Source organism: Alnus glutinosa, chromosome 1 (assembly GCF_958979055.1).
Source record: "Alnus glutinosa chromosome 1, dhAlnGlut1.1, whole genome shotgun sequence".
Lineage (NCBI taxonomy): Eukaryota > Viridiplantae > Streptophyta > Magnoliopsida > Fagales > Betulaceae > Alnus > Alnus glutinosa.
In genome coordinates this window covers 46,325,532-46,386,479 of record NC_084886.1, presented here as the reverse complement: position 1 = coordinate 46,386,479, position 60,948 = coordinate 46,325,532, and the positions used below count along the sequence as shown (strand labels likewise).

Sequence of the window (60,948 nt, the reverse complement as noted above, 5' to 3'; positions counted from 1 at the left end):
TTTATTTTTTTATTGTAAAAAAATGTACTGATTTTATAAACAAGTCACAGAATAAGTGGGTTGATATGGAGTTGACCCGTTTATCAAACAGGTCGATCCGGTAGTGACTCGAATCCGATTGTACAAAACTCTAATTCGCTAATTTCGAGTTAATTCGTAACAGGCTCGCAAGTCGTGTAAAAAATTATCAGTCTTACCTGTCTATTTAATTCGTGTACTTTCAATTTGAACAAATTATCCCCCCTCCCCCTAAACATTAGCTATGTAATAAATCAAACTCTTTGGTTGGTTTGTAATTTGAATAGATAGTAAAGGACGAATATATCATTTAAGGTTTAATTATTTTAGGTTTGACGTACAAATTGTAGTAGAGGGTTTGATGTGTTACAACTCTAATGTGCAGGCCAGGGGTTAAACTGTTCGCATTGATTATCTTCTCTCTTTTCATCAAATAGTTAAAAGAAGTATTGGAAGAGTCTACAGCTTCAAAAGACAAAGAAGAAACACATCACTTTCATTTTTTCTTTTTCTTTTTCCTTTTTTTTTTTTTTTTTTTTTTTTTGGTGAATAAACTTATGCTTTTCTATTTTTAATCTATTAGCTATGAAAACAATGGCTAACAATTTGCCTAAATTAGTAAAATAATCTAAATCTTCCCCTTTTTCTTCTGTTTTATTGAAAAAGAAGTGAACAATTGATTAATTTTCACTTTATTATCTTTCACATGAAAGATGCTTAATACATTGAATGGTTTAAATTGTTATAGAAATCCCTTATTATACGTAAACTACATGAGACCCATTAGTTTTGACAGGCAATAACGCCCTATTCTCTTTTTAAAACTAAGTTTTCTAAATCTCAAAGCATTTTCAATATTATTATGAACACAAATTATTCAAAATTTTACCGAGGCAAGTATAACGTAGCTCCACCCTGAAGTCCTAATTCATGATGGAAGGATGGGATTCTCACATAGTTATATATTGCAAATTCCTTCATAACTTCAAGAGCCTCATGCAGCATCTGCAACCCATAGCTTTCGTTTGTTGAAATTAGATGAACACTGTCTCTCAGTAACAACAGTTAGGTCACTGCCTTGTTCTCAATCTCCTCCTCACCTAATGTCTCCAAATGCTTTTTCAAGTGTGGTTGAAGGCAAATGGTCTTACTGGGTGTTTTCCAGTTTGGCTAAACAACAGCAACATAAAATTACCTCCAAACAAATTTCTATTAGCTAAATGAAACAAAATGAATTTACAACAAATATTTTATAAAGCCGGGATATAAAGCAATGGCTTAGGGCAAAATATGAAATTTGTAATGAGTAAAATTCACAAACACTCTATACTTGTGGTTGCACATGCTTATCTATGCCGCCCATCACCTAGGAGGAAGCTCTGACGCTTGACCACTCGGGGAAGGATTTGATGAATTTGAAGGTATTGGTCCATTATCTTGAGAGGATGGACCACCCCATTTTTGCTCTACATCAAATGGTTCTAACACGTGTACCGCACCGTCGCTCATGCCTAGTGCGATCTGGTTAGGCTCTGATGGATGAGCAGCAACGACCAAAGGATAGACCGGGTTGCTGCTGTAGAATATTTTTGTCAATAAATAATGCACTACACTTCAAGCTTTTAATACATCAAACAGAGTATGGTGATTACGTAGCAACATAGGAATCTGATTTCAGCTTGAATCACTAAATGGAAAGCTTTCCTATAATAGTATCGTTTGCTCACCTAGCAGCAAAGGATGGTATGTAAGCAGAAGGTGCTATTCGACATCGGATCCTTAAGCTATCCGCATAAAAAACTCCAACAGCACCATCATAGAAAGAAGCATAAACCAGTAAACCATCACATGAATATATTGCACTTGAGATGGGAGCAGTAAGTATCTCTTTTGGAGACCATGACCACTGCAAGAAAATGGATTGGCAAAACATCACTAAAAAAACCATTCAATATTGACTGCAATTAAACATTGATTATCAAGAAAACAAACTCAACGATATGACTAAAAAATTCATATAGATAACATATGTTAAGAGAATCTAATCTTGTCATCAGTTAAAAATTTTTGCAAAATGATCAATTCACTGAACGCCTCTTACAGTTATAGCCTCACAGATCACGTCTATTATTTATTTACCATGTAAATGTTAAAATGGGAGATACATCGCCCTACATTCTTTTGCAATCCAAGGAATAATTGTCCCATAGAAGAGCATTGAACCTCGTTTGGTGCCAATTTACAGGTACAGATTATCTTATCCACAAAAATCCAGCATAGTTAATGGATCTACTATCTACTCTCCACAAAACTCCCTCGTATTTAAAAAATAAAAAATAAAATATATGAGAAACTTCACAAAAGAAAAATTATTTGCTTCGCACATTTGTTAACCACTTATATCAATGCTCTAACCCAAAAAAAAAAAAAGATAAACGGCAGACTTTAGAGTCGCCTAATGTAAACTAGACCTGGGGATCACCAGCATTGGACAAATCAGGTAGAACAGCAATATGGTCCTTTAAATATAACATGTTTTCAGGTACCAAATGACCATCAGTAAGCAACCAGGTAAGACTCCAACATAACTTGGAAATGTTATTTAAATAAATAAGGGAAGAATGATGAGGCACTGCCAGAAGACACCTTAAGTTAAAGCTTTGAGAAAAGCCTACTAGTTCCTTCAAAGTATGCAGAAATTTATATTAGAAAAGGATTTTTTTTTTTTTTTTGCGAGGGGCGGGGGGAATCTACAAAAAGTGGTACTTTATGGTTCAATAGTTGTGTCAATCTTGATGTAAGAAAGTCAGCCATCTTCAGATAACCTCAACTGCAAGATAATTTTGTCGACAGGATATAGACAATGAGTGAGGGACTTGGATTCCAAAAGTAGTACACTTGGATACTGAAGATGGGTAACTAAATATTACAGTGCAGCTGCATCAAGCAGAAATTCTGAAAGAGAAATGCTTTTACAGATTTTTAACTGCATACTTTCAGCTCAATTTTTTTTTTTTTAAAAAAAAAAGGAGAGGATTTCTCCAAAGGACTATTTTCCTTCAAGAGGACTGTGTCTAAAAGTTTTTAGATTTAATTTGCAGACTGCCTAGTACAAAGGAAGAACATGCCGGCTCAATAACAGCCTAGTGTGTGCATGAACCTGTGAACGTGTCAGAAAGAAAAATGAGAAAGGATTGGGGGAAGGGGGCTGCCACATGGTTCGACCAAATCCATGATTTGGTTGCTGCTTCTGCCCTCCTCTCCTTTAAATAAAACAGCCTTTCTGTACCTCCCTCGGGAAAAGAAACCCCTCCCTACATTATTAGCTTGTTTTACGAATTCCTGCTTCCAATAAGCTGAAATAGTACCACCAACAAAAACAATTCTAATAAATTCTTTAATGATGATGATAAAGCCAATGTTGCCAAAATTTCTAAATGTGCAAAACAAGTATAGTTTTTCCGGCTAGGTAGGCATAAATACTGGTGAGGATCAATGCGTCCTCACCCCATTCTTCCCATTTGTATCTTTTTCTGGTTAATTGATAATTTGGTTAGCTTACCAAAAATTGAAGGTGGTGAGGATCAATGCGTCCTCACCCCATTCTTCCCATTTGTATCTTTTTCTGGTTAATTGATAATTTGGTTAGCTTACCAAAAATTGAAGGTAAATACTTAATAAGGCAATATGAGACAAGGACAGTAAGGTGAAAACTTACTGAGAGCAAACAGTCAAGCTTGCTGTCATACACAGCAATTTGACTTTCATGTACAACTAGCAGATGCGCTTGATCATTATGAAACTGAACTTTAGTTTCTCCAACTAGTGGGGATTGGCGACCAGCTGGTGCTTGAATGAACCTTGATTTCTTCTTCTCCCACACATCAATGCTCCATACACATAACTGAAATTCAATTGATCAAATGTAAGACACTAATTATCAAGCAACTTATAATGCAAAGGAGAACTAGTAACAGCACCTCATCCTAATCACTCAAATCCAAAGCATTCAGTCATTATAATATGCCGTGTTTCAGTTTGATAGGCAACAAAACTCTACTCATGATTTCTAGGACTTCTGGTTACAAGTTTTGGTTGAATTTAATAGAGGGAATTTCGCATTTTCCCCTATTGTACTTGTCCCTTTATTTTCTAATAAAGTTCTATTACTTACTTTAAAAAACCATTTGATTCATAGTGGCAAACATACAATGAGGTTTACCTCAGGACCAATCTCATATTCAAAGTGTTAATTCAATATGAAAGTAGGTTAGGACACTAAGGAGAATTCCACCGCACTTGTGAGAGAAGTTGTGTACAATCTCACTACCCAACAATTACTGTAGTAAGGTTCTCTCGAGGTCACAGGAAGAGAGACACCTAACTAGAAGAACAGAAAAGATCTAGAAAAACTTGAAAAATATTAAAATCAAAGCAGCAGCCCAAAGGTAAAGTGTTTTAAAGAAAAAAGCTTTTAATTCCACTGATGTCCATAGCCAGGGATTGCCGGTAAATTAGTAATACAAAAATAATAATAATAATAATAATAAAAACATTCAAAAGAAATCACTCAACTTATTTCAACCAAACAATTGAACATAAAAAGAATTCATAACAAATTATCTGAATTTGATATTTATTCAATAAATTCAACTTTTCTGCAAAACTATTTCAATATCCAACTCCACAGTAAATTGACATAAGTTTATAAGTTTTCTTATCCCTTTCAAATCTTAAGCTCAAGCTTACTTTCAATTAAGCCGCTCTTCTCTTGGCTCTTTGTTCCTCCAAATTTTGGCTCCTCGTGTTTAGAGTTTGTAAATGTTTGATTTGTAGGCATTAGTAAGGCCCGGACCTCCTTTCTTTTCTATTTTTATTATACACATGCATCAACCCACGAGTGTCATGAAAGGGAGGAACTGGAAAAATGCATTTCCTTGTTTGATTCTACATACAGTCATTAACCATCCCATAGCATTCCTATATATTAGACCTGCAACGTTAGTTGGTGTCGACATCCACCTTTTCGACACTATGCACCCCAAATCTTTCTAGAATAGTCAGGATAATCACCCTTGGAAGGGAACAGAAAAATTCTAAACTAATGTCAATTTACTGTGGAGTTAGAGGTTGGGTATCAGGAATTTGATGGTGTTTAATCGTGCTCTCTTAGGTAAATGGCTGTGGCGCTATGGGCTTAAGAGAGAGGCTTGGTGTAGAGTAGCGATGGATTCCAAATTTTGTAATTTATGGGGAGGGTGGTGCTCTTTTGAGCCTGTAAGAGTCTTTGGGGTGGAGTTGTGGAAGAATATCACGGAAGGGTGGGAAAAACTTTCCACCTTTACTAGATTTGAGGTGGGGGATGAGTCCAGGATTAGCTTTTGGCATGATCATTGGTGTGGGGAAGCAGCCCTAAAGGTAGCTTTCCCGGTTTTATATGGTCTTGCTTGTGCGAAAGACTCCTGGAAGAGTGTTTGGCGGACTCGGGCTCCTTCTAAGGCAGCCTTTTTTACATAGTTGGCGACCCTAGGCAAGATCCTCCCATTGGATAATCTTAGGAGGCAGCACGTCATCGTGATGGACAGATATTGCATGTGCAAAAGGAATGAAGAATCTGTAGACCACATTTTTCTTCATTGTGATGTGGCTTCCACTATTTGGAGTGTTTTTTTCAATCGCTCTAAGATGTCCTAAATTATGCCTAGACATGTTATTGATCTATATGACTGTCGGTGGTCCTCTGACAGGCCTAGGAGTGTTGCAGTGTGAAAAATGGTGTTTACATGCCTCTTTTGATGTTTATGGAGGGAAAAGAATGATAGAAACATCGAGGACAGGGAGAGGACTATGGGGGAAATTATTTCTCTATTCTTTGAAACTTAATATATTTGGACGGCAGCGTATGTGTCTCCTCTATCAATCAGTTTTAGTGACTTTCTTTTTCATTTTGCCCTTTTTAGTTAGGTAGTTAATTTTGTATACTTTCTGTGTACTTAAGAGCACCTTACGCTTTCAACAAGATTGGTTTTATTACTTTTTTTTTTATATAAGTAATATCATTAGAAAAACGCAAAACGCAATCAAGTACACAGGGAGTATACAAGAGAAGCGTCTAAGAAGAAAAAGAAAAAAGAACAAGAAAATCATTAAATCTAATCACTAATGGAGCTAGGAACGCAGCAGTCCAAGATAACAAAGAAAAAAAAAGTAATGAGCCCCTTGATTGTCCTTTCTTTGTCCTCGAAATTTTTATCATTTCGTTCCCTCCACAAGCACCACAAAAGACAAAATGAACCATCTTTCACACAACAGCACTCCGAGAGCAATCACCCGTCCACCAGCAAGCAAATAAATCTACAACCCAAAGAGGCATAACTCAAGACAGATTGAAGCAGCTAAAGATATTATTCCATAAAGCCATTCCAAATGCTACAGTCATTCCAAAAGAAAAGGTTCTGATACTACAGTCATTCCAAATACTCCACATTAGGCATATAATGGCACTACCTGCCAGGCTAAACCACTCTTATGGTTCCTGCCCCCTCTTCTCCAGCTAGCAAACAGCTCAAGCAGGCTGTTCAGCATGACCATGATATATCAAACAAATGAAAACCATAGCCTATAAGCTGCTGAATAAATCAGCAAATGATGCATAAAAACACTAATTATGAATAAATTGCCATCTTCTACCAAGATTATCTGCCATAAGAATCCTTCCAAAGCCACAGACCAGCTGAAAAATGGCACCATAGATGGAACTCTTTGCCTATACCCCTCAAGGCATTATAAAAAGGCCTAAAATCAAAGTTCTCGATACTAGCTACTACGAGTCCGCTTGCCACTTATGATCATCACAAGAGCAAGATGCTTCAATGTCTTGGAATGTTTAAGCAGCATTCTTGCTAGAAGGATTTTTTTAGGAGGCCCAGACACCTACCGAATATCCCTGAAAGAAGGAACAACATGATGAAGGCAAAGCGGCAAAGGCATGGGGGAAAAACTGGGAAGAGAACAAAGAGATCTCTGAAAAGGGAAGGCAAGGAAGTAGTATAAATGTCAAAGAGGAGTCAAACCGCTCTCTGAAAAGGGAAGACAAGCCTTATCCTTCCCACTCCATCAACTTGTTACACATAAAGAATGCAACTGCAAGTTCCATTTTATCTTCAGCCATGGCAATCAATTTCAGGGAGACATAAGATTTAAGTGTAATTTAAAGCATTTATGGAGCTCTATTCCATTTTGATGAAATCATTCTTTTCCATGTAGGGGATAAAGATAAGATTGTAAACTGATACTCCTCTTGAACTGAAGCTCAGGGTTGGTAACAATTTGAGCGTAATCGAACATGTAAATTTGAATTCCGCCATTGGGATTAACATTAAGGTTGAGAAATTGCTTATGCTTTTCTATAATTATTTTTGGAATGAACGAAGAAATTTCAAACAATTTTAACTCGCCTGGGGTAATGGTAGAAGTCATTAGCCTATAACTTTCTTTCTTCGTTTGAGAGGTCCAGCCTTCAGAATTTTGAATATCTGGTGGTGTAATAGTTTTTTTTTTTTTTTGATAAGTAAATATCTGGTAGTGTAATGGTTATAAAAGGTATGCAGTTAATTACTTGTTAACGCTAAAAATAACTCTCATCCATATACTCAGGCTAATGTAACTACATATTTTTGAATCCTATGCTTGGAGTCATTGTCTAGTGCAATAGTAAAGATCTTGCGCTGTCAAGTGCAGCCAGATTCTTGAGAGCAGCCACTTCATACGAAAGTAAAGAAGTTAAAACCATGCTTAGATCTTCCCTCCCAAGACCCTGCTTTGAAGAGACTAAAACTAGGAACTGGCCTTCAATAGAATACAGAAATTGTATATGGTTTTTCTGCAGCTCGATTTAGGTAACAAGAGGATCATGTTACTAAGCCGATGGTCTGTTGTCCAACACAGGACCCTAAGTTTGGTCAGGTATATATTTAAAGTTGAAAATGGCCACAACACCATTGTTGTTCCCACCAAAGTCGGGTCCTGAAGCAGAGATCTAGATAACCCTTTACATTAAAATTCTAAAAGTGAGACTGATCAGCCAAGAATTCATGTTGTAGAATGTATTGAAATACTGGAATATAAATACAATCAGCCATTAACCTGTGCATCAGCTCCTGAAGAAACCAGAGCATTTAAGGTTTGCGAAAATGCAAGCCCTGTAATCCGATTCTGGTGACCCTTGAGTTTGGTTTTGACCTGCAAGCAATATTCAAGCTTTAAGTATTTTCTATGGTCAGATGCCACTAAGAGGGCTTAGGGCCTTAAGTGGTGGATGCTTATATGATTATAACAGTTCTTATGGGAATACATTAAAACCTTGATTCCATTATAACAGAACAACCATAAGACTTGACCTTTTCCTAATAATTAATGTTTTGCCATAAATGATCACATTTCCTTCATGAACATAAGTTTAAAGACCAAAAGAAAGTTACAAGTAACCACAAATTCCATGCACTTATACAGATAAAGATTCTGAAGTCCAACTTAAATTTTGTAACTTGCATAAACAATATGATAAACTCAATGATGTCATGTACTTTTCAAGATTGACCACAATGACATTAAAATAATGTACAATTAGTTGATCTTGAAACTTCTAAAAATCAAACAATGGCATGACTTTGAAAGGATGAGTAGGCATTAACACTAGCAATGAATGAACCATACAATTATTCCCTAAATGAAACAATAAAATTGTAACTAATCAAACATGAATTACTAAAAAAAATAGAGGCCAACAGAAAGAATGATAAAAACAAAAGAGCTGTCTCACCTCATCAACTCTGACATTATATATTTGAATAGAAGAATCCTCCATTCCTACAGCAATGATATTATTATCTTGAGGGTGGAATGCCAAAAAAGTGGCTGCAGGAGGTGGGGACATAAATGTTGCCATGACCTGAACAGCAGTTACCAGGTTAATGTGGTAAATGTGAAGTTGTTATAAGAATTTGATTGCATAGTAGCCAGCTGAAATTAAAATTGGTGAAGAACAAAAAAGAAACTGTATATTTTCCAATCCGGAAACAAGCAAAAGTAGCATTAACAAACCTTAAATGTCATCATGTTGAACAAAGAGACCTTCCCACCAGATGCAGACATGACATAAGAATCATTTTTAGATAGAGCAATACATGAAGCAGACTCTTCAGCTGGTTTATTTTCATTTACATCATTACTCATAAGAGTTCCATTAGGAGGCTGCCACAACTGTGGCACAACATATGCAGTAGCCTGAATATTTCCAGGGTGAAGAGCCATTAGAAACACCACAATGCACATATAGAAAGCAAACCTTTCCCAGTGGATTCCTTTCACTACATTAGCCATTAGAAACACCATATATACGAGGAAGAAATTCTTTAGATAGAAAGCAAACCTTTCCCAGTGGATTCCTTTCACCACATTAGCCATTAGAAACACCATAAACATATGAGAAAGAAATTCTTTAAGGTAGAAAGCAAACCTTTCCCAGAGGATTCCTTTCACTACGTTGCCATTTCCAAAGTTTGTGAACAGCATTGGAAGCAAGGGACAGTAGAGCTAGGCCATTGTTAGTGTAGATCAGTCGCACAACCTGCAATTTGTGAATCCTTATTCAAATGACATAGGAACTACAAAAAGAACATGTATTTTACTTTGTACATCTAAAAATATTATAAACCAAATCAATAAATGATTCTGGACTCTTAGTACCACTCTCAGGTTATCGTTATCATCACAATTTAAGTTTATGGCTTTTTTACATGAACAACATCTCTAAGGCGTGAACAAGTATGTTTATATTAAGTGCATGTAGAAAGTGCAGTGTCATCAGAAGGACAATCAAATGTCCCTGCTCTCTTTTCCACCTTCTGAGGTTAATGATTTTCCTAAATAGCATAGTCTACAACCTATTTCATTAACATCTCTCTCACCAACTAATGACAAAGTATATAAAACTTGGAATGTAAAGAATAATTATTGTTACTAGACGTTTGCTCTAAAGCTGTTAGTTGAAGAATTCAAGAAGCTTGTTGCGTGTCAAAACTGTACTGGAAATAAAGGGGAAAGACACTACATTAGTGGTAAGCTCATATTTGTCAAAGATTGGATTGCACACTGTACTAGTAATGTCAAAAGATTGGATTGCATACTGTACTAGTAAAGTCATCAAAGTATTTTACTCTTTCCAAAGAAGGGCAAGCCTTATATCTGAATTGGGCAGTCCAAGGTAAGACAACTAAATTTAACTTTTAAAGTAATTGGACAGAGACATTTGTATTGGTAGACTCCAGACTATACGTTAGGAGAAATCAATGTCTTGACCAGTTATCTCAAGTATTAGGTGACATTTTGATGTATTGGATTGCATCACCAGTACTAGTAATTATTGACAAATACCTTATTGAATACATTGCATGACAAATTTATAAAAAGCAACACCTTAAACTACTTCTATCGAATGGTAAGCATATCCCTCCAAGCACCCCTCGTGGGAAGATTAAATAGAATAATAATGGGATTCCAGAAAAAATTGGTAAAATTTTCTTCAAATTATTTCGTCTCTTTCAATTGGCTAAATGAATAATTGAAATAAACTTCTGAAAGTAATGACAAATGTTTAGTTTTCTAATCTAGCAATAAATCTTTAGCATAGAATCAAATTATAGTATATCCAATCAAGCCAGTAGCAGATTCAGTAAACTTTTTTTATCAAATATCTTCATAATAAACTTAATTCAATTCATTTCTTTATTTCAACATAGGTTTTTCAATGCTTTAGCAATTCCTTAAGATCCCATTAGACATTATTTTTTGGCATAGCAGTGTATCAGTTAGTACAAGGTTGCACCCAGGCCCACACCTTTTTTGATAAGTAAATGAAATTTTATATAAAGAAAAAAAAAAAAGCGTAAGGCACCCCTCTAAGTACACTGGAAGTATACACAAGGAAACGCCTAAGAAGGCAAAGAAAAACGAACAAAAAAATCAGAAAAGCTAATAGACACGGGTGACAAAAAAGCCTCCGTCCAAAGATACAACAAATGTAAAAACGATGCAACAATATTCTCCATGGAATTCTCCAAGTCTTCAAAACACCTAAGATTTCTCTCCTTCCAAACACACCAAAAAATGCATATAGGCACCATCTTCCAAACTGCAGCACTCCTTGACCTACCCGCCTTCCACCAACAATAAAATAAATCGACAACTCTCCTAGGCATAACCCAAGACATACCAAACCGAGAAAATACATGATTCCACAAAGTAGAAGCCACATCACAATGAAGAAGAAGGCGGTCCACAGTTTCCCCGTCTCTTTTGCACAAGTAGCATCTATTCACAATGATGATCTTTCGCTTCCTGAGATTATCCGCTGTAAGAATCTTACCAAGGGCTGCCGACCACGCAAAGAACGCCGCCCTTGAAGGAGCCTGAGTCCTCCACACACTCTTCCAAGGGAAACAACTACCCTCACCGCCGGCCAAGGAGCTGAAATAGGATTTAACCTTGAACACCCCTTTCTTGGAAGGGACCCACCTAAGCCTGTCAGCACGATCTCTACTCACCATGGCTAAATGTAACACATGAAAGAAGGATGCAAAGACACCCACTTCCCAGTCATGCGCCTCTCTAACAAAGCTCACATTCCACTGGATAGAGCCACCCAAAACCTTCATATTATCCGCAACGGAAGCATCCTTCATCCGAGCAATACCAAAAAGAATAGGAAAAGCTTCCTTCAATACCCTATCCCCGCACCACAGATCATACCAAAATTTTGTCCTAACCCCATCCCCCACCTCCAATCTAGAGAAACCAAAGAAACTCCCCCACCTTTTCCTGATATTCTTCCACAGCCCCACCCCATGAGCACCTACAGGCTCGCGGGAGCACCACCCACCCCACAAACTACCATACTTGGCATCCACCGCAACTCTCCACCAAGCTTCTCTCTCTATTCCATACCGCCACAACCATTTACCTAACAACGCTTGGTTGAACAATAACAAATTCCGAATACCCAACCCCCATCTGAAATTGGGGAACAGACTTTCGACCACCTCACCAAGTGAAATTTAGATTCTTCACCCAAACCACCCCAAAGAAAATCCCGTTGTAGCTTCTCTAAGCGAGCGGCAACACTCCTTGGGAGATGGAATGGAGACAAAAAGTAAGTAGGCACATTGGCTAAGGTACTCTTAATAAGGGTTACTCTACCACCCTTAGAGAGATACATTCTTTTCCAACTAGCCAAACGACGATCAATCTTCTCAACAACCCCGTCCCAAATATGAGTAGACTTATAGGAGGCCCCCAAAGGAAGACCAAGATACTTAACCGGCAAAGTGGCAAACCCACACCCTCAAATGTCAGCTAGCCTTTCCGCTTGATCAACATGCCCCACTGGAATTAAATTTGACTTAGCCAAATTAACCTTCAACCCTGAAGCTGCTTCAAACAGGAGGAAGAGACTCCGCAAATTAAGTAACTGAGAATCAAGAGCACTACAAAAAATCAGAGTATCATCTACAAACAGAAGATGCGAAAAATCTGCGTCACCTATTTTAAAACCTTCCAACAAACCCCCACTAACTGCAACTGAGATCATATGGCTCAAGGCTTCCATCACAAAAACAAACAAAAGGGGTGACAAAGGATCCCATTGTCTCAGACCTCGAGAGCTACGAAAAAACCAAAAGGGGAGCCATTGGTTAACACCGAAAACCGCAGAGTTGATATGCAATGAGCTATCCACCTACACCATTTTTCCCCAAAGCCACACCTCCTCAACATATACAAAAGAAACTCCCAGTTAACATGATCGTATGCTTTCTCCAAGTCCATTTTGCAAATGATGCCTGGAACCCCCGATCTAAGCCTACTATCAATGCATTCATTAGCAATAAGAATCGGATCAAGAATCTGCCTTCCTTTGATAAATGCGCTCTGAGATTTGGAAATGACCTTCTCCAAGACTGACTTCAATCTGTTTGCTAGAAATTTAGCAATAATCTTGTAGATGCCTCCCACCAAACTAATAGGCCGGAAATCTTTGATGGAGTTAGCCCCTGAAACCTTCGGAATAAGAGAAATAAACGAAGCAATCAGGCTCTTCTCAAACAGACCTCTGGCATGAAACTCATCAAAAACCTTCATAATGTCCACTCTCACGACATCCCAGCACGCTTGGAAGAAGACCATAGAAAAGCCATCAGGACCCGGTGCCTTATCACCATTCAAAGCTGACACTATCTTCTTGACCTCCTCCTCTTCGAACGCTCTCCCCAACCAGCTAGCATCAGAATCTGAAATAGAATCAAAGGAAATACCGTCCACCCTAGGCCTCCACCTACTCAGCTCATGAAATAGCTTTTGATAGAACTCAACCACGTGATCGCCAATTTCTGTCTTATTAGAAGAAAGAGTATCTCCAATCAATAAAGAGTCAATAGAGTTGAACCTTCTATTTGAATTTGCTATGAAGTGGAAGAATTTAGTACACTTGTCCCCTTCTTTTAACCACAAGACTCTAGATTTCTGCCGCCAGCTCACCTCCTCCAAAGCTACCTCCAAAGCTATCTCCAAAGACTAATCCTTCGAAATTATCTATATTTCCTTTACATGTCTTCCTATTGTATGTCTTAATTAATACTCTCATAATTAACCAGTGCATTTTACCAATCACATCAGTTATATGCTATTGGGTGTCCTCACATCAAACCTGGGGTTCATGGTTGGAAGCAACGGATTGACAGTTCATGGGCAGTTAGACATATTGCAAAATGCCAATCCTACAAGCATTTATCAAGAATACACTATCACCAACATGTAGACACAAGGCTTTCAACAAAAAACTTCATCACTTGACAATCATCAACATTACCAAGTTTCCTCCCATGACACGTCCAACATATTAAATGAATGTAGTTGCTTTTGTTAAAGTGTTCCACATCACCAAAAGATACATGACCCGGGGACTTTATAAGTCATGGTGTCTCCTCCTCTCTCAAGGCGTCTTTTGAGAGCGAGTTAGGCCCATGGACTTACATGGTATCAAAGCCGATTCTTTGGACAATGATAGGCCTTTTCCTCCCGATGTTGAACACGTGTTTAGCCAAAGTTACCACACGTGAGGGGGCGTGTTAAAGTGTCCCACATCACCAAGAGATACATAACCTGGGGACTTTATAAGTCATTGCGTCCTCTCCTCTCTCGATGCATTTTTTGAGAGTGAGTTAGACCCATGGACTTTTACAACTTTATTAAATAAATTACATAACTATCATAAGATAAAAAGGCATACAGTTCTCCAGGGCCAGATCCCAAAATTTTCATAAGCAAAAGTATTCCTTCCCAATATAAAGTGAGTCGCCCCAAGCAACTTATGACCATTCACATTCTCAAACCACCTACCTTGCCTGCTGTTACGGGGTCGGGCAATCGTAGAACCTTGAGTTGTGATGCGTCCACAACATCAGATATTTTCCAGCTCAAAATCTTGCCTACATCATCTGAGATCCGTGGTTTGACATCAAGTAGCCTGCTGCTGTCCATGGTACCCTGCAGCGATGTCCTATGAAAACTTCAAAACTAGGTAGCACAAACAATTGTATCCAACTGAAAAAGATAACACTTACCAGATTACTAATGGAGACAGCAGGAGGGGTTCTATCAGTACGGTCCACTATTGGAGTAGCAGCAGGAGAAACATTTGTAAAAGGACCTAAAGAGTTACCAAGTAGGGGCTGCCAAAAAAAAAATGCGCTTAAGAAATTGAGTTTTGAAATCTCGATAGCAAACTAAGAAAGTAAATTTATAATGAAATCTTGCAAGAGTAAAATCTTAAAGAAACAAGAGAAGACAACAGCTACATAAATGAATTCATTTAGCATTGTATAAATCAACTAGGCAGAACAAATACAAAGTAACAAACAAACCCACTCTTTAAATCTGTCAAGACAAGTATAGGCCTCCGCAGCCAAATTGTAATTAAGCTATACTTAGGGAAGGATATATATCAAAGATCCAACAGAACCATAACATTTGCTTTTGGTAAAAGCTAACAATACTCATATCGGATAGATATAGTCAACTAATCAAAAGTTAAAAAATTATAGTCTACAGCTATTATCATTCTCAAATTCCATCGGCCACATAACAGCAGGAAAACTGAATATTGCATAAGCTATCCCCATGTGAGGGAGTAGAGCTAAGTTCTAAGTGAAAAGAAGTTTCTAAGAATAGAGTCTATCTCTAAAAGTTGTACCTAATTTCTAGTTAAGTGCTTCCTCTTGTATTCTTCATATGTACCAAGGGGCTCTTGTATTCTTCATATGTACCAAGGGGCGCCTTACGCTTTTAATCATACGTGCCAATTACTTATAAATAAAAACTGTACCTAATTAGTCAAACTCGAAGTAATATTATGCAGGGCAACATCACAAGCCTGCAACCCAAACATATTTTAGACTTAACAGTATAGCTAAGTAGATCACACAGCTCTGGTGAAGCAATCATCAGGATTTTTATTTTTGCCTTCAACAGCAGTATGGTTACGCTCCTACGTACCATTTTCAATAGCTAGTACATTCAGAATTTTTTTTTTGGACAAGTCATTCGGATTGTTTTTTTATCTTGGAATACAATCTGCAAAATGGAATTCAAGGTCGATGGCATGGCATCACAAAGCATATGGCAGTAATCAACACTAATTTTTTATTTTACTTGTGTCAACTCCAAACTTCTCGCCCAATCAAAATCAAAACATTTCAAATAGTGGGAAACATATTATTTAGGGGATTTCTGTACAAAGAAACTCCATCCTACAACTCAGAAATGGAGATACCCCATCTCAATTAGCTATTGTCTGTAAAGACTGGTATTTAAACACTGAAATGTAAATACCGGTATTTAAATATTGAAGTGTAGACTGAAATGAAAATACTGGTACTTAAATACTGAAATGAAAAGACTGATATTTAAATACCGAAACATAAAGACTTGGTATTTAAAGATAATCAAATATAAAGACTTGAATATAAAAGGCGGCATTTAAAAATTTGATCTTCTGAGTTTTCGAGGTTCAATTAATTAACAGACCTATGAGGATTCACATATGTGACAACTCAAAGTGGTATTTTATTCCACCCATATCATAGATTTGCGTAAACTGCAGAATTATATTTGGTCTTAGAGCAGGCTTTTTTTTAAAGGTAAAGAGTATTCTTGATAGTTTTCTTTCATGTATGCTTCCTATGTACTTGGGTTTCACCCCTTGCGCTTTTAATAAATTTACCTTAGAGGAAACTTCACTTAGCCTCCCGAAGTGTCATGGTCTTTGCAATATTAACCTCGAATTATCAAAAGTTGTAAGGTTAGTATCCCATTTTTCAGCTCCTTTTAATTTCACCTCTACCGTTAGGGTTTAGGATTACGGCAAACGGGGTGAAATGTCTCTTATACCCCTGTAAAATTTATAATAATACAAATTTACCTTTTAATTAAAAAAATTAAAATTAAAATTAAAAAAAAAAAAAAAAAAAAAAAAGAAAAAGAAAAAAGAAGTAAAACAAGAGAAAAAAAAAGACCCACGGCTGCCGTGTGTAAGCAAATGTTCAGTTTCTTTTCTTTTTTTTTAATGTATATACAGTACGGGGGTATATGAGGCATTTGGCATCCTCTGTTAAGATTTAACAAAAAAATTATAACGGAGGGGTGAAATTAAAAGGGGATGAAAAATGGGATACCCACATTGCAGCTTTTGACCATTCAAGGTCAACATTGCAAAGCCAGTGACACATCCGGGGGTGTAAGTGAAGTTTTGAAAAAAACAATTCTTGATAGCATTACTCTGTGACAGGCGACATGACATTGTTGCAAATTTGCAATATACTAGATATAACTCAACAAACAAAAGCACAGGACTACCTTAGAGTTGATGGGTTCAGAAGGGCCTTGATTTTTATCAATAGCCCTGCTCTCTAACATTCTTATCAAGCGCACACCATCACTGTTGGCTAAAATCTTGATTCCATTGTCACTAGTCGTGACTGCCAACAACGACCCCTCTTTGTTGAATCTAAGTCTAGAACTAGCCTGCAAGAGAAGAATAGAATGAATTGTGGCTACTCCATCCTTCAATTTGAGAACCAGTAGTTAAATGAAAAGGCAACAGAAAACTAACAAGCAATCCACCATCTGCATCAACAACCATCAACATATTTGTATTGTCCATATCCCAAAACTTAATTTGAAAGGCATCACCAGCAGCTAAGAATCGGTTCCTGGTTGTGTCAAACTGGACAACACCTAAGGAGCGCTTCTTGAAACCAGAATATGTCCGCTTTATAGCTCCCTCGCTCTCATTCCACTCAACTAGATGCGATTCACCTTCTTTACTCGTTCCACATGAGAAGAGCCTGAAAGAAAAAACAGAAGTATCCTCATAATTAATCTCAGTGATGGCACTAGTTATAGTAAAAATGATAACCAAATTAAGTGATCAACATCAAAATTAAATAAAACAAAAGGACCCAGAAATAAGCTGCATACTCCTTTGCAGTTCGTGCTGGAAAATGAGCTGAAAGGGTTTTTTGTGCAGTTTATGCTTTCAGATATTTCAAATCATAAATATAGAGAACTCGAGATACAAAAATAGAGAAAGATGTTAAACAAATATTAGCCCTTTATAATCTTTCTAACTGGCAAGTTTTACCTGGTTCCATCTGCACTATATGCCATCATGGTGCACCAAAGTCCAGGAGCGTCATAATCCACTCTAGATCTTAGGCAATCATACAGCCAAGCTTTGATTTTCCCATCAATGGAAGTAGAGAAAATAAACTGCACATAAGGACAAAAATTAGCTGGAAAATAACCATGCAGAAGATAAAGTCAGCTGGAAGATATAAGATTTCTTGATAATGAATGCTATCTGATCTTTCCAAGCTGCCAATGTATTACAGAGAAAGTTAGTGCACTCTTCATCACAAGTAAGCTCGTTAAAATGCTAAACACGTAGAAAGCTAACAACCAAATTGTAAATGAAATTACTTGGATATTTTCTTTGTGATGAGGACAGACTGAGTATACAGGAGCTTCATGGCCTTCAAAAGTGTACTGTTTACATCCAGCTACAGCATCCCATACCTGCCATATGGAATATTATAATAAGGATACCTAACTTTCTTATTTATAGGAAATATCAAGTTCTTAGCCAATACCTTAATCATCTTATCATCACCACATGTGACAATACATAGTTGCTTGTTGGGATGGGCAAATGCAATGTCATTAACACCACCAATGTGAGCATCGATCTAAAAGATGAGATAATCAATTAACAGCACCTTTCAATAGCCAGGGGAGAACATAATATCCAGGGCAGGGGGCTTACCTCCAAATGCTGTCTTAGTTCTCCAGTTGAATTGTATGTATATATTTGAACAATATGTTTTGAGAATGCAACACCTAAACGATGCAGAACACAGAATTAAATGCACAACGATGTGATCTAACAAATAAGGATATAAAATAATCATGAGCCCCAAAGTATCTACATACCAAGCATAACTCCGTCTGGCCCCCAAACACATCGATTCACCGATAGTGCAGCATCATTGAGCAATGCAGTCTGGTAGTATAAACAAAATTAATTTGAAAGGAAAATTACTTGCTATTTCTAATACTCAATTCTTATATTACAAATAGCATATACGGTGGTGCTAGCTTGCCTGTTGCTAAAATCACTTGTTATTGCACCAGAGGAGTTGGAATTAAATCCCAACTTCACTAGTATTAGAGGGTAAGCCTGCAGTTTTTGTAGTCTCAAGCCTTAATACGAAACAAGGCTCTTAAAATAATACAGGAATTTAGTGATGGGTTACTTGGGATATTTTTACGTGGAAGCTAAGTCTTATGAGATTAGGTCAGAGATTGGGAATGGTGATGTTCGATTAATTGGTCTAATAATCGTGAGAATCAATGTTGGTCCAGAATTTTATTTTTTTTGATAGGTAAGAAAAGATTTATTAAAAAAGCGTAAAGGCGCCCCTTGGTACATAGAAAGTATACACAAAAAACACAAAAAGCTAACCCGCAACAACTAACAAAAAATGGAAAAAGAACCCCAGAACCTAAAAGAAAGAAAGCCCAAAACAACCCACAAAAGAGCCCAACCAGACACGAGAAAAAACCCACAAACCCGAGAGAATACCCACAACCCACCAAAGCACACAATCCTACAACATGCGGGCCTTTCCTTTACTACGCCTAGAGGAGACTGAGGCGTCGCCATAATTTATGGAGCTTTGCAGATTCAATAGCTCCCTCTTGCCTTTTGACTTTTGGCGTGCTATCATCTTCTCTCGCAAAAAATCTTCCTCCATGGCGTCCCGAATAACCAAGGCCTCCTCCTCAAAAGAACCATCCAAAGCACAATCCAAGGGTAAATCATCCCAATAGTCTTCGTCCTCCTCCCAAACCACAATCTCCCCATTATGATCAAACCCGACTGGCCAATTTCGAGATTGGGAAAATCCATTTCCTTCAGCGGGAAAAGGAGATAGGCAACCTCTCGGGGGGGGGGGGGGGGGGGGGAGGAAGGTCCAACCTCTCGGGGGGGGGGGAAGGAAGGTCCAACCAACCCGACCTCGACGACCTTCTGCAGCGATGTGAAAATAACTGGCACCTTCGGGCGAGGATTGAGAAATCCCCTTCTTAGACCCTGCTTCACTGGAGGCTCTGTAACCTTCTTCACTGGCGGCTCTGCAACCGTAACCTTTTTAACAACACAGCCAGCAAACATCTTCATGGCTTCCAAGGAATCCGAAAATAGCTCACTATTCCAATTCATAGAATGCCCTTTCCTTAGTTCCTTCGCCCTCCGGTAATAACACTGAAAAGGCTTAGAAGGATGATCGCAACTTCTCACCCAACCCAGCAACTCCATCAAGAGACAAAGGGCAAAACCGGGTTGAGGAATCTGAAGTGGCCTCAACGAAATGAACTTAAAGACAGCAGCCGGAGAATGGGCCGGAGCTGCCGGAAAATTAGGATCCAGAGTCGGCATTGGAGGAAACCCAAAGACTGTAGAGGCTAGACTAGAAGGAACCGGAGTCACTTGCAATCCACTAGACCCACCCCCGGAAGAAGACAGAAAAGGAGCCATCCCACTAGTTGTCGACGACAAGGGAATCTGCCGAAGAGAACACCCCAAAGTGACTGGCGACACCAGACCCACTCCCACTGGGTCGGTCCTCGAACACCTTGTCGACCTATCCCCAGTAAAATGCAACCCCAAAACTCCCCAGAAGTTGATTTCAGCAACATCTCTGAAATGATTCTCGCCGGACAGACGGTTTTGGAGTTTGGCAGAAACCGGCCCAAACAACAACCTAAGCATTTCCGATCCAAGCCTGGGCCAGTTCTCAAACGCCTTGTCGACCCACCCCCAATAAAATGCAGACCCAACATTTTCCCAGAGGCTGACTTCGAATGGGAGGCTCTGGGTCTCAGCAGAAACCGGCCCAAGCCAATGCCTGTGTGTTTCCAACCCAGGCCAGACCCGAAAAACCGCCCCATAAACTTCCCAACTTGGCCCATGGCCAATTTGAAGCTGATTACCAGCTGTTTCCACGTGCGCAAGTTCGAGAATTTGAAATTCAAGTTCTAACTTGGGAGAGACTTCTTGCCCAGAGGTCGGTGATTCTGATCTTTGTCCAGAGGATCCAGCGGGGGAGATTCCAAGGAATAGCAGTCTACCACCATTCTCTGGTCTTCCTCTGCAAACCTCACCACCAGAAGAAAATCACATGACTCCGCCGGCGAATCCCTCAATCTGGAAGGAAGAACCCCCACACTAGACACCACCTTCATGGCAGTGATCGGGTTCAACATCAACACCTCTGCAAAAGAGAGCCCAGTCCACTTCGTAGCCAAACCCAAACTTGTCCCTTCTACCTTCCCAGCCTTCTATTCCAACACAGATAATGACCCGAGCCTGCATCCCACCATGGCTAAGAGGTAATCTGCCGCCTTTCTCAGTTCGCCGGAGAACTTGTGCCATGCCCATCCTCAACTACCCTCAAGGATCAGAATGAAACCTTCCCGGCCACCCATCCCGAAAACTGTCGCCTCTAAGAAACGGCCAGTTTTGTTGCCACCTAACTGAGCAATCAAGACTTTTGACCCTTCCCTGAATGACTTGACAAAATCTTGCTCTATCGAGAAACCCAAAAGCCCTTCCATCGTCGACACAAGCCACTCGGAACACTGGAAGCTCAAGATGACCTTGCCGGAGAAGTTTTTTCTTTTCTCCTCCACCCTCAACACCGCCGCCCCATCCAAAACCGAAAAGACAAAAGCCTTGTCTTCTACTATAAATCGCTTATCCATCTCGCGACACACCCAAAACACAAAACAGCCACATCAAGGCATCACATCGTCGCCGGAAGATAAAACCCACCCAACCAGAATGATAACCGGCTTACGCCTCTACGGAAAAGTGCGACCCAAAAAATGGGACAGAATTGATAGGTTTCTTCTTTCTTTTGATCAAGAAGAACAATTTCCTGATGTGGTTCAAATAAGACTTCCTAGAATTTGTTTGATCATTTTCCATTATTGGTCGATTGCGGGGTTTCGAGTAGGAGAAGTCGGCATTTTAAGTTTGATAATATGTGCTTGAAGTCAGAGGGCTTTGCGGATCAAGTGAAAATATGGTGGAAGTCATACAATTTTTAGGGTTCCCCTAGCTTTGTGTTGGCTCGTAAATTGACAGTTTTGAAAATGGAGTTGAAAAAATGGAATGAAGATATCTTTGGCGATGTTGGGGGAAGAGGAAAAAGGAGTTAGCAGATGGTATTAAAGAGCTTGATATTATTGTAGAAGGTCGATCGTTGATTGAGGAGGAGAGAAAGAGAAAGGAGTATTCTAGGGATTTGGATAGGCTATAATTCTTTATGAAGAAGTGAGTTGGAGGCAAAAATCTAGGGCGCTTTGGTTGGCATAGAGTGATAACAATACAAATATTTTTCATCGATGGCAAATTCAAATCAAAGAAATAATACCATGGATGCTCTAATAGTTAATGGGTCTTTATCTTGAGATTCTACTGAAATAAAGGAGCACATAATGCAGTTTCATTCTCAACTCTACTCAAAACAGTTTAGTTGGAGGCCAAAGCTGGATGGCTTGTCTTTTAATTTCAATGATGAAGATGAGGGTTCTTGGATCGAAAGAGAACTTGAGGAGAGTGAGGAATATGAAGTGGTCAGATATCTGAATGGTGATAAGTCCCAGGGCCCTAACCGATTCTCATTAGCTTTTTTTCAGATTTGTTGGGAGGTTCTAAAAGAGCATTAATGCAACTTTTATCTCCCTAATTCCTAAGAAAGCTAGTGTCGTTGATATTAAGGGCTTTCATCCTATAAGTTCAGTGGGTAGTATATACAAAATCGTATTCAAGGTGCTAGAGAAAAAGTTGAAAAAGGTGTTGGAGAAGGTCATCTCAAGTTCAAATGGACAGTCAAGGCTCCATCAAGAGTAAGTCTCTTTGTGTGGACAGTGGCTCTTGGAAAGATTCTGACTTTGGATAACCTGAGAAAGAGAGAAGTCGTAGTGGTGGATTGGTGTAGCATGTGTAAAAGGTGCAGAGAATCTGTAAATCATCTTCTTCTCAATTGTGTAGTGGCAAGAGATTATGGATTTCGATTTTTAGCCTTTTTGGAGTAGAATGGGTCATGCCTAGAAGGGTGATAGAGTTGTTGGACTGTTGGAGAGGTAAGTTGTAAAGTTGTTCTATCTTGAAAGTTTGGAGGATGTCCCCTTCATGCTTAATGTATTGTAAAAGGAGAGAGCAAAATGCAAGGTGTTTTGAAGATCGCGAACTTCAGTGGAACTAAATTCATCTTGGTCAATCGCTTTATGTATGGACAGGGGCATATAATATCTCACAATTTTCCAATTTTTTTTTTTTAATGTTGGATGTTTGTTCTTTTCTCATTAAAGATGTTTTATTTTATATATTTCTTGTGTATTAGGATTGCGCTCTGCGCTTTCAATGAAATGCATTACTTATCAAAAAAAGTATTCGAGGGTTTATGCACTTAGGGGAGGGCTATCCCTCATTGTCAACTTTGACAAAAGAATCAAAAAGGGCAATTCGAAATCTATTACACTCCAAAAAAGATGAGAAAACAATACCTGCAATGCCATAGAAGCAGTTGAGATATCCCAAACCTTGAAAGGCTTATTTGCCAACCTTTCCCGGGATCCAACTTCCCAAATGCTAATGTCACCAACATTTGTCCCAACTACAAATAAATAATCGATTACTTTGATAAATGGACATTAAATATTTGGTGGAGAAAAACATAAAAATTCTACTACAAACCTAGAAGAATAGTGTGTTGATACGGATGGAAGTCCATGCTCATGACATTAGATCCTTGATTGAGGGTCCGTACAACCGCTTTAGGAAGGTCATCTTGTGAACAGACATTAGGAGTATGCATTACACCAGGAAAGGACACCTATAGAGAACATAGGTGAGCATATACTTTCATAAGCAAAAACGAATAGGACAACAAATATAATATTCCTACAAGGCCGAGCAGTACTTAATAAAGTTAGAAAGCTAGAAAATTGAGCTTGAAAAACTGTCTTATCCATCCACACCTCGTCAGACTGGCCTGTACGAATACGCTTTATCACATGCTCAGAATCAGCAGATTGATAATCCATGCGAGTTACACCAGGGGGGGTCCTTGGGTGTTTCAAGAATGCAGCTGTATACATCAGAAAATAATCACTAAAGCAAGTAATTCTACAGTCAACTATGCCAGAGGAGAGATAGAATCCCTAAAAAACATTCCAAACACCCCTACCTGCACTAGAAGGCTGCATAAGACCAGGTGACCCTGCTGCTACAGCAGCATGTGGTAAAGAAGGATTGGTGCCTGACATCCACCCAGCAATAGCACCAGGAGATGGGGAAACAACAGGCTGAAAAGGCTGCACAATAAGAGGCATTGCAAGAATTATTTTCTGAATGCTGCTGGTGTTCCCCCCTCTCTCTCTTCTAGCAAGAAAATAGATGGAAAATGCTTACACCATGGGCACCAAGGGGGGGAAATGCCCCAGCCTTAGGCATTGGTCCCATCAGGGGACTGTTTGTGGGAGGAGGACGAGCTCCATTACTAGTTGGATTGCAAGAATGATCTATGAAGAGAGTTTTAATATCGGGGTTTGGACGAGGATTCTTGCAAAGCTGATGCTGCCAATTTAAACTGAAATTTTCAAATAGAGAAATGAGTCAATATTTAGGGGAAATCAAGGTACAAGTCTTCATTTGAATTAATTTTTCTGATAACTAGCGAGTAAGAAACATAACAAGTGCTTATACACAAAAACACCAGTTAGTAACCAGAATTTCAAATGATTCATTGACACATAGTTGCATAGTATATCTAACTAGGGAAATGTAGGAATAACCTCTGGTTAATTAAAGTCCTTAGTCGTGAACTCTTGAAGGTTGGGAGCACAAGCTTATCACGAAACAATGGGTTTGCTTCAATAAGCTTTTTAAGTTCTATGAGCATAATGTTTCTAGCGGATTTTGTGTCTCCATACTTGGAAAGCTGCTCATTTTGCCTGATGATGCAAAAGAAAGAGGAGATATAAATTAGGACAAACCATATTGCAGATCATCCAAATTAAAAAAGAAAAAAAAGGAAGCAAGGGTTAAGTACCTAAAGTTTTCAAGAGTAAGCAAATGAGTTATCTCCTTGAAAAGTTCCTCATTAAAGGACGCAAAAACCTTAAGGTCTTTGACAAGAATCTCAACAGCCTTTGCTCGATCCTGCCTGAGCGAAAAACAGATATTACACTGAGCAATGCTTTGCGAGCTGATAACCAGTAATGATTTAAAAGAGCTCCTAGAAATTAATAAGGCATGTTGACGGCAACAATTTTAAATGCTCACCTATCAAGGGCTTCCAAGTACTTCTGTTTCCTAATTTCAAAGAAAATCTTCATTGAATATCGGTTGTCTTCTGCCTTCGTGAAGCCGCATAAATAGCGCTCCACTTCATCCCACTCCCCCGCCTGGACCTGATCCTCGAAATGTTTCATATTGAAGAAGAAGCCAGACTCTTGCTCTAACCTAAAAGTTCAGAAACTCATTACAAGCACATACATAAAAAGCACAGTCCATTGCAAATCTGTTCAAACCAAAATTTCTCACGCTCCATTTTGCTACCAAAGAAAGGCAGAAAGAATAGAAGCCAAGGTACCTCGATTCAAATTTGACAGTAACATTCAAGAAAAGCGTGGGCTCATTTTTTTTATACAAAAATAGAAAAATAACCTCTTTCCTCCTCGTTTTTTTTTTTTTTTTTTTTTTTTTTTTTGGCTAAACGGAGCCTTGGATATTTTTGAAGTATTTTCTTTTCCAAAGTTTTCACAGCAACCTACCAGAGACTAGGAAATAACAAAACATACATAATTATTAATGACTACAGGACTTACTTATGAACTGCTTCCTTGAATTTCTCCTCATCCAAGAACTGCAAAATCAAAAACACCAACTCCCTACTCAAGGAAGACATTGTCCCCGGTAATCCTAACGGCTCCAGCGCAAAGATCCAACGTCAACCCAAAGCGTCTAAATCCACCTCAATCAACACAGGCTGTCCCGAATTCCTCTTTCAACCGGTAAAGGTTGATAATTTGATGAAAACACGATACTCGGAAACTATTTCTTCTTCGCCTTTCTTTAGGTACTGAATTTTGCTTCAAATCATTTATCGAAGACCTCGCTTTGAGCCCCAACTTATGCAAACATTCCTCCAATCAAATCAGTACAAGTAACGCCTCCATCTAAACAACAAAAAAGCCAAATTTTAGAAAAGCAGAAGAAGCACAATAAAACACAGATACCCAATAAAAACAACACCAAGACAAACCTGTTTTTCAAGCGAACCAACCCCACTTCGCATAAACCCCGAATAAACCCTAATATTCAGCTCCTAGCACAAAGATCCAACACCGTGAAAGCTTAATTTATATGCAGCCAAATGTGAAAGCAAAACAAATTCTAGAGCTTGATTTTCCACCACATGTTTCATAGTACATGGTAGTTTCTTTGTTCATTTCTACATCAAGAAAGTGAGGAAAATACATAGCCTTAATAATCTTCAGAGAGTGGCAAAATGAACCATTTCCAGGATTAGGGTTTTCCAACCTCTCTTCTTCTTCTTCTTCTACTTTACTTTTTTGCGTCTCCCCACTATGCGCTTTGCAGCTAACACTGCAACAACCCTCACTTTCACTCTATCTCTTAGTGTCTAGAAAATGTTTACTTTTTCTCTCTTATATGCTTATGACTCTTTTATCTCTCTAGGACAAGGACAAAGTTGCTGTTTGTGTTTGCTTTTCTCTCTCTCTCTCTCTCCATATATATATATGTACAACCCTTCTCTCTCCCTATCAATTAGTGTACTACCTTCTCTCTCTACCTGATTTCCTTCCTCTACTCGCGAGACTCTCTGTACAGCAATTGATGCTCTTTCAAATACATATTTTATCTTCTTTTTTCTTTTTTACTATTTTCATTCAATTTTAATTTATGCTTTTAACTTTTTAAAATAATATTTTAAATTTTCACTTTTTTCACTTCAATAATTCCATTTAAAATTAATTAACATTAATTCTATAACGACATAAATTTCTTACAAATTAAGTGAGTTGGAAGAACCCAATCTCTAAAAATGCTGTGTCTTTTTAGCATATAGAAAACAAATCTTTTTGGGGTAATTACCGTTTCCCCACATCAATTACTAGTCATTGTTAACATGTCCACATGAACTGACACTTCGACCAAAAAATAGCATCAAACTACCATCTTTACACATTTTTACCTCTTCCGTCAAGGAATTCCGTTAATTTGGATGGAATATGCCATTTTTTAGCGTTCATTTTAGTTTAAATACCAAAATGCCATCTACAGTAATTAATAAAAAATATTAAAATTAATATATATTTTTTAAAAAAAAAAACAAATCTAAGGGGGTGGCCGCGAGCCACCCCTAAAGGTGGCCGCACGGCCACCCGGCCACCTTAGGGGTGGCTGCCGCCACCCCCTTTTCCTTCATTTTTTTTTTTTTTAAAGCTGAGAGCATTTACGTCATTTTTTAAATTGAATTAGGGCATTTAAGTTTTTGCATGAATTAGACTAACGGAATGGGCCAAAGTGTGAAAAGATTGTAGTTTGATGCTCTTTTTTTGTCGAAGTGTCAGTTCATGGGGCATGTTGACAATGGCTGGTAGTTGATGGGAGAAAAGGTAATTACCTCAATCTTTTTTTATTAATAATATTAAAAAGCATGTGATAAGCACATACTACTAAAAAAAATGTGTTTTTCGCATATTAAATAACACATGACACTTTCAAATATTGATTTGTAAACAAATTCTTACAAATCTAATTTGTTAAAAATTTATGTCCTTCTATTAATACCCGTGAGCAAAAAATGAATTGGAGAGGATTCTAATTCGATCACATTTCACGTGTTAAACAAATTTTAATCTTTTATTATATTTAAAAAAAAAAAAAAATGAGATGGAGAGGGAGGAGCCACCTTCCAACCCAGCAAGGGGCACCTCCACTATGGGAGTAGCTTGCATGACTATACCCTAGCAAGGGCATGCGAGCTACCTTTATGTTGGGGTGACCATGCGAGCTATCCCTTTTGTTTGTAAGTCGTCCTTCTATCGAGGTACTTGCAGGAGCTACCTTACCACGGTGGGTGGTCACCCCTTATAAGAGTGGAGGGTGGCTTAGTCCCTCACTCCCTCTACCCTATCTTTCTTTTTTCTTTTTGCTTTTTTTTTTATATTTTTAATATAATAAAAATAAATAAACTTTTTAGAATATAACAGGCCATGGAGTAAAACTACTTACCTGGCTTGGATGTAAGCATTAACCGTGTTAATACCAACTAGTCAATTTTAGATGGAATAATTGAAATGAAAATGGCAAAATCTGATAAGTTAAAATGCAATTTTAAAAAAACTGATAAATAAATTAAAATCTTAATAAACACCAAGTGGATTAGGGTTTTGGCTCTGTTTCGAGTGGTGCATGAGCTCTTTTAACAATTGGTTAAAAATGTGTCGTTTTTATCCAGCTCTGTGAAAATATGTTTGTCTTGTTTTCCTTTTCCATGAAATCCCACCATCTGAAATGTAATGGAATTTGCAAATGAATAGTATAGGAGGTTCACATCTTCTCGAAAATATAAAAGGGTTTTGAACTGTTAAATTATTACTTATTTTAAAAAATTTAAATTAATAAAAAATATATATATAAATTTAATCACTTAATTAATATTTTAACACTTTGCTTCACGAGTTAGCTCAAACTCCCTTTTAATATTTGAAGCCCAACATGTAAAATATTTAATTGAAAGTGGGGTAAATGACATGGTCAAAGTTTGAACTCATGACCTTTAGCTCTAATACCATGTTAAATCACCACTTATCACAAAAGCTTAAGATGCGTTTGGGATTGCGATTTCGTAGACAATTAATACGATTTTAAACCAAATTGCATAATATAAATCGTTTGAGAAATGCATTTTTTAAAATTGTGAATTGAAAATGCAGAAAATCTGTTTTTTCAAATCGAATGTAAGATGGTGTTTTTTTGAAAACGTATAATTTTAAATCATAATTTGCGATTTTAAATGTTAAACTGTGATTTTGCCAACAGTTTAACTGCGATACTAAAAAACACTTTTTCAAATCAGACATTTTAAAATCGTTATTTTAAATCAAATTTTTGGAAATCACAAACCCTTTAGCTAATAGGAATAAATAAGTTTAACCACTTGATCAATACTTATTATACTTTAACAACAAGGAAATACACACCACCTGTAAATAAGAGAATATGCAAGGATGATGGGGTTGTTTTAAACTTTGAAAAAAATGCCCCCTCCCTTTTTGCTAAAAAATAAAAAGTAAAATTGGAGAATGATCAAATGGAGAGAAGTTTGTTCTTTATTTAATAGGGGTAAAATAGTATTTAAAAAATAAAATGACAATTTTACCCTTCTTAAAATAAGGAACATACTCCTTTAAATGGAGAGGAATCCTATTCCCAAAAGATGTAGGGAATGAAGCCTATTGTACGGACTACCATAAGGGTTGGCCGCATTGTAGCATGAGAAATGCTAAGGGTAATTACAAACCTTTACAAAGGGAAATTTACAAACTGACATGGCGTCCTATATGGAATAAATGTTAAAATACAAAAATGTCATTCTCCCCTATAGTTGCCATTCTAGACGTTGTTCTCCCCTCCAATCACCGGCCGGTTGAACCCAAACACCGTCGGAAATCCAACACACCAGCCGACCACGACCCCGACCAGCTCAGTGGAAGCCTGACCAATAGATCCGATTGAACCTAGATTCATCGGTGAGAACGGAGAACGGCTGATGAGGACGAAGCAAGGGAACGGCGGCAGGGATGGGTTTTCGGCCAGATTTGGATTCGGTAATGGGCGGTCGGCCAGATCTATGTGTTTGGAATTGACGCTCAATGCTTGGCCGGAATTGGGTACGGGAATGGACGATCAATTATCGGTTGAATCTCTAGACGGATCTAGGTTTCCGGTCGGGCCAACTTGACCATAAATCCACTCACACCGGCGTGGGTTTGTTGGATCTCAGATCCCCCCTGACCACATAGCTGCCCGCACGCCATCCTATTCGGGGATCTCTCCCCTTTCGCCGGCGGTCCATCTGTCCCAAGCTCCCTCACCAGCCGTCCATGGAAGCTTCCACTTGGATTTAATGTGGACGTGGAATCCTGTGTCTAACTTTTTTAGTTAATAAAATGCCACATGCATGCCACGTCAATTTGTAAATCTTTTTCTAAGAGTTTGTAAGTACACGTAGCATTTCTCTTGTAGCATTTATTTTGGAGAATATTTAAACCCCTTTTGTGTGTATGGAGTGAGTAATTTTAAATATTTAATTATCATTTATTTTTAATTTGATTGGGCTGATATAACAACGTTTAATAGTTTTTTAATTTTTATTTTCTTAAAAAATATAAACTCAAAATATGGTTGGATTTACTATTTAGTCAAATTTAAAATACGGTAAAACTACTGCAAGATTCCCCCACAGCATATAATTTAGGGTTAAATACCCCATTGGTACTTGAGTTTTAAGCGTTTTAAAATTTAGTACCTTAATTTTGTTTTATATCGTAAATGGTACCTGAATTAGGGGTAAAAACCCATTTGGTAAATCTGTTGAATTTTCCGTCCAAATTTTAACGGCTCGCCACGAATCAACCGTTGAGGTTGACATGCAGCATAAAAAATAAAAAATATTTTTTTAAAAAAAAAGGAAAAAAAAATTGAAAAAAGAAAAAGAAAAAAGAAGAGGGGTGGCTCACATAGGGGTGGCCGGCCACCTCCTTGGCCGGTCTGGGGTGGCCGAACTACCCCTGTGGCCCATGGGGGTGGTTTCGGCCACCCTCAAGGGCAAACCCTCAATTTTATTTATTTATTTATTTTTAAGGTTTTGGCCATTGGGGGTGGTTTGGCCACCCCAAATGGCAAACCTTCAAATTTTTTTGATGGGTTTTGGCCATTCGGGGTGGCCAAACCACCCCCTAGGGTCAAAACTCATATTTTATTATTATTATTATTATTATTATTATTATTTTTTCTGTCATGGGGTGGCCGAGGGGGGTGGTTTAGCCACCACTCTTCTTCTTCGTCTTCTTATTATTCATCTTATTTTTTTCAATTTTTAATTAATTTTTAAAGATTTATTTATTTATTATATAGTGCCACATGTCAACCTCAGCGGTTGACACGTGGTGAGCCGTTAAAATTTGGACGAAAAATTTAACAGATGTATCAAATGGACTTTTATCTTTAATTCAGGTACCACCTATAATACAAAATAAAACTAAAGTACTAAATTTAAAAATGCTTAAAACTCGAATATCAATAAAATATTTAAGCCTATAACTTATCCATTCTATCAAACACATTTATAAAGTCCAACTTCGACTGACGTGTGCACCAATTTGTTATATCAAAACTTTCTATTGGAAATTGGAACTGATCAAGAAATAATTACACTAGTTTTTGTCATAATTACACCAATTTGTGACTATTTCTTTTTTTTTTTTTTTTTTTTTTTCTTTTAAACAACTAAAAAAAAGAAAGAAAGAAAAAAAAGAAGAAAGAAAACATTTTCCTTCTCTTGGCTTGAAAGAAAAGAGTCAGTGAAAAGGAAAGAAACCTTTTTCTTGTTAAACAACTTTAGATCTGTCTTTCTTCATATTGGTGGGAATATTGTATAATTGATCCCACGGTTCCCACCTGATGAGAGAATCGTGCAAATGGAGTAGCTGCTCCTCTTTTTGGACAACTAAGCTTGTTAATTTCAATCTCCCCACCAGTAGCTACTCTCATTGGTATGGCGACAAATATGGGGCACCCCATTATCCCCATCAACCCTGTTTGGCATTAAGGAATTGGCACGAAATTCATTACTAACAAACACACATATATATATATATATATAGAGAGAGAGAGAGAGAGAGAGTGATGGTGATTAATGATATTGATTGTTAGTGAGAGTGACGGACTTTTTCTATCTTGGCTTTTATCATTTCAATAATACGAGATGCTCTCTGGTAGAGAAAAATATCGATTTTGGTTTCATTTGGTAATGCTTTTTATAATATGTTTTTCTGTTTATTTATTTGAAAATTTGTTTTAATATGACACAAATATGAAAGTAGTTTTGAGTATTTTGTATTATTTATTTATATTTTTGTTTTGAAAATATAAAACCAAAGAGACAAGAAAATAAGGTTATTAAACAAAGTATTTTTATCTTTTTTTTTTCTTTGGGAAAGGGAGGGAGATCGGGATTCCTTACAATTTGTAAAAAATTGTAAATTATCAAATTATAAAATTTAAGCCGTTTGGCGGCATCAAAATGCTTGAAAAATGTCATATTTAAAACTTGACAATTGAGAATTTAATATATTTTAAAAAAATTATTGTTCTCAATGTCGTAAAAAAAAATTGAGTAAAAACTGTATTTTGATTTTTTGAACAAAAAAGTCTCTACAAAAGTGAAGAGAAATCCTTTTAAGATATAAATTATTTATAACTACTTCGATAACATGCCACATTTTTAATATGTAACATTTTTGTAACTTTTTCCGAGAGAAATTCTAAGCATACTTACTCATTTCATTTGGCTTACTTTAGAAAATGTCAATAGTTGGGGTGGCCCTTTTAATTGTCTATCTGAATTGCAACACAATTGGACAAACAATTTTACAAAATTTTCAATAAAATCCACACGTGTTTGAACAGATTTCGAGCCGTTCGAACACCGATTTAGACAATTTAACCAATTGAAAACCTCTCTCAGTCATGACATGATCGAGAAACTGCAAACGCAACATTTGATTACAAGTCGAAATTCAAAGAAATAATGGCATATGGTAGGGTATGTTTGGCAAGTGATCGAACAGAGCAGAATCGCGAGTCTGATACAAGAAAAATAATTTTTGAGTTGAATTTTTTTGGAGTAGTAATAAGAAGTGATAGATGTAATATAAAGTAAAAATAATTTGTATGAAAAAGTTAAAAAAATTTGCATTGTAATATATTTTTTTTAAGTTGAATAGTAATAAAAAATTATTAATAGAATATAAAATTAAAATATTTTAAAATTAATTATTATTTTAAAAAATAAAAATAAAATAAAAGAATTTCCTCCCGCCGGTCAAACAATCCAAGATTGTACTGGGCATTACTCCAAATATTGTACGAGAGCTGTGTCCCACCAACTGTGCTAATAAAAAAATTAAAAAAAATAAAAAAACTCCCCCAATTCCACCGAAGAAAAAGGTGCATTGTTTTACTCACTCAACTGTTGGTTGCTTTGAAGGGGCCAAGCCGATAGTCCAATTCATTTATGGTGAAAGCAGCTTGCTAGGTAGGTAAATTGAAAGGCACATGCGTTCATTCATTACGTACTTGTCTATGTACCTGCCTCTTGAATGATATTTTTTGATTCTCATATAATTCAACTCAATTCAAAGATAACATATATATATATATATATATATATATATATATAAATATATATATCTTTAATTAATATTTAGCTCAATCTCTCTTGTTTTTTTGTGGTCATCATTCTTTTTCGGAAAAGAGGGGGAGAAAGTGGTCAGAAATTCAATCGATTTGACACTTTAAGGAGTGGGCAGGTTGGACCACTCTAGTTTAGCCATACATGTCCAAATCTCATGTCTCTCTTTTCTTTTCTTTTCCAATTACAAAATAAGAAAAAGGAGGGTTAAAATTAAATCCCTAGAGAGAGAGAGAGAGAGAGATGAATAACACCAAATTTGACTTTAAAGATTCCATTTCAGGTTGTAGGATGATGGGATCAGATCAGAGGCTGGTTTGGTAATATTTTTTTAACACTTTTTTTTTAAAAAAAAAAAATTAAATAATTTAAAATATAAAACACTTACAAATTACTTTTACCTTTATATCATATCATATCACATCACAATAATAATAATAATAATAAACACTCAAAAGCTTTAACAAAATGTAAGGCTACATCCTAACAAAAAATTAATGATCCATTTGTAACGGGCGATGTGGACGTAGCATTACTCGGTAATTTTTCATTACATGCTAAATAAGAAATTACTTTTTAGCCATACATGTGGCCCATTTATGAATGGATTACGATTTTTTTGCTCATGGGATGTAGCATTACTCTTTGTCAAAATCCTCAATTCTTCAAAATTGTTTACATTTAATAAAAACTTTTATGTGTTTAAAATGCATATGAGAATTATAAAAAGCTTTTATAAAACTCACCTATCAATTACGGAGCTTATTTGCTAACAGGTGTTCGGACAACTTAAACAACCGTTTCAACGGGTAAATTCTATTAATAATTTCCCACAATTAATGTCATTTAGGTCTATAATTGGCAAATCATAAACAAAGTTGGAAAATAATAAAAGGGCATTTTTGTCATATCGTTGAATAGTCTGCTTCACAGTTTGGCACGTCACTCTCGTCTCTACATCGTACAAATTTCCTACCCCCACTACTTCTTCTTTTTTGAATTCTTTTGTCACATAAAAAAAAATCCTAAATTGACTGAGAACCTACCAATCAAACTGTCATTGTCTACCGTAGTGCGCGGTAGCTGGCTGAGAATGGGGGGTGATAAGTAACTGAGCTTATCAGGTTCTTGATCTGTACTTCGACTTTTTTGACACTTATCTTCTTTCTTTTCATTTTTTTTTTTAGTTAAAAAAATATTTTAATGTGGTATGATTTTAAAAATATTTTTTGTTGGAGCCAATTAGTAGTGAAAGCTTTAATAGTAATAAGTCTGCCTTTTTAAATATATATATTACCCTTAACCTACAACTACTGCATAGTCTTTGTCATATATATCATTAAGTTTTTTTTTTTTTTTTTTTAAATAATAAAAAGATTCTCATTAATCAAGAAGTTGAAACTTATACAACAAATACAATAGACTGGATGAAGGAAGAACATTCCTCCACCCATAATTCATCTAACATTTGCATAATAGCATGTTTAGCCAATGTATGAGTTTCTGTGTTCACAGTTCTCCTAACATGTTTAATTTCCACCGAAAGTAGGCTTTTGATCTTCGTCTTGGTGTCTTCCATCAACTGTTCGTATGAGCTCCAGCATTGCATGGACTGGTTGAGTGCTGAATCGACAATCATAGAAATGATAGAATCCCCCTCCAGTGACGACATACAACGTAAACCTTTGTCCACACACATGTTGACTGCCTGCCAAGCTTGCAATAGCTTCGGCTACAGTAGGATCATCAATAAATGGAAGGACTTTAGCCAAATCTGCAACGACCCGTCCCTGCTTATTTTGCACTATCACCCATACGCCTATCTGCTGTGACTGCTTATTCAACGCGACGTCCCAATTTAACTTCACCCATCTCCTTTCTGGAGCCCTCCATCTTGGTGGGATTGTTGGAGTTGCAACTATCAAACCTTCCTCTCCTTGAAAAGCTTCCGAAAATACAGCAACCATTTCTTTTGCATTCTGGATGAGCAGATTGGTGGGGTTGATCGAAATTACCTTGAAACACAAACTCGTTTTTAATTATGGGAGAGCATGTTGCTTTAGCAGTATAATATCATAGATACAGTCGGAATCTCTTTCCCCCACTCTTCATCAATAATATTCAATATCATGAAGCACTGCTAGTTTTGCTAGTCTAGGAGCTACAACAATGACTTTCCCTTTTTCTTTTCTTTTTTTAATGGAAAATTTGCCAAAATTGCAAAATATTCAAAACACTTTTAATATCATCCACAATTTGTCAAAAAAACACTCCAATTTCATTCCTTCACCTTCATTGGGTTTACTATCTGCATTGTATCTCTTTTTAACATAATTTTGGGTCGTGAAAAATTAGTTTTTTTTTTTTCTTTTTTCCCTCTCTTTTTTAGGTTCCTTTATAATTGGATGCTGCTCTTAAATTGTTAGGTTCTTCTACAGTTCTTCCATGGGATAGAGATTTGTACTTATTTTCGGTTGTATTATGTTCTACTAGCATTATTTATTGTTCTTTTGATGTTGTAACAAGGGTTTCTACTCTTGATGTACGCTGGTTTTTATGGAGAGTAATGCTAAGAGAATTATATTTTCATTCCATAACGTTGGCGTGATTGTCTCAACCAACATTTAGAACAGTCGTATATTTAAAGGCTAATGATTATTGTACATCACATTGGTGTACACTTAGTGTATACTACTACACTTGATGTACACCAAGGTGATGTGCAAATAAAACATTTCATATTTGAATTACTTTGAAGTTAGAGATTTGATGAGAATTGTATTGTCTTTGATAAATATTAGGTTACATTGAATTTAGGATAATATAATTTTTATCAAAGATAATAAATTATCGTCAAATCCCTAATTTCAAGGTAATTCAAATACACTTTAATGCTCCGTTTGTTTCGACGTAAAATGATTTCTGAAAAATGATTTCGGCATTTTTCGGTGTTTGGTAGGGGCGAAAATAATAGTCAATCAGAAAATGATTTATGTTTGACCAAAAATGCTTAGTAAATTTCGGAAAATGATTTACGCTTTTTAAAAGGGTAAATCATTTTCCGAAGACGCTATACACATTCGACCCCTATTAAACGACATAGTCAACCTTCACTTCAAGCAGTCGACTAACATCGAAATATTGCCAGTACTGAAATCCGACAGCATCCGGTCACTGTCGCTAGAATCCGGCGACGGAATCTGGCCATCTTCGCCGGAATTCGATCAGCCCGGATTCCGACGACCGTATTCTGGCCAGATCCGGCCGGCCGGCCATTCTAGCCAGGAAATTTCGCCCAGAAAGGCCAGCCGGTCGGATCTGGACAGGAAATTCCGGCTAGCCGGATCTGGCCAGAAAATTTCGGCCAGAACGGCCGGATCTCTGCTGACTGCCTGATATCTGGCCAGAACAGTCAGATTCCGGCGGTTCTGGCATATTCCGGCCGTTTTGGCTGGAATCTAATACGTTCGCCGGAATCCGGCCATCCCAGATTCCGACGAAAACTATTCGGATTCCGGCCTATATCTTTGATTCGGGCTATAGTAACCGGAATGACGGAATCTGGTAAAAGTGATCGGAATCCTTTCTGTCAATGACATAATCTCGTATTCGGTAATTTTTATATTATTTTACATTAATATTTATACGTTTTGAATGAAAATTAATTTTTATAGGTTAATATGATTGAATAAAAATATTAAAAATATTTATGATTTTCCGTACGCGCCAAACACCGGAAAATGCTTTCGCCGAAAAATAATTTTCAGAAAAATGACTTCCCTGAAATCATTTTACGACGTAAACCATTTTACGTCGAAACAAACGGAGCATAATATTGTGGAATACTAGTGACTAATGTAATAAGAAACTTGTCTCTAAATTGATTGTTGGGAAAAATATATATATGCCTCTTAAACTAACACCTAATTCATAATGTTTACCCGAACTATCGATTGCATCAATATCCTTCTTAAACTATGAAAAAATTGCAATGTACCAATTTTATACTGCAAAAGGACAAAAATGACTATAAAAATTATAAAAAAAGGGAATAAATAAAAAAGAAAAGAAAAGAAAAATGTTGTGAGTCACCAATTTTTTTTTGAATGTTTTTTCTGATTTTTCTTTTTGTATTTATTTTTTTAAAATTTTTGATAAGGGAATTTTTGGTAAAAAGGGGCATGGCAAATTTTTAATAATTTGGAATATTGATTCGATCTTTAGTTTAGAGAATATTTAAAATTTAGTGTTAATTTGAGAAAAGTATGTGTATTTTTTAATTTTTTTAATTTAATTTTGTGTGTTTTGTGTTCGGTAACACTCTTTTTTATTTATTTATTTTTTCTTTCTCCCAAAGAAAAAAGTTAATTTTACTTTTTAGTTTAGTAAATGATTTTATTCACTTTTATCTAAAAAAAAATTTAAATATTATTTCACATTTTATATCAAATCAATCACTTTTATTATTATTATAATAAAAAAGGAGAGAAAAAACTCTTTACAAAGGAGCCATATTATCCGATGGCTATGATTAAATCTAGTGAAATGGGAAGATTGAACGGCTGAGATTACTGATAGTATAGTACTATCACACTGCCATACTATGTGGCAAAAGCTTAGTGGCACGTTCCCCAATCAAACCTTCCCCCCATCGCCATTCGATCTCGGCCTCATCAGCCCTCACTCAGTGTCGCCACTGCCTCATCGCCGCCGCTTTTTCGCCGTCGTCTCTTTTCCCCTTTGGTTTCTCTGTCTCACATCTTCTCTCGTTTTGCAAACTTGCAATATTTTTTCTTATCTTTAATCTTCATCTTCTTGAGTAGGTGGATGCTCTGAATGGAGACGCCATCGAATGAAAATTCGGAGCACTCAACCACTCCTTCCAATGATGCTGGTCCCAACGAAGATAATATCGTCCTTGAAGCCACTAATCACGGGTATATACCTCTTCCCTTACATGTTTGGTTCATAATTCACACTCCTGTGTAGTGCTTCTATGGTTTATTGCTTTGAATTTTTGCCTCTATGTATGTTCGGCGTGGCGTTGAAATATTAGGGTTTTCGTTACTTGGGAACCACTGACTTGATACAACTGTTTAGCTTCACTGATTCTCTATTAAAAAATTACTTATAAAAAAAAATCATATTTGAAGAAACATGATGGGACACAAGGGTATTGAAATTTGTGGATTGGTTCATGCTTTGGCGAGCAAGCGCTAAAGCACGCCTTGGGCTGGCATTGAGGGGTACCATACATCATCCCCTGGTATATCCAGATAGTAGGTAGGACCTAAACTGAAACATTATGGATCGAGCATGCAACGCGCATAGTCTAAAGTTCAAGAGCCGGTTGTCACATTGGTGGATTACGAATGTAATATTACTTATAAGCAATACCAATGAAAGAGATAAACGAAGAAAAATCTGTATATTGGAGCGTATGGTTGTGAACCTGAATCTATTAGTATGGAACATTTTCTTTTATGAATGAAATCATTGCGCTCCATATATACGATATTGGCAGAACCAACAACCACTTTGCTGTTCGCTGAATTCGCATTCATGAGATCAAATAATGAAGCCACTGTAACGTGATTATTGTATATAAATGGATCTTTTGTCAAAATCAATGACCTAAGTCTATTTATTAGGTGTTTAGGGAGCTTGACTCTCGTTTTTGAAGCTCCAAGTTACTTAAGATTCTCATCTAAGAGAAAAAAGGCCCCTAATGAATTTTTCTTCACATTTTGAATGCATAAAGGAATTGGTGATCCCATGTCTTGGCTTTTGACTGACAGAAGGTCCGGTAGAAGCTCCTTTGAATCTGAATGCTTCAAGTTCTTATCGATTTCAGCTTGAAGTGGCTGTTTTAAAAGTGTCTAGCAAATGCATGACAACTCCCATGGACGCCATGGAGGACAAAAACAACCCAAGTTCCATGTGTATCGAAAGATGAGTTTCTTGTCAAGCTATCTCAATCAATTTTATCATCCTAGATAGATTTCACACTAAGATTGGAACTAGTCACATATGCACTATATCTCAAAAGGACTAATTAAAGTTATAATTGAAACTCCTTAAAGTCATTTATATACTTTAGTTTCACCTAATAAGAAATTAATGTGGGACTTAATACTCATGCAACACCTTCAAAATCCACTTGTTTAATGTGGGACTTAACTTTCTAGAGTGTCACAATCTCTCCCACTCAAATATATGACTTGCTCATCAAGGCCTATGTCATGTTACAGTGCCAGTGCCAGTGCCACATGATATTATCAGGTTAGTTTTGATACCATTTATCACGATACAAGGAAAACATTAGTCATATTTGCGCTATGCACCAAAAATACTATTAGAGTTACAATTGGAAGTTCTCAAAGTTACTTATGTAATCAAGTCTCACATAGTAAGAAACCAATATGAGATTTAGCATCCATGCAACACTTTCACATCTAGCCACAAAATGTGAGACTTAACTTTTTTGGGATGTCACAGGTAACTACAACTAATTGGATACAATTAGTTTCCTTTAAAGTACTATTAATGTTTTTTGGTTATGAATGTACTTGGATTTATGTTTCATATTGGTTGGGATCTGTTGACAAAGGGGTAGATTCTTGCAAATGGTATTCATCTTTATGATGGGTTGGTTGTAGGTGGAAAGTTTTGCATAGCAGTGCAGAATATAGAAAAGGACGTAAAAGCATTGGAGTACTTTGAGTTTTATTTAGGTATTGTAGGAGTCTAACCTAGAAGGAATATATGAAGTCTCTCCATTGAAAAAGTCCAAAACTATGCAGGTTATTAGTCTTATGGTGTGTTTGGGATTGCGATTTTGTAGACAAAAAGTGCGATTTTAAAACAAATCGTAGAAAATGAATCATTCGGGAGTTGCGTTTTTTAAAAAATTGCGATTTAAAAACGTAGAAATTTGCTTTTTCAAATTGCAGGTAAGGAGGTGTTTTTTTGAAAATGCAGAATTTTAAAAGCTAACCTGCGATTTTGCTAAACACTTAACTGCGTTTTTAAAAGTAACTTTTTCAAATCATATATTTTAAAATCTCACCTTTTGAAGTCGAAAACCCAAATGGGCCCTTAATCATTATGCTTAATTGTTCTGTTGCTGATATAGTTTATAATTGGTATAAACTTTTTAGATTGGAAACCTACCTAAAAGATCTAGGCTTTCTAATAGGTGAATAAGATCAAAGTAAACTAGAAAACAAGAGAAAATTTACTAAAATCATGAATAAATGCTTCATAACTTTGAGATGAAACTACCAAAATCTGTAATTTTTTTAAAAAATAACCTTAAATGTGCAAATTTTGATGAGTGCCATCTTCTTGAAAAGTGCTATATTAGAATATCTTCTTAGTGTATGTGTCTCCCCTGTCGATTAGTTATAGTGACTTCGTTGTTCATTTTGCTCTTTCTAGTTATGTGGATCTTTTTGTATACTTTTTGTGTACTTAGGGGCGCCTTACGCTTTCAATGAGATTGGTTTATTGCTTATATAAAAAAAGTATATCTTCTTAAACAAGAGCAGCAGAAGTTCAGCTACTACCAAAAGATCGTTTCTTGTAGAATTTTGATTTTTAGTCTATTAACCTGCAACCTTGCTAGACTGATGTTGATGTTCATTGTCTAAAAATTTGTGTGTAGATATTTGTGTCTTCTATGATTTTTATCTTAAATTAATGTTGCACTTGAGATTTTAGAGGCGTGGAACTGGAGTGTGAGATTGTTGAAGAAGAAATCAAAGGCATACTTGAAGTTATTGCATCCACTGGGAAATTCTGGTATGCTTTCATTTAAAATTTTCCTTCTTTAAGCCTTGTATGGTTAGCTTTAGTGCTTAGTGCTTGTTTTTGTGTTACTGCATTAAATGCATGTAAGAAGCAACAACAAAAACAACCATATCTCTTTTAGGGAATTCTTCTTCTTATTTTTTGAGGTGGGATCAGGGGATGCATCTCAATCTTTTTGTATCACTATCACCATCACCCACGGCAGCACTGCCACTTTATCTCTCATTTTCTTCCTATAATTCAAATAATTGTCTTATGTTTTTGTTTGCATATGGGATAGCCTTTTCGGTTGTGCTGTTTACATTATTGTATGGCCTGTCATGTTTGGAGTATGTTTCATTTTATTGCTAGATTAAGTACTATCTATTATCCTAAAGCATTCTTTCTGAAATTGTTTTAAGTGAATGTTGAAATAAAATGAGTAAAATTTTTAGTAAGCAAATTATTCTTCAAGATCAAACTAATGGAGGAAAGAGGAGCAGAAGATAAAAGATTCTTTTAACAAGACAAATGGAATACCTAATGAATTTATGCCAAGGTGTGACATGCTCTTTATAGTTTTAATTTCTTATGATTACTTAAAATGGAACTTCTTTGTTTTTTTTTTGAAAGTAACTCAAGTCTTATTGAAAGCATAAGGCGTCCCTAAGTACACCGGAAATATACAAAAGGAAACACCTAACTAGGAAGAGAAAAACTAGCAAGGAAATCGACAAAACTAAACGACAGATGGGACATAAAAGCCACCGTCCAAAGATACACTGCTACCACAATCATCAGCATTGGTGCTGTTTCTGAAACTGCAACAACTGCTGCAATTATCAGCAGTCTTTGCTTTTGTAAAGGTCCACTGGGGACCCCATGGTTTTACCAGTGTCGTTGTTTCCATTGCTGGCACCCCCCTATTTTTTTCCTCTTTAAAACTCCCAATTCTTTATTCCTTTTTAATTTCATTTTTATCTCAACTTTTTTTCATTTGACTGATGCATCAGCTGACAATCACTTAACTGACAAATGTTACTAGTCCACTTATTATCATTTTTTGTCCTTTCGTCGTTACGATGATGGATTCTGCGGTATACCGGTTGAAATTGTCATAATTAATTCAGCAATCTGATGAATTATGGTTCTATTGAAATTTTTATTTTTTATTTTATTTTTGTAAATGCAATTGGATGGTACTGTGTTAACCGTTGAAATTGAGTTGTAGTTGACATAAATATGGCAGTCAAGGTTGTCAGTTAGCTGTGAAGCAGATTTGTTCTTATTTTTGCTACTGTGTAGCCATGTCAATGTTTAGGTGATAGGTTGCCCATTTTGTCATTTGCATGTTACAATCATAGGAAATGTAAAAGTGAACGTGGTCGTGGTGCATGATATAATTGCTATTTGCTTGTGGTCATGGTGCTAAATATAATTGCTTGTTTCATCTTTACAATCCTTTCATGTTTTGTGTTTTGTACCTCAGGCATGATTGGTACAAATTGAAGAGTATGCTATCCTTTCAGCTGAAGCAGGTATGGGGAGGAGATATACTGTCATGGATCTCTAGTTACTTCACAGTAATCATTTATGGTTTTTAGTTTTTGTATTGTACGGCGTCGTTGCATCTTTATCTTTACTTTCCAAAATGACCTTTGCCTTTTTCTTTCTCTATGATCTGTTATGAAGGTCTTGTCGGAGTATGCTGAGGCAAAAATGACTATGGAGCAGCAAAATGCTTCTTTAGGAGAAACATACCTGGAGCTTGTAAAAAGGTTGGATGAAGGTATCTTACTAATCATGTCTTCTTGTGCAAAACAAATGGGATTGAGGTTAAAAGAAGATTATTAGGAAACATATGAAAATCATTAATTCATAATGAGAATGAAAATGTTTGTGGCTTGCTGATAACCTAGAGTCTTTACTTGATTCTGGATTTGTGACAACTGGATTGTGAAAGAATATTTTCAAGCTTGGCTTGGTTGAAAATGAGCTAAAGCAACCAATCCTAATACTTTGGTGATTGAGTGGAAGATGCATCTAACTTCAGTCCAATCCTAATCAAGCTTCGCTTGACTCAATACACGAGCTTTCAGTGCTTAGCTTGTGGTTTAATTGTTACTTGTACAAAAGAAAGTGCTAAGATTGTTTTGATTGCTGCCTCTGTTAAACACGGTTTTGCTAGTTATTTTTTAATCCAATTATGGTTTCAGTGGACCACGAGTGGATGATCCCTTCTCAGTTCACCTTTTACTGGAAACATCGTCTTTTTTGAATTTTATATGAAAAAGTCTGAAAATATTGATTCAAACTTGTAAAATGGTTTGGCTTTCAGTATTTTATGGCAAGAAATTGAAGTTATGTGGATTTATGCACAATGCAGAAGATAATACTATTGGATGTTGATTCTTTTTTTCTTTTTTTTGAAACGAATAGCATTTGCTATTATTGATATTGAAAGCCCGAAGGCATACATCTTGAGAAATGAGGGACAGACCTCCACACTCTAAGCCAGAAGGATTTGACTTAAAAACAACTGCCTAAGCAGAAACGCAAATCTTATAGGAATTACATTTGAGCCTCTCTTTACATTAATGCTCACTTTCAAAATAAAAGAGGGCCGATCTAGCATCTAGCCAACAAAAATTTCAGTAAAATTTGAGCAATACAAAGACAGATTGTACCGGGGAAACAAGGGGAATACACAAACACATAGGCAGAAAACACCCAAAAAAAATCGCCGGCAGTGAAGCAAAGAGGCTGACTTCGCTGGAGTGGCGGCGCGTGTAGGACACGTGTTGCCACCGGAAGCACCTAGCAGAAGATCCGACGCCGTAGACCCCAGGCGCCGCCATGCACGTCCTGAAAAGGTAGAGCGTGGCCTTCACGCGCAGTCAGAGAGCAAAGACTCCCTGGCGCGTGAGGACCACGTGCTGAGCTTCGGCGACTGACATGACCGATTCTTCAGGCAGCAGGGGTGGAGGACAACGGGGAACGCGGCTGGGTAGCGCGTGTCTAGCATAAGTTGACGAATGTGCGTAGATCTTGCTTAAAAAATTCGAGAAAAACAATGAAAATTCGGCCAAAGCATACCGTCAGCGACACAAGAAGCCGGCCACTCCCCAAACTGGACTTCTTGAGTTGAATCTTCCTGCCAGAACCGAAGGAAAGAAAAAACAAGAAAAAAAATAAACACAAACCATCATAGCCCAAAAGAGCTAGGGGAAGATCAACCACCACCGGTTCTACTGGGGGGAACAAAACTCTACAGCCTTATTGGCTGAGAGAAAAACTAATCTCCACTCTTTAAAACAAGGGAGGGACAAAAAACCACAGCCAGGAGGAGGGAGGCTCCATGGGAAAACAAGGCTCTCTATAAGGCTCTCTCTCTTTTCTCTCTAGAAGGCTCCCCGAGAAAATTGTTCAGTGAGTGATAGTGGATGTTGATTCTATTGTAACATTAAAGGCAATTTTGAAGTTTGTGTTTGATTTAAGATTTTCTATACTTGGCAAGTTGGCATTGAGGCGGATTTAGGTCTAAAGTTGATGTTTCTATGTTTAATTTGTGTGTAAATCATATAGTTGCCATCTTCATTTATTCCATATGGCAATGTCTCAAGGAAGATGGAAGATTAGGACATTTGTTTTTGGTCTTTCACTGCCAGCATAATGTAAATGATATCACTGCCACCTCATCACCTACATGTACAGAGACATCCTCACGTCCAGATACATTTGAAGACTCCTCTCTAGTGAAGAACACCTCTCATAGTCCACTTCCTTCAAACTACTCAGATAATAGAATCCTAACAAATAGATAGTATCTAGAGATAGGATTCTGTATTTTCAAATATTGATAGATACAATTCTGTTTTATATATTTGTAATTCAAATTCTAGATAGGTTTACTCATGTAACCTCTTCCTCTATTTATATGCCAAGAGTGTATATGTTCTACCTAATCTTAGGTGTCACAATCTCCTGGGCAATAGCTTTTAAGGAAAATGATATGAACGTAAAAAAAAAAAGAGAGAAGATTCTTTAGAGACCACTGGCACCATATGTTTGCATTTTTTATTCACTTACTCCTAAAAGTGACAGTAGATGAGTTTCATAAAATTTTCAGGAGGTGACATCACACTTGACAAGATGGCAATGATTAGGAATACAAAATTTCATTGTCTTCCAAGTCCTTACCTCTAAGAATAAGAGTCAGTTGGACTGTTGCTAGATATATCAATTACTTTCTAGTTGAGATGGATTGTCCTAAATATCTATTGCATGTTGGAATGAAGCCAAGCTGATTTTTCATCTCTTCATCTATTGTTCTGCGGCAAGAGTTGGGGAAGATTATCATTGTGTTTGCAATTGAAGACGTGCGCTGGAGGTGACATCTTGATTGGCATGTAGGCTGGGAATTGCTAACTGGTGCGCTACTACCATTTGTTGAGGAATAGCTGATCTTTGGACAATATTATACTTTCTGTTCAAGTTGAGGGAAGTGATCTCAGATCTCAGATTACTTTTCTGGTGACCGTCGGTGATAGAAGCTGATTGGTGAGCATCTTAACATTTTAATTTTAGGTTAAGTTGGATGGAGTGGATTAGATGATCTTTTTTGATGGAATTGAACTTTTTATACCCAAGTTGAAAGAAGAGATGTCAAGAGTGCTGCTTTTTTACTTTAATTATTTTGTGGGCTTAAGAGGAGGCTATTTCTGGCCCCAAAAAAAGGATGGAGGCTTTTCGGTTGTTTGCTCTTTCTTGATAATTTATATTCTTTGGTATGTTTAGCAGAGGTGTTATCTGTATTAAGTTTGCTATATTTTGTGTGTATCGATGTTATTCTAGGAAAAAACTGTAGATGATGCAAAGGGAAAAAGAAAAAAAGAGTAGGTTCTCAGTGTTAGATTGCGTTGATGCCCAAATTGGTGTGACTTCTATCCAAAGATCTACACACAGTGAGAGAAAGGGGGGGGGGGGGGGGGGAATTAATTCCTGGAATCATGGAAGACAAGGCTTTGTAATTTGGGGGGTAGAGTGAGAGATAGAGAGACTGAGCTGCAATGTGAAGTCAGAGTGTGTCATTAGATCTAGTTCGTAGCATCTGTTACACTAAAAGTTTTGGTTCAATATAATATTTTGAGCTTTTTTCTTAACAGAAGCATTGGTAGCATGTTGTCCGAAGGAACGTTGAAACATGAGAGAGAGGATTTTGCATACTTGAACCTGGTTTTTTAGTGTGAAACCAAAATTTTCATTAGCTTTGGTAGAATCTTAAGAGACCCAGACATGAACCTGGTTATGTGGTTCTGCTGGATGAAGCCAAACTGCTCAACAGTTCTTGTTGGCAAGTAGCTTAAGGGGTCTTTCATGGACTCTTGACAAAGACTTAAAAAGGATTTGGCTTTGGACGGACTCCTTAGAACTAATCCATCAATCGTGAGAAAGAAAAAGATTTCTTAGTCTTATCATCCCTACAGATGCTTGATGTGAAATTGCTAGTTGAAGCTTTTAATGGTGTTTTATTGGGAAGGTAATCCGGCCTCTCATTCAGTTGGCCCATGAATCATGATAACACTCACATAGTGGTGCTTGCTATACTGAATATGAGATTGCTTGTAACTGGTTCTGTAGTTGTTGTCTTATGTGTTATGAATTTCTTGTTTCTTTTCTCTCAAGAATATAACACTGGGATTTTAGTTTCATTTATAATCCAAAATTTCCCTAGTTCTTCTGTTTATAAAAAAAAAATTCTAGTTCTTCTTGTATAGGGTTGCACCATTCTGTGGTTTTAATGAATTTGAATTACTTATAATATATATATTTTGGAAGTGTGGGTTAGTCTTGAAAGCGGCCATTTCATGCCAAAAAAAATTCTGAATGCTTTTTTATGATCCGTTATTTCTTTCTGTGGTGCAGCTCTTCTTACCTTTGTTGAAGGTCCTCCATTTACCCTGCAGAGGCTCTGTGAGGTGATTACTTTCATTTTATATATTATGTAATATGCCGTTTATGATAACATCATTCATCTATTGACTCTCTATGTCTCCATATTTCTAGTATACTTTCCGAAGTTTGTAGTGGTTTTTAAACTGTTATAGCTCTCCCCTCCCCCCCCAAAAAAAAAGAAGAAGAAGAAGAAGAAGAAGAAAAGAATGGGCAGATATTGCACATTAATTTTGTCTATTTGCTGTTACATATCTATATAACTTTCCTCTACTCTAATATATATTATTTATTATTTTATTTGTACTGGACAGATCCTATTGGAAGGACGAAGTATTTATCCAAATCTCTCAAAGCTTGCTTTAGCACTAGAAAAGGTATGCTAGTCGATACTCTTGCATGCATTGTGCTTTTTCTGTTAATGTTTATGTCTATCATTTGGGTTGTCAAGCAAAAGTGCGTGGATTCAAGTCTTGTGAGTGGCCTCTCAATATTGCAGAAAAGATGTTGAAGTGTATGATCACATCCTACCCCTTGCATTGCACTGCAGACTATACGTTAATCTTTTGTGAGCCTAGTGTAGAACGATTTCAAATTTGAGATGTCTATTCTTATGTTTTGAAGCGGTGTCAGGGTTGAAGATAAACTTGTCTAAGTCAGAGATTGTTCCTGTAGGCGATGTGGGGGATGTGGAGGGTTTGGCTAGCATTCTTGGGTGTGGTGTGGCTTTGTTGCCAATGAAGTATTTGGGTCTTCCCTTGGGTACTCACTATAAGGCTTCTACTATTTGGAGTGTCATTATTTTATATAAAAAAAAAAACTATTTGGAGTGGCATCATTGAGAAGATGGAGCATAGGTTGGCGGGTTGGAAGAGGCTGTATTTATCAAAGCAAGGTAGGTTAAATTTGATAAAAAGTACTCTCTTACAGACATATTATTTGTCCCTTTTCCTTATTCTGGTTAGAGTGGCTAATTGATTGAAAAAAATTTCAGAGGGACTTTCTTTAGGGGGGGAGGGGGGTATTGGTGAAGAGTTTAAGTTTCATCTGGTGTAGTGGTCGAAGATATGTACTCCAATCATTTCAGGGGGTTAGGGGTGAAAAATATGATTCAGTTTAATTTTGCCCTTTGGGTAAGTGGTTGTGGAGGTTTGCTACGGAGTGAGAGGCTTTGTAGAGAAAGGTGGTGGACATTAAATATGATAGTAAAAGGGGAGGTTGGTGTTCTAGGGAGGTTGGGGGAGCCTATGGGGTGGGAGTGTGGAAAAGCGTAAGGAGGGAGTGAAATGATTTTGCTAATCATGTGAGATATAAGGTAGGAGATGGCTCTAAAGCGTTGTTTTGGCAGGTGTGGGGAACAACCTCTGAAGGCTTATTTCCCGAATTGTTCACTATTGCTTGTGGTAAGGATGCGTGGGTGGCGGAAAATATTTAGTTACAAAGTGGAAAAATTCATTGGAATATTATATTTACTAGACTAGTGCACGATTGGGAGGTGGAAGTGGTCCTGGGTTCTTTAAATTGCTGTATTCTCAAAGAGTAAGGCAAGGAGGCAATGATACAATTTGTTGGATTCCATCTAAAAGAAAATCATTTGAAGTGAAGTCTTACTATCAAGTATTATCTAATCATGTAAGATTCACTTTTCTTTGGAAGAGTATTTGGAAAGTAAGGTGCCCTCGAGAGTGGTATTCTTTGTGTGGACAGTGGCTTTTGGGAAGACCTTAACTTTGAATAATTTACGAAAGATGAATATTATTTTGATGAAGTTGTGCTGTATGTGTAAGAAATGTGGGGAGTTTATAGATCATTTACTCATTCATTGTGAGGTTGCAACAGAGTTGTGGAGTGCCCTTCTTCAGTTGTTTGGTGTTGCTTGGGTGATGCCTTGAAGAGTGAGTGATTTGTTGGGAAGTTGGAAGGGACAATTGAGAAACCGTAATGTTTTGAACATATGGAGGCTGGATCCTTTGTGTTTGATGTGTCTTTGGAGATAGCGGAACGCAAGGAGCTTTAAAGATCGTGAGCATGGATTGCTAGAAATAAAGAAGAGGATGCTACAACCCCTGTATATATGGAGAGGCATGGAATAGTTTGCATGTTTCGATTTTTTCTGAGTATTTAGAATCATGTTCTTTTTCTATGATTTATGAGTTCTATTGTATAGTTCCTGTGTACTAGGATACTTATCAAAAAAAGTTCCTTTGTACTAGGGTTGCGTTTCTCTACGCTTTGAATGAATATACATTACTCACAAAAAAAAAAAAAAAAAGAAAGAAAGAAGAAAAAGAGTGGATGGAGAGGTACTCCACCGCCACCTTCCACCCCTTGCAAAGGGTGGCTCCACGCCCACAGAGGAGACTGGGGGTGTGGCTCCATCCTTACCCACCTCTGCGGGGGAGGAGCCAACCCGTAGAGGTGTGTGGGGGTGAGGGTGGGGCCACCCCACTGCCTGCTCTGTGGGGGTGGATCTCCACCCTATTTTTTTTTAATACAAGTGGTAATGACGTGGCCATGATGTAAGTTACTTACGTGCCTCAATGATTAGGAAATATACATTGCTTTCGTGTTGCAGATGGGGACAAGTGACATGTAATTTGTTCGTGTTTTACGTTTTAATTGGTATGACATGTGCACGCTTGACAGATGGCAGGTCCTCCATTGAGAGACTAATAGAAAATTAGATGGTTGGCCTAAGTTGTCACAAGGTGAAAACTCAGACTTTTAATTGTCAAAATTAGAGACTTGGACCCTTATTTATTATAGGGATAAAACTTAGGCTCTTATGGGACAATTTTCTGGTAAAATTTTTGTATTCAACGTGTGGGGTGTGTATATATGTATATATATTTTAAATACAGTTTGCATTTATTCTTGAATTAGGACCCTACTTTTGATGCTGACTGTTGCACCAATTTATATTGTCCTATTTGTAGAATTTGTTGGTGACGTCTATGTTGACAATCTCTACTGATCCGTATCCGCAATTAACGATATTGCAAAAGGCAGATGAAGCAGAGAAAGCAAGCGAAGAACCCAAGCCTCACCCGAATTCAGTACAAAACGGGGTTGAGGCTGTGTTAGGAGACAGGGATGAAGTAATGACAGATGTAGAAGAGGCTGAAATAGATGATGAAATGACCATTGACATGGAAGCCTTTGAAGAAATTGTTGGATCATCAGAACCAAAATCCGAACCAGCTACTGATTCTTAGTCTGTAGGTGATTACTTTTGGTCAATTGAATGCCTCAGTTTTTCCCGAGCTCATGGTTCGGATTTTCAGATGGGCAGTGTGGTTGGTGCCCACTGTATTCTGGTTCTTGGTTCGGTAAACCTTCAAGTTAGCGTTCAGGAAAGAGAAAGTAGATCCTCGCCACATGGAATGATGGAATCACACAATTCCTATTTCTACATCCCATGCAGATGCTGTATTAATAATTTCGACATTATATTGAGGAGCCTTGTATGCAATCTAAACAAATTGACTGGGGTCATAAATCATTCATTTGGAGAAGTTATTATTTAACTGCATAGAGTTACAGTGCCTCTCCAGATATGGGGAGGCATTCTACGTGGATAGTTAAGCCAATGCGAGCCTTTTTTTGGGCTTTTCCTTGCGCTTCATTGGACAAAGTTTCTATTTAAACCAGGTTGGAAGAAATTTATTTACTCCAATCTATTGAATTGACATTTGTCTATTTGAAAAAAGAAATGCTAGAGGTACTTAAAGTTTTACCAAGAGAACCTTACAAACTGACATGGAATCTGATGTGGCATCTCTATTAATTGACAAACTCATTTAAAGCTCCCCATGTCACCGTTCTCTTCTTTTTTGTAAAAAAAAAAAAAAAAAAAAATTAGTTGCCTTTGTTTTAGTTGCCTTTGTTCTTTCTCGGTTTCTCCAACGCACACAGGATTTTCCTTCATCTTCCTGAAAAATCTGTCCATCTTCCTGCTTCATCTTCATGTTCATCTTCCTTAAAAAAAAAAAAAAAATTAGCTGTCTTTGTTCTTTCAAACCGACGCACCACGTGACAGACATCTATTCTGATTGTTTGCTGGATTACTGCCAAAGGTGATCGGGCACCTCTTCTCGACTGCCAAAGGTCTTCTCTACTGCCAAAGGTACCTCTTCTTTTTTGTATGAATAATGGACATCTATTCCGATTGTTTGCTGGATTACATGATAACAGAGAGATAAAAGATTTAGAAAAAAAAAGAGAGAAAAAAGTTGTCTCAAATCCCACTCATTTTTTGGTCAAGTCCGTAAGTGCTACGTACGTACTCCACATGTTTTGATGTGTTTAACATAGAGATAAAAGTTGTCTCCTTCCTGCTTCTCTGATATATCTTGTTCAACATCATGCTACTCATTAATTTGAAAAATGGAAGGGTCATTGTTCTAATATGTAGTTTGATTTTTTTTGGCTGATTGCCAAAAAGAGTTGAGAATAGGCCTTTTTTTTTTATTTTTTTAAATCAGGGTTGAGAATTGTTTGTAGTACATGCAAGAAACAATCATTTTAGTTTAGAATATCGTTTGGATTTTATTTCAACTGTAATTATATATTGTAGCTAGTAAGAGCTTTGATATGTGATAATAATAATACGAACTCCAATCATATCCATTTAAAATCACATTCTTAATTTAATTTTTGTTTCCCTTGTAGGGAGCTTTTTTTAGCACAAAAGTTGAAGTTTGAACTTATCTTCATCCAGTTTGGATCTCCTATAACTTGTGAAATTGAGACCGAGGAAAATAATGAATTTATGTAATGATGAAGCTCTTGACCCTCCTCTTAGCCCTCCCATCGGTTAGTAAAAAAAAAAAAAATTGCTTGTATTGTATGATTTGTTCAAGTATGTTAATTGTTTCCTTTTGATTTTTTTTTTTGTTATTTTTTTTACAAAAAAAAATATAGGTGGTAAGCAAATTGAATGTGAGTTAGATGTGGATGATGATGAGGACAATGATGGACCAGAGAAAATTATTCTTGAAAATCAAATGGTTGAAGAACCGAAGATTGGTATGATATTCGATTCTGAAGAAGAGGTTTTATCATATTATAAGCAGTATGCCAAGCAAGTGGGTTTTGGTGTGACAAAAAGAAGCTCTACAACTGGAGATGATGGGAAGTTAAGATACTTCACCATTGCATGTGTTCGTCAGGGCATGCCAAAAAGCAAATCATCTAATATTGTTAGGCCAAAACCAATGGAGAGAATGGGATGTAAGGCGAAGATCAATGCAAAATTAACAAATGATGGAAGGTTTACATTGTCTACTGTCGTGCTTGAACACACTCATGTTGTAAGCCCAAGCAAAACAAGATATTTTACATGCCATAAGAAACTAGATGCTCATGTGAAAAAAAAACTTATAGTAATGGATAAAGCTGGAGTCTGTCCGAGTAAGAACTTCAAAGCTCTTGTTGTTGAAGCGGGTGGGCATGAGAATCTTTCATTTGGAAAGAAAGATTGTCGAAATTACATTAACAAAGTAAGGAATGAGTTGCTTGGAGAAGGAGATGCTGAAGCATTGCGTAACTATTTAATGAGAATGCAAGAAAAAAATGACTGCTTTTTCTATGTCATGGATTTGGATGAAGAAAGTCGGTTGAGAAATGTGTTCTGGGCAGACGCACGAAGTAGGAAAGCGTATGAATCTTTTGGAGATGTCATAACATTTGACACAACCTACTTGACTAATAAATACAAAATGCCATTTGCACCTTTTGTAGGAGTTAATCATCATGGCCAGTCCATTCTTTTTGGGTGTAGATTACTATCAAATGAGGACACCGATAGTTTTGTGTGGTTATTCGAAGTATGGTTGAAATGCATGTCAGGTCGAGCTCCTAATGCAATTATAACTGATCAAGATAGAGCTATGCAAGCTGCAATTGCGAGAGTGTTTCCAAGAGCTAAACATAGATTTTGTTTATGGCATATCATGAGAAAGCTTCCACATAAGCTTGGATCACACTCTCAATATGAAAAATTTAAGGGCGCTCAATTACATTGTGTATATGACTCTTTAACTTGTGTTGAATTTGAAAGCAGATGGCAACAAGTAATTGAGGGTAATAATCTTCAGGAGAATGCATGGTTGTGTCAGTTATATAGTGAGCGACATCAATGGGTACCGGCATATGTGAAAAATACATTTTGGGCTGGAATGTCCACTACACAACGAAGCGAGAGTGTAACGCTTTTTTTGATGGCTATGATGTGTCTTCCATCTCTACTGAAATGCGAAGGTGCAATTTCTACGTATGAAGTTATTGATCGTGTTAGAGTTAATGATGACTTCACAAAAGAAGTAAAGTATTGTGTTTACTTTAATGACAGTGAATATGATGTGAAATGCACTTGTAGATTGTTTGAATTTAGAGGAATCATGTGCAGACGTGCCCTTATTGTTCTCACATTGATAAAAAGTGTGAAAGAGTTGCCATCCAAATATATTCTTAACCGATGGAGGAAGGATTTGAAAAGAAAATATACCTTCGTTAAGAGTAGTTATGATGATTTGAGTAACAACACTGAAGCATAAAAATATAACGATTTGTGTAATGATTTTGCAGAAGTAGCATTGATCGCATCAAAAGACATTAATGAAATCTATATGAAGGCGAAAATTGGTGTACGTAAGTTAAAGGAGGAATTGCTTCAAAGTAGGTCAAGGGGTGAAAACAATATAAGTAGTCCACCTTCACATCACCTTCCAGGTGCATATTCCATTTGTAATGAAGCAATTCATGGGAGGTCTACAAAATGTGATAAGTTGCGGAGTCCTTTAGTTGCAAAAAGTAAAGGAAGGCGGCGATCAACACGAATGCAGTCTGTTGTGGAGAAGGTAGTTAAAAAGTTAAAATTCAAGAAGATACAACAGAAGAAAAGACAAAAACAGGTTGCTTGTTTGTCTTTATTTTATTTGTATATCTTGCTCTAAAAGCAAGTGCATATTTTGAATCTTTCACGTGTTTTGTATTTGATCATCCTTACTACTTGTTTTTATGCATATATGATACCTTAATGAAAGACTTCCCAAGCAATAGGAGAAGTTGAAATGAATTTAAATGAAGCCATCTTACCTTCTGTAGCCGCTTCTCAAGACAATGTAGTTACTCAGGTACAATTTATGTTTCTAAGTGACGGTGAATATATGATTATTGAAGCATTGTACATGGAATTGTATATCCTTATTTCTTTTATGAATTTGAAGCTTTTTTTTTTTTTAAAAAAAAATATTTGCCAGATTGAGAGATGGAATGAGCAAAGGGAAAACATAGGATTTCAAGGTTATCTGTAAACGAGGCAATGACAAGCATCAGGTCAATCATCCTAATTCATTTTCACAAATAATTGAATTGATCATATGAGTTTATATTAGCTTGGTACATGGTCTAAATATTTTTTTGTATACTTTTTTGGTTTGGTTGTATTTTGAGATATTTTAGTGATATTAGCTAACTTTCTCTCTTTCTTGGACTCCCAGGAGGATGATTCAATGGAACACGACCTTCTAACATTGGGCAAATTCAGAATATACTAACATAAGAGGAAGTTTGTTGTGTTTTGGTCTTGAACATTGATTTTTTTGTATTGAACAATTACGAATGTTCAAGGCATTTTATTGCTTTTTATGATTGTAAGGAATAGTGAATATGTGAATGGTACCTGAATTAATATGCAATTGACAGTAGAGAAATAAACCCCTTTCAGTTCTTTTCTTAAAGCATTGGGTGTAGTATGTTAATAGTGTTTATTTGAAAGTCATGTTGACATGGATATTACAGAATGAGTTGAAGATCTAGGTACCACAGATGAAAATCATGTATGACGCATCAAAACATGTGGAGTAGCCATTCCAGACTTGACAAAAAAAGAGTGGAATTTGAAACACATAGCTAATACCCCCAGTATTTATCCAAGAATCACAAACAAGCTGTACACTTGGACCACCATACACACTGATCAAGGTTTTGTAAGGTGGAGGTCAATTGAACATAAAGAAGAACAAAATTTATTTATTTTTTTTGAAATTAAATTGGAACTCAATTCAGTAGAAACTTGAACGCAATCCAACAAACAGATTACAACTCAGCCTTTGGCTACACCACATGCCGAATCAAACAACAAAAACACCAGCCGAAAACAAGTCAAACGGCAAAACAACTCAGAAATACACATCAAATTAGAATCTAGATACACCAAAAGAAACCAGCAGCTAGAAACGCATGTAGCAGCAGCAAAATCTGCAGAAAAATTTGTGTGCGTTCATGCATTAAAACTGCAACAATAATGCAAATCCTGAATATGTAACATCATCAGGAACACACCCGAAACTGGGCATCTTCTCAAACCACTCCACAGCCCTATTTTGGACAAAACAAATCCTAGCTAGCACAGGTACTCAGAGTAAAAAACGTAACATTATCAAGTTTAACCCCTCTCTCAAGCATTTCATCAAGCAGCTTCTCTGCTCTATCCATATCCCTACACTTTCTAAGCACCTTCAAAGTGGAGAGGAAAGAGAGCAAATTTGTGTTTGGGGTTTGCAAATTCGTGGAGAGCAAATTTGTACGGCTGAGGAGATCTCTCTTAGATCGTGCGGCTGAGGAGATGGCGCTTCTTCACCTCATTCCCTCGTCTTCCTCTTCAGTCCCCTTTAAACCCAAGCTTTGTATTGATCTCTTAGAGACGCAGTTCTTTGCGAAGAAAACGCAGCTCCCTGCTTCGGTGCTCAGCCTCGTCACTCTCTGAGAAGCACCACATGCATCCACCCAAGTCGAACGACGGGGAAGAGGATCTGGAGGCGTTGGCGAGGGGCACATGCTATCAAACCGACTTGGTGGGAAGTCGGGGAAGGAGGCACTGTGCGTTGGAGATGGACAGATTTTTCAAGAAGATGAAGGAAAAGCCTGCGTGCGTTGGAGAAACCTAGAAAGAACAAAGACAACTAATTTTTTTTTTTTTTTTTTTTTAAAAAAGAAGAGAATGATGACGTGGGAGCTTTAAATGAGTTTGTCAATTAAGAGGGATGCCACATCAGATTCCATGTCAGTTTGTAAGGTTCTCTTGGTAAAACTTTAAGTACCCCTAGCATTTCTCATTTGAAAATGCAATTACATCCTCTTAATTAAGGACAAATTTAATGGAGTGGCTTGAGATTTCGTTGGTGGCCATGCATTAATTAGAAAGGATGAGGAACATTAATTGCCACTTCTGGATGTTACAAGATCAGCCGTGGGACGACGTTTAAATGGGGACTGAAGCAAGAAGGTGATCGGAGGGCCATTGAGAAAGGTCTTAATATTTACTGAACCCTAAAGCACACTGCATGGGAGGCCCTTTATATATAATTTGACCTGTCAAATGCCACGTTAGCTTGACGTGGCATTTGACAGAATTTGTTAAAATTTTTAACGGAATTTGATTGTAGGATCGATTTGTAATTATTACATATCACAGGGACCTTCCATGCGCTTTTTAAATCATAGAGAGTGAAAAATAATTTTGGCATACCACATGGTCCAACGGTGCAATTATCCTTAAAATAAAAATAAAAAAATAAAATAACATCAACCATGTATATGGTATATATGTAATATGCTGGAAAGAGTACCATTCTGTCGTACCCTTGAAACAAATGTACGATCATGAGTTGATTGTTTTAATTGGGTTTCATAAATCTAATGTACGATCATGAGTTGGCTTTAACTGCGTTGTCGGGGTTGTTTGTCAAGGAACAATGCATTACAGTACTGTTCATGTACCCTTTTTTTTTTTTTTTTTTTTTTTTTTTTTTTTCATTTTTTTATACTTTTCACTACTAATCAACATCAAAACCAGTGGCGGACCCAGACAATTGTGATTGGAGGGGCGATAAATATAATTTTAAAAAAAAATTGAGTAATTTGTCACACAATGTTTATCACAAAAATATATTATGAAAGTTCATAAATATATGCCAAAATTAATATATTAGCAACAAAAACATGTTGTCACTAGAACAAAAAGACAGAAATATAAAGTGTTTAATGAACCTAAATTTTTCAAGTTAAATTACAACCCTATAAGAGACAATCAAAGTTAATAAACAACAATATAAACAATCATAGAATCATTGTCTTTTTTTGTTTATCATGAAAGAGACATAGGATTATAGGAATAGCATAAATAAGATAAAGTGGAGAAAAAATACCAATGTAAATGCCGCCTAATACCGTCTCGGTGTGAAAGCTCTATCCAAATCTTAAGAAAAAGATGAATTACAATGCAACCTGTGTAGGGTGGGATCATCACAACAAGCAAAAATTTGATTTAATAATATGCTCTATTTATCTAACTTGAAATGACAAAAGCTAAATTTTGTTTTCAACACATTAATCACATTTGACATTTCCAACTATGCATTGCTCAACTTAGGCAATCTAATATAAATTATATGATGATCAATTGATCATTTGCACTAGCTATTTATCATTTTGTTTGAAGGAATTTACTTGATGTGTGCTATATAAAATACATAATATTATCTTTTAGACTTTTACATTTTCCACATAAAAAATTTATTTCCATAATTTCTATTGTCTATAATTAGATATATTTATTTACACAATTTTATTGATTTTCATATGAACAAAACTTAAACAATCAAACAAGAAAAAATTTACTACAATTCTACAATTTCAAAAGTCAAAATTAGGCACTCATGAACAATAAATTTTTATTTTTTTTTAAAAAAAACTTACTTTTCACTGCTTCAGTTCTCTAGTCTCCATGGCACTTCTTCAGTCTTCTCTTGATTGAGTTGGTTATATAAAGTAACAAAGAGTGAAAGAGTCAAAAATTTAAGACTTCCTCTTCAGACTCTTCTTTGTTAGTTCGTTTCATTTTCTCAAGCGCAGAGCACTTCTCAATCTTCTTGTCTTCCACAGTTCCACTTCCCATGATTGACGATTGAGTCTTTAAGAAGTCTGATTTTTTTTTTCCTTCATTTCTCATGTAATGATGTCATGAGTCATGATGTGAAGTTCCTGAGTTCCTGACACTTGATAAGTTGATACAATGACACTTGTAACTAGTTACAGTAGTAGGCTGAGGAGCTAAGCATATAGGAGTATGGTTTGGAGATTATTATTATTTTTTTTTTTTTTTCAAGTTTTAACGTAAGTTGAGTCGTCTGATTGATTTCATGACTTAAGTGGTGGGCCAAGACTACAAGACATTAGAAAAATCTGAAGAAAAAAATTACTAATTTTTTTTTTTTCTTTTTTCCAGCAGGGGCCATGGCCCCCGCTGGCCTCTTAACAAATCCGCCACTAATCAAAACATTCCCACTTTTTTCACTTTTTTATATCACATCAATAATTTTTTATTACTATTCAAATAAAAAAATTCACTACAATACAAAACTTTTTCATTTTTTTATACAATTCTTTTTATTTTATATCACATCATCACTTTTTACTAATTTCAAAAATTAATAACCCACTACTCTGTTCTGTTATGTAATGTTACTTGCCAAATAAGCCCGTCAGTTTCTTCTTCACGTGATCTTTTGATTCTTTTCATGTCTCTCTCACATGTACGAGGGAGGCACATGGGCTTTTCTGTGATTGTTTTTGTCTTACGTTTAGTTTTTGTTCAGCTGTATATATTATATTCTCTCTCTCAATCAACTTTTTGCTCACACCACTATCAATTACGTACGTACTATCACATTTTGCTCACCACACAACCATCACACTTTGTTAATGCGATAAGGTTAGGTCGTTTAATAGTTTTTGGGTTTTTTTAATAAGAGTTGATATAATAGTTGATAACTTCTATCACATCATCAACAAAATATGATAATAATGTGGGTATAAAATTATTGCTTTCGGAATGAGTCAAAAAAATTGAGTGAAAAAGAAAAAGATGTAACGTTATATAGAGAAGAGGCTTATAATGACAAGTGGCGTGGTAGTAAAGTAATATTATACACATTCTCACTTTTATATTTCGTGATGGTACTTTTAAATCATTATTAATTAAATAAAAAATCTAATAGTGATCTATCTCAAATTCAATAGTGATTTTGAAAATCACAACAAAAAATATAGAAATAGAAATGTAAGAGTGAAACTATGTGTAGCATTTATCTTCTTCACAACATAATCACACTATGTTGATGTGGCATAGATTAGTAGCTCTTGAATCGGCCATTTTATATATATATTTATCCTTTGAATTACTTATTAATTTATTTAACTTCAGAATATAAAACAAAATCGTTAACAAACATGACGAATGGTGGTGTTTGATAACCTTTCTAAGAGTTTTTATTTTTTTTGACCTTTTTTTTGGGTAGAAAGGAAAAAAGAAAGAAAAAAAAGAGTTAGCAAACAAGCCCTCGTATCTCTCCCAATCCGCATTCTTTTATTCTACTTCTCCCTCCAATAAAAGAAAAAAGTTATACTTCTCGTCATTCTGCCAACTCGTAGGTTCTCTTCTATTTAAAGCACTAGTAACATATTCTCTTAGATTTTCTTTAAAATTAAGAAATTAAATTACTTTCGGCTTCTATATTCAAATAAACTCCACAATAGTTTCCTTTATCTATTTCCTATACCATTAAATATTATTTAAATTAAATGCTAGTAGAAAGAAAGATGAAAGATAAAACCATTTAAATATGCTTTCAAATAAATGTTAGAGGAAAGAAAAAGTCTTTTCATATTAAAATAATATTAAGGGAAGCAAAAGTGTTAGCTTGGTTTAGGGAACACCAAGTGATGCAGGAGAATCCGAGTCAGATGACGCTGAGCTGTCAGATTGCACAATAATGGCGCTGAGATACCTGGAGCAGGCGGATCAGCGCAAAATTAGTAAGAAATCGTAATCTGGCCTAATTGGGGCAATTTTCGAGTGCGCTGCAGTAATTTGGCCATAACTTTGGCATCGAGTATCCGTTTCGCGCATATGACCCCAATTCGGAAAACTCTCTTCGGCGCGCACGCCGTAGCCACCGAGCTATGCTCGGTGCGCCTCATTTCGAGCCCCAAAATCTGCTGTTTTCCTTGTCAAAACCCTAATTTTAGATATATATTTTTTTTCCATTTATGGTAATTTTCGTTTATTGTTTAAGAGGTGATTCTGAGCCCGATTTGGGCCAGATTTTCGGCAAACTACTTATTTTATTCTGTATTTCGTTTTATTAGGGTTTCCGGGATTTTGCTATTTTTGGCAAAATTCTCCTAAAACCTAATTTTCAGCTATTTAAGCCCGGCTTGTGGACGTTTTTCAGCAGCTTATTGTTATTGATAATTTATCAAAATTCAGAGTTTTCTCTCTGTTTTGGGGTGAATTTCCAGTTTTCTTCCTTGCAAATTGCCTGTTGATTAGCCTACAGAATAATCGCTATTCTGTCCGGCGTCACCAAGGAAGTCTGTTGCATGTAGTTTTTTTTTTATGATTTTTCTTTTAGAAAAGTGAATGATATTTAGGAAATGTGCTACTAGTGTTCTTATTGGTAAACAATCCCTCCTTTAAATTACAACCAAACTGATAATATTCTTCCAAACTTTTAACTGTGACAATGTCACTCAAAGGAAAAAAAAAAAAAAAAAAAAATCCTTAAAACTTTCAATAAGAGAAAAAAATAGAAAAATAAAAACTAAAAACTAATTTTTTTTCTCTTTTAAAAAGAGAAAAACGAAAAAACCTAGACAACCTAGATGGAAGAGAAGAGAAACAAGAAACACCGGAAACCTAGGATATCCCCGTTAGCACTTTGAAGCCTAGAGGTCTCTACCATCCTTTCCACCCTATTTTTCTGAAAATAAAAAGGAAATGATCAAATATCAAAGTTCATCAAGCTAGCCATAAAGAAGCATAGAAGGGAAAAACAAATTAAAAGAAAACTAGAGACAATGACATATGACGTCGTGT

The 60,948-nt window shown here is 36.5% G+C and overlaps 2 protein-coding genes across 7 annotated transcripts; one reads left to right on the top strand and one right to left on the bottom strand.

Moving 5' to 3' along the window:
• Window positions 1-1,209: 1,209 nt before the first annotated feature.
• LOC133853253 (protein TOPLESS-RELATED PROTEIN 2-like) lies at window positions 1,210-26,488 on the bottom strand. Of its 6 annotated transcripts, none has more exons than XM_062289585.1 (27): window positions 26,237-26,488; window positions 26,022-26,084; window positions 25,585-25,935; window positions 25,040-25,219; window positions 24,807-24,920; window positions 24,550-24,708; window positions 24,167-24,344; window positions 23,943-24,069; window positions 23,734-23,843; window positions 23,450-23,588; window positions 23,260-23,369; window positions 18,619-18,688; window positions 18,452-18,525; window positions 18,279-18,374; window positions 18,109-18,204; window positions 17,771-17,898; window positions 17,240-17,474; window positions 16,984-17,151; window positions 14,694-14,801; window positions 14,470-14,616; window positions 9,536-9,646; window positions 9,121-9,303; window positions 8,840-8,968; window positions 8,164-8,259; window positions 3,737-3,922; window positions 1,746-1,924; window positions 1,210-1,594 (listed from the first exon to the last, which is right to left on the bottom strand). In XM_062289585.1, the coding sequence occupies exons 3-27, from the start codon at window positions 25,662-25,664 to the stop codon at window positions 1,381-1,383; spliced, it is 3,417 nt and encodes a 1,138-aa protein (XP_062145569.1). In that variant the 5' UTR covers window positions 25,665-25,935; window positions 26,022-26,084; window positions 26,237-26,488; the 3' UTR covers window positions 1,210-1,380. The 6 variants fall into 6 exon arrangements, with proteins under 6 accessions (XP_062145569.1, XP_062145572.1, XP_062145571.1 ...); XM_062289588.1 differs by having other exon boundaries at window positions 25,585-25,929; XM_062289587.1 differs by having other exon boundaries at window positions 26,274-26,488.
• Window positions 26,489-37,846: 11,358 nt separating this feature from the next.
• LOC133853237 (uncharacterized) lies at window positions 37,847-50,674 on the top strand. The gene is made up of 8 exons (XM_062289584.1): window positions 37,847-37,986; window positions 38,087-38,200; window positions 40,986-41,066; window positions 42,544-42,592; window positions 42,747-42,843; window positions 46,980-47,032; window positions 47,321-47,383; window positions 49,943-50,674. The coding sequence occupies exons 2-8, from the start codon at window positions 38,100-38,102 to the stop codon at window positions 50,219-50,221; spliced, it is 723 nt and encodes a 240-aa protein (XP_062145568.1). The 5' UTR covers window positions 37,847-37,986; window positions 38,087-38,099; the 3' UTR covers window positions 50,222-50,674.
• Window positions 50,675-60,948: the final 10,274 nt, after the last annotated feature.

What these genes read in the sequence shown, in the direction of transcription:
- LOC133853237 (XM_062289584.1), top strand. Translation starts at nt 38,100, where the DNA reads ATGGAGACGCCATCGAATGAAAATTCGGAGCACTCAACCACTCCTTCC. An exon ending in TGTAAAAAGGTTGGATGAAG is followed by an intron (nt 42,844 to 46,979) that starts GTATCTTACTAA and finishes TCTGTGGTGCAG; the next exon opens with CTCTTCTTACCTTTGTTGAA. An exon ending in TTGCTTTAGCACTAGAAAAG is followed by an intron (nt 47,384 to 49,942) that starts GTATGCTAGTCG and finishes TCCTATTTGTAG; the next exon opens with AATTTGTTGGTGACGTCTAT.
- LOC133853253 (XM_062289585.1), bottom strand. Translation starts at nt 25,664, where the DNA reads ATGTCTTCCTTGAGTAGGGAGTTGGTGTTTTTGATTTTGCAGTTCTTG. An exon ending in TACTTGGAAGCCCTTGATAG is followed by an intron (nt 24,921 to 25,039) that starts GTGAGCATTTAA and finishes TTTTTCGCTCAG; the next exon opens with GCAGGATCGAGCAAAGGCTG. An exon ending in AACTAAGACAGCATTTGGAG is followed by an intron (nt 18,375 to 18,451) that starts GTAAGCCCCCTG and finishes CTCATCTTTTAG; the next exon opens with ATCGATGCTCACATTGGTGG.